Source organism: Gopherus evgoodei, chromosome 3 (assembly GCF_007399415.2).
Source record: "Gopherus evgoodei ecotype Sinaloan lineage chromosome 3, rGopEvg1_v1.p, whole genome shotgun sequence".
NCBI lineage: Eukaryota > Metazoa > Chordata > Testudines > Testudinidae > Gopherus > Gopherus evgoodei.
This window is the reverse complement of record NC_044324.1, coordinates 459,570-520,517: the sequence shown is the minus strand read 5'-3', so window position 1 is coordinate 520,517 and position 60,948 is coordinate 459,570. Positions and strand designations below refer to the sequence as shown.

The 60,948-nt window shown below is 61.1% G+C and overlaps 2 protein-coding genes across 5 annotated transcripts; one reads left to right on the top strand and one right to left on the bottom strand.

Moving 5' to 3' along the window:
- Positions 1-232: 232 nt before the first annotated feature.
- LOC115647696 (protein mono-ADP-ribosyltransferase TIPARP-like) lies at positions 233-7,219 on the bottom strand. Of its 4 annotated transcripts, XM_030554394.1 has the most exons (7): positions 7,044-7,219; positions 5,895-6,250; positions 5,476-5,647; positions 3,718-3,905; positions 3,367-3,627; positions 2,533-2,997; positions 771-804 (listed from the first exon to the last, which is right to left on the bottom strand). In XM_030554394.1, the coding sequence occupies exons 2-6, from the start codon at positions 6,236-6,238 to the stop codon at positions 2,556-2,558; spliced, it is 1,407 nt and encodes a 468-aa protein (XP_030410254.1). In that variant the 5' UTR covers positions 6,239-6,250; positions 7,044-7,219; the 3' UTR covers positions 771-804; positions 2,533-2,555. The 4 variants fall into 4 exon arrangements, with proteins under 4 accessions (XP_030410252.1, XP_030410255.1, XP_030410253.1 ...); XM_030554392.1 differs by having other exon boundaries at positions 233-2,997; XM_030554395.1 differs by having other exon boundaries at positions 233-2,997; positions 5,895-6,004.
- Positions 7,220-10,764: 3,545 nt separating this feature from the next.
- Positions 10,765-28,015, top strand: COPZ1 (coatomer protein complex subunit zeta 1). Its single transcript, XM_030554391.1, has 9 exons — positions 10,765-10,869; positions 20,815-20,883; positions 21,594-21,675; positions 22,954-23,045; positions 23,766-23,821; positions 24,986-25,063; positions 25,919-25,970; positions 26,555-26,593; positions 27,867-28,015. The coding sequence occupies exons 1-9, from the start codon at positions 10,852-10,854 to the stop codon at positions 27,912-27,914; spliced, it is 534 nt and encodes a 177-aa protein (XP_030410251.1). The 5' UTR covers positions 10,765-10,851; the 3' UTR covers positions 27,915-28,015.
- The last annotated feature ends 32,933 nt before the right edge of the window (positions 28,016-60,948 follow it).

Sequence of the window (60,948 nt, the reverse complement as noted above, 5' to 3'; positions counted from 1 at the left end):
CTGTCAGTGAAAATGAGGTAGGATCGGTCTCTATGTTAGACGTCCAATCGCCACCAACCTTCTTGGTGAAAATCGAAAAAAAGAAGCACCTCTGCCATTTCCACATTTTCTGTTATTGTCTTTCCCCTCTCATTGAGTGATGGACCTCCTCTGTCCTCGGTCTTCCTCTTGCTTCTAATGTATTTGTAGAATGTTTTCTTGTTTCCCTTTATGTCTCTAGCTAGTTTGATCTCATTCTGTGCCTTGGCTTTTCTAATTTTGTCCCTACATACTTGTGATATTTGTTTATATTCATCCTTTGTAATTTGACGGAGTTTCCACTTTTTTGAGTTTGAGATCATTGAAGATCTCTTGGTTACTCCAGGGTGGTCTCTTGCCAGACTTCCTATCTTTCCTACGCAGTGGGATAGTTTGCTCTTGTGCCCTTAATAATGTCTCTGAAAAACTGCCAAAAAAACTGCCATATGAGGGGTGCAGATTGAATGTGCTGCTCGACCTAGCCTGCTCAGTCGTACTCTATTCCGATGCAATGCCCATGGCATATGAGGGTGACAGCTTGGAGGTGCTGTTTGACCCAACCTGTTGAGTCCAAGGGCGTATGAGGGTGCCAGCTTGGGAGTACTGCTCGAGCCAGCCTACTGAGTCCAGGGACATACAAGGAGTCAGCCTGGGCGTGCTGACTGACCCAGTCCTCTCAGATGTTCTCTGTTAATGTGTGTGTGTGTTCATCTGATTCTGGGGCTGGAAGAACCTAGGTCCTGCAGAATAGGTCCATTGGGAGGGAACTTGCAGCACGGAGAAGTTCTGTATGAGAACACAAGTGACACAAGCAGGACATTGACAGAAGTACAGTACCCCACCCCCAGAAGAGTAAGCCTAATAAATGAGCCTACCCTAAAGCTGGTAACAGGGTGGCAGAGCTGCCACTTGAGGGGCCCTCCCACCCCGCAAGACTCAGTCTCTGGGGCTGTTCACACTCCCCACCCCCCAAGGCTGCCAGCTTTGGGTGGGGGCCTGGTTAGCGCTGATTGCAAGATTTGGGGGCTGTGGGCAGTCTCTCTGTGGGTGAGCCAGGCTTCAGACCCTGGCAGCTCCAGTCACCCAACCTGGGGCAGTTGCTGTCAAACCTCCAGCTCTCCACTTCCTCTTCTGGGCCCATCGCCCTCACCCAGGACCCCCTGTGCCCCTCTGGCAACCCCCCTGACTGATGCTCAGGAGATGGAGGAGGGGCTGGGAAACGGGCTCCCCCCAGCCATGCTGTTCCTCCTGCCTCCAGTGATGCAGCCCTGAACCCTCCCCTCCAATCGACACACCAGGACCAGGGGGGCCAGCACCTGTTGCTCGGCGGGGGTGGCGGGGGGATGATCTGGACCGTGGGGATGGGGGCAGGCTTTGCTGCAGGGCTTAGGCAGGAAGCAGCAACATCCCAAGCTGCCTGCGCCTGGGGGTAGGGGGACAACTTGGCTCTGGGCCCATCCCCCTGATAGCAGAGGACCCCAGAGATGTGCCCGGAAGCGGTGCTTACTTCCCCCCAGGAATCTAGCAGAGGCATGGCTGCTGCCCCAGCTTGTAGGGGGAGCTAGCTGGGAGGATGGGGGCTGGGCCAGCTTCACAGGAGGTACCAGACTGACACCAGCCCATGGATTGGACCTCCTCAGCCCAGCAGTGACAGGGGGCAGTGGGCGCCTGGAGTCTGTGACAGATCCCCCACATCATCACACAACCCCTCTGTTCCAGACTGAGGGTAGTGCAGTGCCAGGAGCCCCATGCTGGCCTCCCGGTAAATCCCCCGTTTCTCTGGAGCTGGCAAGAAAGGAGCTGGCTGGCAAGGACCCCAGTGGCCATGGGGCACAGGGATTTGGGGAGTTGGCAGGGCCTGGGGAGGGGTGCGTAGGACTGGAGTGACCCTAGATGATGGCTCCTCAGCAACCTTCACCCCCTCTCTGGCGTGGGGGGCGCAGGCCGAGCCTTTCTGGGCAGCAGGATCTGATGGCAGGTCTGTATCAGGCCCCTGGAGCCAATCGCCAGCTGAGAAAGGGAGGACAGTGCAGCTGACCCTGCATGGCCCTGACTCCTCCCTGCAACCTGGGGCGCCGGGGCCAAACGCCAAGCTCTGTTGCAGTCTGTGCCAGGGGCGGAGGGGGCGTAGTATTCAGGCTCTTCTACACACTCCCACCCCCGGGAGCAAGCTGCCCTCTTCACCTGTGACTAGGATTGCCAGCAGTCCCTTACTAAATGATTCAGCTGAGGTTAGTCTGCTTTGAGCAGGGAGTTGGACTAGATACCTCCTGAGGTCTCTTCCAACCCTGATAGTCTGTGATTCTATGATACAAGGGACATCCCTTCCTTTGTTCCATCTCTGTACAGCAAGACTGGGAGTTGCCGATTGCTGCTAAAAGCAGCCAAGAAATCCCCCTGGCGAGTGTAGGTGAGTCATTCTTAGCATGAATAATAATAATAATGATCTCCAGAGGAGGGGTGGGGCTAAGAAATCGGTGCCTTATTTTTGAAATACAAGGTTGGCAGGCTGACCTCTGACCCCCAGCGCTCCTCCGTCACGAGTCCACGGCCACGGGCTCGGACAGCAGCTTGTAGCGGATCAGGAAGTAGGGGTAGCACTGGCAGCTGTCAAAGATGACGAAGATCTGCGGCTTCTTAGCATAGTCCGTGCAGGAGTCGTAGAGGCGGCCGTCGTGTGCCAGTGGGGGGCGCCGGAACACGGGATTGCCCCGCACCGAACGCCCCACCAGCACCTTGGCCAGGAACATGTGGCACAGGCTGGCCTCGTCCACCTTGGCGTAAGTGTGGGAATAGGAGGCGTCGACCGCGAAGTAGCTGCCCTGCCCGTAAGCCTCGCCGTTCTCCCCCGACACCCGGGGGTCAAAGTTTATCTCGCAGATGGGCTGCACTTTGCTGGCCGTGGTGCCGTGGAAGAGGTGTCTTTCCAGGCAGCACCGCACTGCACGGGGACGGCTGTGGGCCATGAACTTTTTCTGCCTGGAGGGGGGACAGATGGGGGGTGTCACCGACAAGTTGGAGCCCCACCCACCCGCTTCCTTGGTGCATTGTCTCAGGCTTGGGTATGATGGGTCAGGCACCAAGCTGGGATCGCCAGCTGGCTAGGGACAGGCAGGATGCCCTGGGTGGGTCCAGCATGGCCCAGAGCATGGGCACCAACACCACAAAACACCAGCCTCTGGGCGATCCCCATTCCCGGCCCAGGGAGAACCGCGCCCCAGAATCTGTGCACCGGAGTTACAATTCCAGCTGCCAGCCCAGCCCTGTGGCAGCAGCCAGATGCAAGGACACCGAGAGAAAGCCCAGAACCCACTAGCAGCCCCCCATGCCCAGCCCTGCTCTCCTTACCCACAGTATTTCTGCCACAGGTAGTCATTCCGGACCCGGTAGATGGCCAGCACCAGCACCTTGTCCTCTGCCAGGGTTTTGTGGAATAGCGTGCATGTGGTCTTATAGGCCCGCTCTGCTGGCGCCACTTCTGCCAGCGTGTACGTGGTGCCCACTGGGGCCTTGGGGACCCAGGACGCAGGGTATGGGCCCCAGTAGATGTCCTGGCGGTCCTCCCCAGGGACGGTGCTGGGGGAAGAGAGGGTGGCGCCCGGTCCTGTCCTGCCAAGAGAAGAGAAACAAGGGCATGGCTAGCGGCGAGTGCCTCTTGGGTGACCAGGAAAAGGGATGGCACCTGGCCACGGCACTCACCGCAGGCGGGGCGCCAGGCGCCAGGGTGGGCGGAAGACTGGGCAGTGCAGAATGCGCCGGGTGAAGCCCGTACGCACATTGCGCTGGGTCAGTGTTTTCAGGTCCACGTTGTACAGTTGGCCACGCAGCTTGAAGGCGTGGTTCCACATGCCCTTCTCAAAGGCCGCCAGCAGCTCCCACCGCACCGGCTGGGCACAGAGAGATGACGTAACAGGGCACCACTCAGCCACGTTCCTCCTAGCCATGCACCCGCTCCCCTGCGATGCTCCTTCAGCCATGCAGCACCACCACCTTCCTCAGCTACACCATTCCTCCAGCCACCCAGCCAGGCCACTCCTCCGGCCACACAGCCCCACCCAGCCAGGCCACTCCTCCAGCCACGCAGCCCCTCTGCCAACCACACCACTCCCCCAGCCACCCAGCCCCACCCAGCCAGGCCACTCCCCCAGCCACCCAGCCCCACCCAGCCAGGCCACTCCCCCAGCCACCCAGCCCCACCCAGCCAGGCCACTCCTCCAGCCACCCAGCCCCTCTGCCAACCACACCACTCCTCCAGCCACACAGCCAGGCCACTCCTCCGGCCACACAGCCCCACCCAGCCAGGCCACTCCTCCGGCCACACAGCCCCTCTGCCAACCATGCCACTCCCCCAGCCACGCAGCCCCACCCAGCCAGGCCACTCCTCCGGCCACACAGCCCCACCCAGCCAGGCCACTCCTCCGGCCACACAGCCCCTCTGCCAACCATGCCACTCCCCCAGCCACGCAGCCCCACCCAGCCAGGCCACTCCTCCGGCCACGCAGCCCCTCTGCCAACCATGCCACTCCCCCAGCCACGCAGCCCCACCCAGCCAGGCCACACTCCCAGCCACTCCTCTAGCCATATAGCGCCAGCACCTTCCTCAGCTATGCCGCTCCCCTAGCCACACAGCCAGGCCCCCCTTCCCAGCCATGCAGCCCCCCAGCCACACACAGCCCCTCCCCACTTCCCAGCCAGGCTGCACCCTAGCCACACAGTCCCTCCCCCAACCATACCACTCCTCCAGCCAGGCACCTCCTCCCAGCCATGCAGCACCACAACCCTTCGCAGACACCCCATCCACACAGCCCCTGCCCCTCCCCCTTCCCAGCCACGCTGCTCCCCAGCCACACAGCCCCTCCCCGCTCCCAGTCACGCTACTCCCCAGCCACACAGCCCCTCCCCGCCATGCTGCTCCCCAGTCCAGGGCTGCCCAGAGGGAAGGGCAAGTAGGGCAATTTGCTCTGGGCCTCGCAGGGGCCCCCACGAGAGTTTTTCGGGGCCCCTGGAGTGGGGTCTTTCACTCACTCCAGTGGCCCCGGAAAACTCTCGCATGGCCCGGGCACCTGGAGCTTCTTCCACTCTGGGTCATCGGGGGCAATTCGGTGGCGGGGAGTCCTTCCGCTCTGGGACCTGCCGCCGAAGACTCCAGGCCCCCTGAATCCTCTGAGTGGCCCTGTCCCAGTCACCCCCCCCCTCAGCTACCCCACCTCCTGCATGCAGCCCCTCCCCAAGCCCGGCACCCCCTTGCATCCATGCAGTGCCACAATCCTCCTCAGCTACCCCAGCCACACAGTCCCTCCCCCAGCAACCCCTGCCCCTCCCCAGCTATGCCACCCCTCCTGCCCCACACCACGTCCCCCTAGTCACACTGCTCCTCACCCCAGGCCTGGCCTTCCATTTCTCTCGCCCTGCTGCCCGTGCATCGCCAACACCTGCTCCTCTCCCGGGATCACTCACCTCCTCGTACACGAGCCACTCCCCGCACTCCTCCCAGTACACCTGCCACTCCATGGGGAAATAGGGGTTGCGGCTGGGGTCACTGCTGTTGGAGAGGCGCCGGACGCAGTCATAGAGCTGGCTGGGCTTCAGGTCCACGGAGTTCAGGTTGAGGGTCCAGGATGAGCCGGCCCTGGAAGGGGGGGCAGCAGAGACGTCACCAAGGGGCAGGAGCCACAGGCAATGCCTCCCCCCCGGCAATGAGCAGCTGTGCGATGCACCTGGGAGCAGGTTTGCCTCCATCTCTCCCTCCATCCTCAGCCAATGCTCTCCTGGTGGGAGGGGCTGGGACTGGAGCCGCCGGGAGCTCCCCCCAGAGCCAGCGCTCCCGCCCCACCCCCCTAGCACCCCCTGCTAGGCCGTCTCCAATCAGCCATTACTTGTCGATGAGCTGCACGTCGTGGTGGCTGGTGCTGCAGTAGAGGTTCTCCAGGTGCTGTTGGGCCAACGTGCCAATGCTCAGCCACACCCCGTCTGCCTTGCGCCGCATCTGCCAGTGGAAGGGGTTGGGGGTGTGGTGGTGCGGGCAGCGCTTCCCCTCCAGACACTGTCCCAGCAGGAAGTCGTCGCAGATCAGGATGCCGTCTTTCTGGTGGACATGGACCTCCTCTGGGCCAGCCAACTCCAGGACCTGTCTGCCCAGGCCATGCCCCTCAGGCTCCAGCGTGAGCAGCAGGGGGTACTGGGCCAATCCTAGATGTGGACGCTTGGGCTTTTCTGCCATCTTGATCAGGCCCTAAGGGGGTGGGGTGGGGGGGAAGTCAGGGCAGAGATGAGACCTGATGGGAAGCCAGGCCAGGGCTGGGGGCAGACTGGGCCTGGGATTCGGGATATTGGGGGCCTCTGGGTACCATTGGCTGGAGGGGCACTAGTGCTGGAAGGAAGAGCAAGGATCTTGAAAGGGATGCTGCCCCCGGGGTCAGGGAATCACCTTGGGGGGGGGGTCAGTGTTGACAACAGCCGGCCCCGCTCTAGAGCAGCCCAAGGCTGATCATGGGAGGTCTCTCATAGGACCCCAGCATCGGGGTGGGGGGGTAGGGATGTCATTCCCAGTCTACAGATGGGAAACTGAGGCCAATGCAGGGACTTGCCCAGCAGGTCAGTGCAAAGCTGAGTGAGGAACCCAGGTGTCCTGAGTGCCAGCTCACTGGACTGGCCTCAATACCTTGGCCTGCTGCAGTCCCACCAGTTTGCAATGGGAGCTGCTGCACCTCCCACTGCTCCCCTTATTATATTGGAGAACTACGCCAAGTCTCCAATCAGCAGCCCCTCACCCCCAAGCCGAGTCCCCCAGAGACCTAGGGAGCCCCTGCAGATCCCAACTGGGCCCACAGCGGGGAGGCCAGGGGGTACATAGCCACAGAGGCAGCACTGCCCAGATGTCAGGCTCCTAAGGGAGACAGAGCACCCCATCCCTCCCAGCAGCCTCATAGCATTGACCCTGGGGCGGGCGGCTGGGTCCACGAGGCAGCTAGAACATCTCCTCCTCCCCCCTCGGGGTGCACCGATCCCCCAGCCCCACCTCTCACCTCCTCTGCTTGAGTGTGTGGTTGCAGACTTGCTTTTGCTTTTGCTTTTGCTTTGCTGGCCCTGCTAAGTCACAGGGCTCTCTCCCATCATGCCACCTGCATGCCCAGAAAGGAGGGAGCTGGGGTTTCCCCTGCCTCCTACACTGGCTCCTGTGCTAAGGCTCTCCCTGCCTCTGGAGTTCAGTGAGAGAAGGGCCTGACCCAAAGCCCCACCACTAGGGTTGCCAACTTTCTAATCGCACAAAACCGAACACCCCGCCTGTCCTGCCCCGCCCCTTCTCTGAGGCCCCCCCCAAGTGCTCCATCTCCCCCTCCCTCCATCACTCACTTTTATCAGGCTGGGGCAGGTGATTGGGGTGCGGGAGAGGGGTGAGGGCTTCAGCTGGGGGGGCAGGCTCTGGGGTTAGGCTGGGAATGAGGGGTTTGGGGTGCATGAGAGGGCTCCGGGCTGGGGCAGTGGCAGGACCGGCGCTAGGGGTTTGAGCGCCCTAGGCGGACGGCAATTTCGCCGCCTTGTGCGCTGGTCCCGCAGCTCCAGTGGAGCTGCCACAGTGATGCCTGCAGGAGGTCGACCGGAGCCGCGCGAGGAGCCGACCATCCGCAGGCACGACTGCGGCAGCTCCACCGGACCTGCGGACCAGCGGACCCTCCGCAGGCACCACTGCAGCAGCTCCACCGGAGCCGCCTGCCGCCCCCTCCGGCAAAACGGCGCCCACCAATTATTCTGGCGCCCTAGGCGATTGCCTAGGCTGCCTAATGGTAGCGCCAGCCCTGGGCAGTGGGTTGGGGGGGTATGGACTCTGGGCTGGGGTGTGGGCTGCAGGTGGGGCTAGAAATGAGGGGTTCAGGATGCAGGAGAGGGCTCCAGGATGGGGAAGGGGGACAGGGGGGTTGAAGGCTTCAGCTGGGGGTATGGGCTCTGGGGTGGGGCCAGGGATGAGGGGTTTGGGGTGCAGGAGGGAGCTCTGGGCTGGGGCTGAGGGGTTTGGAGTGTGTGTGGGGAGGTGGGCTCCAGCTAGGAGTGAGGGCTCTGGGCTGGGGCTGTGGATGAGGGATTTGGAGTGCAGGAGGGAGCTCTGGGCTGGGGCTCAGAGATTCTGAGTGTGTAGGGGAGTGCAGGCTCTGGCTACGCCACTGACTGGACTTTTACGTCCCAGGCGGCAGTGCCGACAAGAGCCACCAGCGTCTCTTTTCACCTGGGTGTTCCGGTCAAAAACTGGATGCCTGGCAACCCTACCCACAGCAGGTCAAGGGGCAGCACTGGGAGTAGAACCCTTGCTGCATATGAACTGATGAACACCTAGTGAGTCAGTGGTAAAGTAGGTAAATGAACCCAAGAATCCTGATTCCCACCCCCCCTGCCCCACTCTAACCCACTAGACCCCACACCCTACCCAGAGCCATCGATAGAACCCAGGAGTCTTGCCTCCCCCTTCCCCACTCTCAGCACTCCCTGTTTATAATGCATTTGTGTGTATTAGATGCTTTACTATGAAATTATCTAAGACTCTCTCTTTGAACAGCTGCATTTGGAGTGACCAGGCCTACTGTGAGGACAGGCAGAGGCAAACCAACACAAGGGAGATAGCCTTCATTTTTTAAACTTTAAGAAGGAAAACCCCCAAATTTGGCAAGAACGTAAATAACATGAAGCAACGTCAAATAGTTGCTTGGGGGAAAAAACCCTGTAAATGACCATAACCACACTAAAAGGAATTTCTCCAGAACACAGTGTGGCCCCGAGAAGCTCCTCCTCCCTTGGCTGCAAAATGTAGTTTCCCCCTCTCTCTGCCTTGCGATGCTCCTTCTATTCAACACTGCAGTGCCCGCACCTCTTTCAAACAGGTTCACCCGTGATAATGATCAACATCTCTTGAGCCAGAGAGACTGAGCCACCCTTGTTGACCCAGGCATCCAAATCATATTCCCTCTCTCAGTGTCCCAAGGGCCAGCTTCACCCGTCATACGCTCTTTGCCCTTTGCATGGCCCTTTGAAATCCAGCTTCCTCTAGCACAGCTCTTTTTACCCCGGGCCATGTATTTTTACCTCCTTTTCTAACCACCTTCCAACTGCCTCCTCCCTGGCAGAGGCTGAGCTCCTCAACCTTGGAGCTGCCTCTCATTGGGTGTCTCTCTCCCCGGGCAGGATTTGATGCTGCTGCATCACAGCTGCAGGCCCTAACACTCTCCCTCTTGGGCCAAACTGCAGGAGGTCCTAGGGCTGGGGTTAGCACATAGTCAGGGTTTTACACACACACTTGCCATCAGATTTAAGTTGCTCATACATCCCGTTTTGGCCGGGACAGTCTGTTTTTCAAGCCCTGTCCCGGCCATCCCAACTATTTTGGCAAAAGTGGGCATTTGTCCCATTTTCTCTTGGCGACTTGATGAGTTGGCAGGAGCAAATGGGATAAAGACCTTTTGTCAAAAAAAGGGGGGCTCGGCATAGAGGAACATGCGGAGTGGGAGAGGCAGGGCTTGAGTGAGCGGGGACGCCAGGCTCAGGTAAGCTTTGACCCCAGCCTCATGCAGGGGGCAGTCAGGGGGGCTTGGGCCAGTCCTGCACTGTGTCCCATTTTCCCTTTGGGAAATATGGTCACCTTAGCTCAGGGTAGGCAACCTATGGCACACGTGCCAAAGGCGGCATGCGAGCTGATTTTCAGTGGCACTCACACTGCCCAGGTCCTGGCCACCGGTCCGGGGAGATCTACATTTTAATTTAATTTTAAATGAAACTTCTTAAACCTTATTTACTTTATATACAACAATAGTTTAGTTATATATTAAGGACTTATAGAAAGAGACCTTCTAAAAACGTTAAAATGTATGACTGGCACAGGAAACCTTAAATTAGAGTGAATAAATGGAGACTCGGCACAGCACTTCTGAAAGCTTGCCAACCCCTGCCCTAGATTTAAGGCTGTGTAAGGGAGTGAAGCGAGGGTGTGGGAGGAAGTGGCGTTACTCAGCTCCCCTCTTGTTCTTCCACTGCCCTGCTCATCAGATCACAATACGTCTTACCAGGGTCAGGCCCATCACCCCATTGGGCAAATGGGGAAACTGAGGCACGGGGCGGGGACATGAGGAGTGGAGGTTGCAGCAGGGGGCGGACTGAAGGCATGTCCCATCCAGGTAGGGTGACCAGACAGGCAGTGTGAAAAATGGGGCCGGGGGCGGGGTAATAGGCGCCTCTATAAGAAAAAGACCCAAAAATCGGGACATCTGGTCACCCCCCACCCAGGAGCTGTTAGGCTACGTGGCTGGAGGGGTGGGGTTTGCAGGCCCCGCCCACCAAGGAAGCCTCGTGGGAGCCAGCATGGCCCCGCCCCCTGCCCTCAAGGTCATGACCCCAGAGAGGTCAGAGTGCCCAGGTTCGGGTCATGACCCCACGGCGGCGGGGCCCACACACAGCTGATAACGACTCCTTCCGGTCATGTGACATGTGATCCTGCCAACCACCGCACAGGGCTGGTGAGATGCATTACGTCACCGCTTCCCTGGTCGTCATGGGAACTATCCCGCCCTCCCATGCTGACCGCCGCCGGGAGGCGGGGCCTCAGCGAGTGACCGAGAAGGGCGCCTTCGAATCACCGACCACTAACTACGACGGCTGAGGGGCGGGGCTCTCCTGGACACGCCCAGTTATTGGAATGAATTTCTGGTTGGCTGGATGTGACAGAGGGGTTGGCCAATGAACGGTCAGAATGGGGAGGGGGCGTGGCCTGGAGCTGCGATTGGCAGGCGACCAACCAATGGCGCGCGGCCTCTGCCGCTCTTGCTCCACGTCGGCAGCATCGTTGAGGGCAAGATGGAGGCGCTGATCCTGGTAGGAGCGGGCTCCGGGCGGGGGGGCCGGGGGATCCGTGGGGGAGAGACTGAACCCTGCGGGGGAGAAGGGGGGTGGGCACTGCCGGTGGGGGGGCGGGCTCTGCCAGTGAGTGGGGGATGGGCACTGCCGGTGGGGGGGGATGGGCTCTGCCAGTGAGTGGGGGATGGGAGAATGGGCACTGCCGGTGAGTGGGGGATGAACTGTACTGTGGGGGGATGGGGGTTGGATGTTACTGTTGGGGAGAATGGGGGATTGGGCACTGCCAGTGAGGGGATGGGAAATGGGCACTGCCAGTGAGTGGGAGATGGGCACTGCCAGTGAGTGGGGGATGGGAAATGGGCACTGCCAGTGAATGGGGGATGGGCACTGCCAGTGAGTGGGGGATGGGAGAATGGGCACTGCCGGTGAGTGGGGGATGAACTGTACTGTTGGGGGTTGGGTGCTGCTTTTGGGGAGGATGGGGGATTGGGCACTGCCATTGGGGAGGATGGGCTCCATGGTTGGGGGAGAGATGAGTGTTGAGTACTGCCAGGGAGGAGCGTGGGCACCACCAGTGGGTTGGATGGGGGTTGGGCGCTGCAGTTTGGGAGGGGAGGAATAGGCTCTGCCATTGGGAGAAGCAGGGGAGGATGGGCCCCACCATGGGAAGGGATGGAGGAGAAAGGTAATAGTGGCGGTGTAATGTATTTAGACTTGTGTAAGACATATGACTTGGTACCGCATGACATTTTGATTAAAAAAACTAGAATGATATAAAATCAACATGGCAGACGCCAAATGGATTAAAAACTGGTCGCAAAGTGTAACAGTAAATGAGGAATTGTCATCGAGTGGGTGTGTTTCCAGTGGGGGTCGTCCTGTGTTGGTTCTTGGCCCTGTGCTATTTAACATCTTTATCAGTATCCTGAAAGAAAACATAAAATCATCCCTTATGAAGTTTGCAGGTGATGCAAAGACTGGGGAAGTGGTAAATAATGCAGAGGACAGGTCATTAATACGAAGTGATCTGGATGACTTGGTAAACTGAGTGCATACAAACAATATGCATTGTAGTACCGCTAACTGTAAAGGTATACACTTGGGAATAAAAACCATCAGCCCTACTTACGGGATGGGGGACTTTCCTGGGAAGCAGTGACTGAAAAAGATTTGAGGGTGATGGTGAATAGTTACCTAATGTGAACTCACAGTGCAATGCTGTGGCCCCAGTGGCTAATGCAACCCTGGGATACATAAACAGGGGAATCTTGAGTCGGGGCAGAGAGGTTATTTTACCTCTGTCTTTGGCTGTGGTGTGGCCACTGCTGGAATCCTGTGTCCAGTTCTGTGCCCGCTGATCAAGAAGGATAAATTGACAGAGAGCTCAGAGAAGGGTTATGAGAATGGTTAAAGGATTAGAAAACCTGCCTTGTAGAGGTAGTCTCAAGGAGCTCAATCTGTTTAGCTTAAGAAAGAGAAGGTTACGTGCTGAGTTGATTGTAGTCTATAAATATCTACATAGGGACCAAATAATTGATAATGGGGTCTTCAGCCTAGCAGGGAAGAGTAGAACATCCAGTGGCTGGAAGTTGAAGCTAGACAAATTCAGACTGGAAATCGGACATAAATATTTACCAGTGTGGGTAATTAAGCATTGGCAAAACTTGCCAAGGGTCACGGTGGATTCTTCATCACTGATCATTTTAAAGTCAAGATTGGATGTTTTTCTAGGAGACCTACTCTAGGAGTTATTTGAGGAAGTTCTATGGCCTGTGTTGTACAGGAGGTCAGATGAGATGGTCACAGTGGTCCTTTCTGGGCTTGGAATCTAGGAGTGGGCACTGCTATTTGGGAGAGGGGAGGAATGAGCACCGCCATTGGGGATGGTAGCTTTTGTGGGGGAGGGTCTGTATGATCCGGAAAGGCCATTAACCCTGGGGGCTGGGTCCTGAGAGAGCAGCTGTGACTGTCATGTGGGGCACAGGGTGCTACTCTGTAACACCGAACAGCTGGGAGCGGGGAGAGTCTCTCAAAAACCAGCTGCACCATCGCAGCTTGCTCTGAGACAAGTATCTCAAAACCTTGCATTTAGGGGAGATCGTGGAAAAACTGAATAACTTAGGCCTGAGTCTGCCAAGGCCCTGGGATGCTAGCTCAGACAGGGGCAAACCAGCTCCTGTTTGGTGCACCATGTTAATTCTGAAACCTAACAACGACAGTTTAAATGGTGGAAAATTCGGAGGCAAAATTCCTTCCTCTCCCGTCCAAACTTCTGGCACTGATGACTTCTGTGTCATTCTTCTGTGTGGTTGGAGCAAAACCCCACAGCGTCCTGAAAATGCAGTAGTGTGGGGCTGTGTGAAAAGATCCCAGTGTCATAAATAAACCAGGGGTCGCTGTGCTTAATGGGGTGGTCGGCTTCATTTCTGATTTAATAAACTCCCCCCTCCCCCACTCCCCTTCCTGAAAGCCCCTGGAGCTGCAGTGTCATGTCCCCTTTGCCTCCTCAGAAATCTGGACTCTTTGCTACAGGCCCTAGGCCCAGCTTAGCCCCCATGACTCAGGGTTTTGACTGCAGGGAATGTTCCTGCATTGGCCCCGGGAGACGTGGGGTGTTGGAGGGAGGCGTCAGAGCAAAGCGCTTTGCAGTCTTTGGCGGAGGGGGCTCCCTTGCACCCAGAAGCTCCTTTGACTCTGTACAGGCCAGGGGGCTGCCCACCTGGCTCCGGTTTCAGGCATAGGGCTGGAGGTTGTGATCAGGAAGGTGTGATTTCGGTGTCTGTCCTGGAGAGCAGGGGCAGGGGCAGGAGCAGCCCTTGTCCTGGGGGTTCCCAGCGTGAGTGTAGCCCTGTCTGAGGGCGAATGGGACTGATCAGTTCTGACTGTGTGAATGAGCTGGGAGGGAGTCGGGCACGGCCAGTGGGGCACAGAGAGCAGAGGGCCCCTTGAGCCAGTGGCCTGCCCCCAATGTTCTCTCCAAGCCTTGGCTGGGGCGTTGGCTCCTTGGCCCCCTGATTTCCCTGGTGCCTGTGCGGTGGTGCTAGCGGAGTTAGCCTCCCTGGCTGTCCTGGACAACAGAAGTGGGTTAAACCCAGGCTGCCTGGCTCTGAGACCAGGAATGGGCTTGCACCCGGCATGCTAGGGCTCGTATGGCTGCGGTGCACTCTGGCACCCTGGATTCTCAGAGGTTTCAGAAGGGAGAAAGTTGGTTGAACTGGTGGCACCCAACTGGTTTGGACTGGGCTGGTTCCTGTCCCTCTGAGAGTCTGGTCAGCTCCAGCTAGTTCTCGTGGCACTCGCCAACCAGCCAAGGCACTTCTGTGTGTGGCCCCCAGGCCGGAGTCTCTGCTGCATGTTTCCGGAGTCGGAACCCAGGATGAGGAGGGGAACGGCAGCCTGAAGTCACCATTGTGTCTCCCTCATCCTGGTCGGCTCCCACATCGTCCCCAGCACAAAGGAGAGCAGCCCATGGGCTGTTCTAGCTCACCCGGGCCTGGCAGGGAAGCCCAGGACAGCCCGTGCACTCACTGCTCTAGTCACCCCCCCCCCAGTCCCTAAAGCTGGGTGGTGGGGTTACCCTTCTGCCCCCCCTTTATGCTGCGCCCCACCATTCCAAAGCATTGTCCTCCCTCCGTCCTGGGGGATTGGCTCTAGAGGAGGCCAGGTCGATGTTACAGCTGGCTCTGAAGCGCACTAAGGGCAGGCTAGGGGTCTGGACTTGGACTCCGGAGACCAATCACTTATTCTGCCCCCACCTTAGGTTCCCATGTGTGCAATGGAGATACCCCTTCCCAGCCTCCCTAGGGAGGAGCCGGAGCCAGAGCGCTCCGATCGTGCGGTGCTAGGACCAGAGGAATCCTGATCTGGGTCAGAGCCTGTTCAGATGGCACTAGGTCCTTCGAGGCAGCTCTGGCCTTGGGGTGACAGGCCTGGACTCTCTCATTTGCCCTGTGCTGGGAATGATGGCCCAGGGGGAAATGAATCTAGGGGAGTAAAAACCTCTGGTGGCTTTGTCTGTCATGGCCAGCAGCTGTTCTGACAGCCAGGGATGTGCACCTGTCTTATCTTGGTGCAGGAAAATCCTGGGCATTAGGCTTTTAATATATTGTGCACCAGAGCCCAGCCATCCGGAAGGAATTGTTTCTGAAAGGGTGAAGTCGTTTTGTGTGAACGGTTTCTTCCAAGCTGAGTAGCCAGCTGGGTGACCCGTAAAGCCTGGCTGCTTGCGGCATGCTTCCCTCATTCCCCGTGGGTCGATAGAGCACTGATCTGAGTGCCAGGACTCCTGGTTTCAATTCACAGCTCTGCCACTGGCCTGATGCTGGGTTACCTTGGGCAAGTGACTTCCCTGCCCTGTGCCTCAGTTTCTCCATCTGTAAAATAATAACGATGCTAATCTCCTTTGTAAAGGGCTTGGAGAGCCACTGATCCCTGACAATACCTGGTCTAAAATGCCCTTCTGTATTGCTGTCAGCAGCTCCCTGCCCCTCTTCTTTGTCTGCATACAGGTTTGCCAATCGCAATAATAAAGCCCCACCTGTATTTCTTGGCTTCTGGCATCTCTTTTCCGGCGCTATCCCCTAGTTAGGGTCCTGGCAGCCATAAAAGGTTTATGGGGCGGCTGCCGATGCCGCGCTGACCATCTGGGCTGTTGAGCACCTATTTGAATTGATCGAAGTCTAATTTATTGAAACTTCTGAATCAATTGATCAGAATAAACTGTGCCGTAACTCTTACCGGCTCGTTTGAATGGTTGATTGCTTGAGGCTCAAACGAAAAACCTCCAGAGAGAAATTGAGGCAGCTTCTCGGGCTCCAGGCCCTCTGCCCATTCGTTATAGATTTAAAATGTGTATTTATTTGCTTTGCTCTGCGGTGCAGCATGGCTCTAGAGAAGTGTAAATCCTCCAGGGCGCCACTTGCATTCTCTTTGCCAAGGGGCGATGGATGGAGCAGGGGCTGGGATGGGAGGATGCAGCTCTAGGCTGCTGGTTCTAATCCAGCACAGGGCAGCAGCTACTATAAATTACCAGCTGGATGCAAAAGAGGTTTGTGGTTTTTCAAGCTGGTTCCTTTGGCTCACGTGCACCTGCCCTCTCAGTTGGTCAGGGAGGCTGGGCTCCTTTGGCATCTCCAGAGAGGGTCGGTCCTGGTCAGGGTGCTGTGTATGTGGGGGTAGTGCATTGAGGGGAATGTAGCTCTCCAGGGCTCTCCATCCATCTGAGAAGAACACAGCTAAGCCCCCACATTGGAGGGGAGTCTCGGGACAGTCGCACCAGCGTGGGATGCAGTTAAGAGCTGGGGTTTGCTGGAGAGTTAATCCAGAATAAAGTGGGTGTGAATGTAAATCTGATGATCTATTCCAGATTAACTCTGTGTGTCAGTTAGTAGGCTAATATTAGTTTAACCCTTAATCCACTTTGGAAGTGGATTAAGCTAATTCAGAATAAGACACTCTTATACTGGAGTAAGTGTGTCCACACATGGAATTAATCTAAATTAACTCCCCATGTTGACAAGCCCTAAAGAGTTTTTGGCCTGATTCTCAGACCCACTGGCCGCTTGCAGTGACGTCCGTGGGGGCAGCAGGTGCTTGGCACCTCTGACAGTCAGGCCCTTAGGTTGTGCACCCACCAATCAGACCCCTTAGGGTGTCCAACAAGTGGAGATGCTCCCGAATGGCCTGGTTGCTCCTGGCAGGTTCACCCCCGTGTCTTGGTCTCCTGTGCTGGGGGTGAGGATCAGCCTAGCTTTCTGACAGGCCCTTCTGGAGTCCAAGGGCTGCAGGATCAGGTCCATTCCCCGCAGGCTAGGCCATGCTTGGCTTCTGGGGAAGTCATGTCCTGTGAAGCCAGGCTCCCTAGGGCTGTGGAGTCAGCGGGGGAACTTGGCCACCTGGCAGTTCCTGTTCTCTCCCCCTCTCCCCAAGGATGAGCAGCTATGGGTAGGGGTCCCTCGGGCTGGTGCCAGGCAGCCAGCGGGGCCCTGGGGTCTCAGAAGTGGGGCAGTCCCATGCTGTGCCCAGTGGAAGCCAGTCCATGCATCAAAACTGTCAAGGGCCCAATCCTGGAATGTGCGGGGCAGAGGGCGTCGTTGGCAATGGGCACCGCACGGGCTCCAGGGTGGGGTTGGTTCTGGCAGCCTCCCCCCAGGCTAGTTCTCCTTGGCAGGGTCTCAACTGCAGGAGAGGCAACCGGGCCTGTCTGGGAACTGCCCTGCATTCCCCAGATCTGCAGGCGGGTGGATTTCTGCTCCACTGCCAGGCCCCAGGCAGTAACGGGGGGGCTGTTCCCGGGGCAGGGTGGGGGTGCCGGATGCAGAGCCCGCAGCGTTTGAGGTGAAGTTCTGTTATACACTCCGACTGTGGCTACGTGGAGGTCAGTGCATCACAGAACTTTGTCTCGAGAGCTTTTTAGCGTCTGTCTCCCTTGGGGTCCCCCAGGTCTCTGCTGCGCCACCCAAGGGCTCCCACCCCTTTTATGTGCTCTGCAGCCCTGAGCTGTGGGTCTTGGCCTGCGTGGGACTCTGCCGCAGGCTAAGCAGACTGCTTAGACCACCTGATACGTCAACAGCAGGCTCCCCCGGCTCCCAGCCCCTTCACCGCCGTCAACTCAGGAGCCTCTCAGGGGGCCCGGCGGTGCCCTCATGCCTGGCGGTGGGGTGCAGGGAGCGATCTGCCTTGATCTGGGCAACCCCTCTTTCTTTCACTCCAGTAAAAGGGCTGAAGGTCGCCCGAGCCACGGGGCGCTGCTGGGCCCCTGATGGGCTGAAGTCCTTAGATTGGGATGGCGAACCTGGGGCTCCTTGTATAGGCGCCGACTCGGGGGCTGGAGCTACAGGCACCAACTTTCCAATGTGCTGGGGGGGCTCACTTCTTAACTCCTGGCTCTGCCCCCACTCCACCCCTTCCACCCTGAGCCTGCCATGCCCTCGCTCCTCCCCCACCCCTAACCTCCTGCACGCTACGAAACAGCTGATCGGGCGGGAGGTGGGGGATGCTGATCACCGTGGGTTGGAGGTGCTAGGAGCAGGGGTGGGGGACTGATCAGGGGCTCCTGACGTGTTACTGTGGTTCTTTGGCAATGTACGTTGGTAAATTGTGGGTCCTTCTCAGGCTCAGGTTGGCCACCCTGGGTTAGAACCTGCCCCAGGGCGCTGGGAGACTTCAGAATCCCAACCCACCCACCCGTTAGTGCCTCATGACCCCTTGGGAACGTGGCCCCTGATCCTTCCCACAGCCCTGCCAACCCGAGCCCCTAACAGCCCTGCTATTGCTACTCCCCTTCCTGAGCCTCTGCAGACAAACAAGCCCCATTCCAGGAGCTAAACTGCCCCATCTCGCTCCCCCCGCAGGGGGAGCCAGTCCCTCCCCCCCTCGCACAGTGGTGCACCAGTGTAAATCCAGGTGGGAATCCAGCTGTGCATGTGCCCAGCGCTGAGCGGGGCCCAGAGACCAGGGGCGACAATGCTTGGCGTGTTCCTCCTCCCACATGTGTCTGTGGGTGTCTGAGTGAATGATCCCCCCGCTCTGCTGGGTGCCAGGGCTGCCGTGCTGCATGGGCAGGATCCCGTCAGCATTCAGGGCTGCGCAGGCCGGATGCCACGGTGATGGCGCCAGCCTGGGTGGATGGAGACTTGCCGTGAGCCGGGTCTGTCCTGGGCAAAGAGAGGAGCCGCTGTGGGTCACCAGCGCAGGGCCGTGCCTCACTAGGGTAGATGGGAGCCGTAACAAGGGGCGTGATGGCTGGGGGCCCTGGCACAGATTGGACTGTGGGCCGGTGACCTGCGGGCTGGGAGGAGCCAAGGGGCAGGGCTGTGCCACCTCCATGGGCAGGGGTGGGCACCAGTCGCCCCCTCCTGGTAGCCGCATGGGGAGTCAGCTGGGGCTGGGCCGAGTGTCGGCAGAGAGCCCATGAAGGGCCGAGCGCCCGGGGTGGTGCTGGCTGGGCAGAGGGGCTGGGGATTGGCACACTCTGCCCTCTTAGTCAGAGGGGCAGCTCCCCCATGGGGGGCCCTATGGGGATGGGCCTAGGTCGCACCTATCAGTCCTTAGAGCCTGGGGCTGAGGGACCTGAGCAGGGGGAGTCCCTGAGGGGGTCACAATGAGCCCTGCTGGGGGCGCTGGGGCTGGGGGCGCTGCTGCTCGGCCAGTGGCTGGGAGCAGGGTGGATCCTGGTGGCGACGAGGGGCTCTTGTCAGTCTGGGTGACTGGCAGCGGCCCGCAAGCCCCCATTGCCCCAGCCCCACACTGCCAGCTGGCCCGCGAGAAGCCCAGAGCCCCCATTGCCCCCCTCAGCCCTGTGCTGGCAGCTGCTGCCTCCCTTGTGCCTTCTGCATTCATGGCCTCTTAGTTCTGGGGACCCTCGTCTGTCCCCCTTCCTTGCGCAGGGGGGATACCGGCCCCCCACTTACCGTGTTCCCAGTGCAAACAACACCTGCAATCTGCAGCGTCTGACACTGAGCAGCAAAGCAGGGGCAAGCTGGGAATAGAACCCAGGAGTCCTGACCCCCAATCCCTTGCTCTAACCCCTAGACACCACTCCTCCTGGAGCTAGGGGATACAACTCAGGAGACCTGGCTCCCAGCCCACCTCCGCTCTAACCACTAGCCCCTACTCCTTTCCTTGTCTTTGGAGCTGTCAGAGCTGCCATTGCCTCTGCTCCGTGCTGCGGGGCCCAGGGGAAGCGGCTGGCCGGGGTGAGGAGTGATAAACGCGGTTGCTAGAGCTGCCCCGTGCAGAGTGCGGGGGGCGGGGGGGGCAGGAAGCCGGCTCGCCCGATAGCAGCCGGTTATTTATACCCCCACCAAAGGGCAGCTGGGCCTCCTTGGCGCCCGTGGCTGCTGCAGGCATGGAGCTCCCCCTGCTGGCCGAGGGCAAGGAGAGCACAGGGCTGGGGTGGCTGCGGTGAGGTGGGGCAGAGAGCTGGCTGAGGGGTGCTCGGCCCTGCAGGCCTGTGTGTTACCAGGCATGGGGCATTGGGCCTGTCTGCAGCCCTGGCTGGGCCCTGGGGAGGCCTCGCTGGCACCTGGAGCAATGGGGTGCTGCACCAGCACTTGAAGGGATCATGCCCTGGCGGATCGGGGGGAGGGGGGGGCGCCAGCACTCCAGGGCAGGGGCAGCCAAGAGGGGTCAGGCCCAGGATGGGGATGGATGGACACTGGAATTCACTCCAGAATGTCCCCTTCTCCCGTCCTCTCCCGCTCTGGAGACAGCCTGCCACTAGCCGAGGTCATGCCGTGTGTTCTGTGGGGTGGGGGCCAGGCCCCCCCCCCCCGATCCCATACTCACTCTGATGCCTCTCAGCGGGGCCCTTTGGTGCCCTGTCCGTGCCCGCCATGGGGCGAGCGGGCGCATGTGCTGGGTGCAGAGAGGGTGTGGGAGGCAGGGGTGGCTGGGCCCGGAGCGACAGTGAGAGAGCTGAACAGGTTACAGAGCACCCCCGATGCCAGCTGGGGTTGACCCTCTGGTCTGCAACCCCCTGGGTAGGGGTGAGAGGTGCCCAGTGGGGGCGTCCTCCCCCCAGCAGGGCCCTCAGCCAGCGCCGGCGGGGGGAGGTAAGTCCAGCCCTCTGTTGAGACCCCTGCCGGGGGTGATGCACACCTCTGCTGGGCACTAGCTTGAGAACAGCCATTGCGGTGGGGCTGATTTTCCAGCCCTGGTGACCTGGGGTGGGATTGGAGCTGGCCCCACGAGCTGTGCCGAGATCCATGCCCCACGGTGGTCCCTCGAGTCGGCTCCCCCACCCCAGCCCACACAGGGAGCAGGTGTGGGCCTAATCCTGGTGCCACGGCACATACACACACACCCCTGTGCCCTCTGGGCTCCCAGCGCAGACGGTTCTGGGCCGTGGCTGCCCCACGTGCTGCCCCGGCTGGCTGAGCTCCCTGCGGGTGGGGAGGGTGGGCTGGAGCGGCTCGGGGCTGTGGTAGGCTCTGGGCAGTGACTGGGCCTGTGTGTCTGCAGGAGCCGTCCCTGTACACGGTGAAAGCCGTCCTCATCCTGGATAATGATGGCGACCGCCTCTTTGCCAAGGTGAGTGCCCGCAGGCGGCGTGGGGGGCGCCCCGGGTCCCACTGTGGAATAGGCAGGGATGGCGCCTTGTTTGTGAGTGAACTCCAGGATTGGGAACGTAGGGATCGAGGGGAGCAACTCTGGAACCAGACACAGGGCAAAGCTAACTCCTCCCACACCCCAGTGCCCTTCAGTCCCGACCTGCAGCCCCTTTATCCCAGCTCTGGGCACCCACTCCCATCCTGGCAGTGCCCCTCAGTCCCGACCTGCAGTCCCTGCTATCCCAGCTCTGGGCACTCACCCCCCACCCTGGCAGTGCCCCTCAGTCCCGACCTGCAGTCCCTGCTGTCCCAGCTCTGGGCACCCCCCAGTTCTGCCAGTGCCCCTCAATCCCAACCCGCAGCCCCTGCTACCCCAGCCCTGGGCTCCCCCTCAGCTCTTCCAATGCCCCTCAATCCTGACCTGTACCCACCCCTGGTCCTACAGTTTCAAGGACGTGTGCGTGAAAACAAGCCCTGCTTCTCCCCCTCCGGGTCCTGCGCTTGCCCGGTGCTCTCTGGCTGCGGTGGGTGTCATGGGTGCCCAGGATCCAGCCCCGAGGTGTGGTGGGAGGGCTTGGTGGCTCCTTCCCGGTGCCTGGCTGCAGGCTGTGCCCATCTGGACTGAGCTGGTCTCCGGGCCCGGCTGGCATTGCACAGGGCCAGGAGTAATGCCCATGGCTCTCCCCGCAGTACTATGATGACACGTACCCCACCGTCAAGGAGCAGAAAGCCTTTGAGAAGAACATCTTCAACAAGACCCACCGGACGGACAGTACGTGCCCTGGCCTGGGGGTGGGGGGGGAAGGGATGCTGCCCACCTGGGACTCTGTGCACCAACACTGTCTGTGATCTCCCTGCCTGCCCAGTTCTTGGGCCCTGCAGCTCCACTCACTGCAGTAGGGTGGGCGGGGGCTCGGGGTCCCAGGGGCATCATGGGGGTGGGTCAGACGCCGCGCTCTGGGCCCCAGGGGTGCCATGGGGAGGGAGGGGCAGACGCCACGCTCTAGGCCCCAGGGACGCCACGGGGGGGAGGGGCAGACGCCGCGCTCTGGGCCCCAGGGGCGCCACGGGAGGGAGGGGCAGACACCGCGCTCTGGGCCCCAGGGGTGCCACGGGAGGGAGGGTCAGACACCGCGCTCTGGGCCCCAGGGACGCCATGCGGGGGAGGGTCAGACACCACGCTCTGGGCCCCAGGGACGCCATGGGGGGGAGGGTCAGACACCACGCTCTGGGCCCCAGGGGCGCCACAGGGGGGACGGGCAGACGCCGCGCTCTGGGCCCCAGGGATGCCACGGGGGGAAGGGTCAGACGTGGCGCTCTGGGCCCCAGGGACGCCACGGGGGGAGGGTCAGACACCACGGTCTGGGCCCCAGGAATGCCACGGGGGGGAGGGTCAGACACCACGCTCTGGGCCCCAGGGACGCCATGGGGGGAGGGTCAGACACCACGCTCTGGGCCCCAGGGACGCCACAGGGGGGACGGGCAGACGCCGCGCTCTGGGCCCCAGGGACGCCATGGGGAGGAGGGTCAGACACCACGCTCTGGGCCCCAGGGACGCCATGGGGGGGTGGGTCAGACGCCGCGCTCGGGGCCCCAGGGGCGCCATGGGGGGGTGGGTCAGACGCCGCGCTCTGGGCCCCAGGGACGCCATGGGGGGGGTGGGTCAGACGCCGCGCTCTGGGCCCCAGGGGCGCCATGGGGGGGTGGGTCAGACGCCGCGCTCTGGGCCCCAGGGACGCCATGGGGGGGAGGGTCCGACGCCGCGCTCTGGGCCCCAGGGGCGCCATGGGGGGGTGGGTCCGACGCCGCGCTCTGGGCCCCAGGGACGCCATGGGGGGGAGGGTCAGACACCGCGCTCTGGGCCCCAGGGGCGCCATGGGGGGGTGGGTCAGACGCCGCGCTCTGGGCCCCAGGGGCGCCACGGTGGGGAGGGGCCGTCCCATGAACGCTGGCTGTCCCTTCCTGCCTCCCTAGCAGGGGGCACTGGTGAGCCCACCCTAGCAAAGCCCCCCTTCCCACAAGCCAGCCTATCCCTCCTCCCCCGCCCCAGGTGAGATCGCCCTCCTGGAGGGGCTGACCGTGGTCTACAAGAGCAGCATCGACCTGTACTTCTACGTCATCGGCAGCTCGTACGAGAACGAGGTTCGTTCCTGCCAGGGGACCCGGGGAGGAGTTAGAGCCTCGTGTCGGGGCACCCAGCCGGCGCGGGGGCTGGGGGACAGGATGCTCTGTGCCCGCAGGGGACTGTGGGTACAGAACTGGAGGTGGACGCTCGCCTAGAGAAACCTGGCCCTTGCTGCTGGGTGGGGCATTGCCCACACCCCCCATTGCTTTCCCAGCTGGTGCACGGCTGCCTGCCCCATGCCCTCGGGTGTGGGGATCTGGCTGTGCCAGAGCGTTCTTGTCCGGTCCCCACAAGGGAGCTGACTCTGGGCACGCTGTGGGGGAATGGGGCAGGGCAGCGTGCCCTGGAGTCAGAGCCCCACTGAGCACCAGATGTGCCCAGCAGCTCCATGGAGAGTGATGGTGACACCCCCATTGGCAGCCGTGGGGAATCCCCCACCATCCTCCACCCCCTGTTGTTCCTAGTGGGGGCTGTGGGCACTGGGCCCCTTTGCAAATCAGGCCCTAAAGGCTGCCCCTGCCCCACATCAGAGCAGTGATGATGCTCTGCCCCCTCGCCTGCCCATCTCTCCCACCAGGGGCAGCTCCAGCAAGCAGATGGCCCCTCCCCAGTGCCCTATGCCCGGGAACCTGCTTGGCTGTCAGCAGTGGGCTTGACCCACAGGGTGCCGCGTTGTGCCAGCTGGGGGCACTTGGGGCAGGGCCTGGTCTCCTGACCTGTGTCGTCTCCTCTTCCAGCTGATGCTCATGGCCGTGCTGAACTGCCTCTTCGACTCGCTCAGCCAGATGCTGAGGTAAGGCCCGTGGGGGGTGGTGAGGTGGGCCGGGGTGTGGGGAGGCCTCTCCCTCTGCTCGAGTTCTCCCAGCAGTGGGGGACCGGGGGGGGAAGGGTCAATCTGGGCAGTCTAGGACCGTCTGAGGCTCTGGCCCGGGAAGCCAGGGGCTCAGCATGCTGCTGGGAGCCATCCCCAGAGCTCAGGGGAGCGGGGCACTGGCATCGGGGCCACCCCTGCTCAAACGAGACCACTAGGGGCCTCCTTCTGCTGATGATTTGACATGGCTGGCGCCCAGATGCCCTGGTGATGGGCTGCAGGGTAAGACCTGAGCCAGGATGAGGTGACCCAGAAAGGCCTGGAGTAGGGGTCAGCTTGGAGTCCCCAGTCCCCTCGGGCCAGGTGTGAATCAGTGAGGGGCTCCGATTTGTACCAACTGACCGTTCCTGACTAACGGGCTATGGGCAATGTCTCCTGTTGGGCTCGGGAGAGAGGGCCCCTTTCATCAGACCAGCTGCAGGCACCCGGCAGGGCGCGATCCTGCTGATGGCTGCTCAGCACCCCAGGATCGAGGCCCACTCCCCACTGTGCCCCTCTGAGCCAGCACAGCCCTGTGTCCTGCCCAGGCAGCCCCGTGTGTTTGCTCCGTGAGGGGGATCTTTCCGGGGCAGTGGAGCCGTGCAGGGTCGGGTGAGCTGGTGGCCAAGGGAGCCTAGTTGACCTAGCAGGGGGATGAACCAGCAGGGCCCCAGCTCCACCCCTCGGTGCCTCAGTCCCTGGCTCTGCCCTTCGGTGCCCCGATCCCTGGGGGGATCGTCGGCCGCACCAAGAATGGGACGGATAAGATCAGGATTCCCGTCGCCCAAGCCTGGAGATGGGGGGCAGGTGCAGTCACCAGGCTGCAAGGGGGTTGGCTGATCTAGGGCAGAACCCAGAGCACTAGGCATTGTTGGCCAAACACTGCCCTCCCAGCTGGGTCAGCGCTTCACGTCGGGTCTCGCTCCGGGCGTGTGAATTCGACTGTGTCTGCCCCTCACCCCCTGCCAAGCGGGGGGCCTGGCTCCCTGCCAATGGCAGCCTGAGCTGCCCTGTGGCATGGCGTGTGGGCTGCAGCTGGTGCCCAGGGCCTGGGGGGTCTGGTGCCAAGGCCCCAGGCTCCCTCTGACTGCGCGGGTCTCTCGGCAGGAAGAACGTGGAGAAACGCGCCCTGCTGGAGAACATGGAGGGGCTCTTCCTGGCAGTGGATGAGATCGTGGACGGAGGGTGAGCACCGGCACCCCCTCCTGATCCCCCCAGGAAATTAGGCTCCCGCTCCCCCCATGGGCCCCAGGGCTGCAATTTCCTCCCTCCATCCAGCCTGTCTTGGGCCCATTTTACCAGGCTCTTGTGTCCAGGGCCTGATGCTGGGGCATCCTGCCCAGCTTGGGGCTGGCAGTGGGCGGACATCAGCACTGGCAGCTGGGGGGTGCTCCCTGGGGAGAGCTGGAACACCCTGTTTGCCAGCCCCCCCTCCACCCCCCGCCGTGCCTGTGAGGGTGGGTGTGCTGGGGGGATTCCAGCTGGCTGTTGTCACATGTGTCCAGCTGGTTGGTGTGTGTGTGTCTGCGTGGGAGAGTGTGTGTGGGTGGGGGTGTGTATACATGTACACACTAGTTGTAGCGTGTTCCCAGTGAGGTGCCTGCTTTAAATGCCCAGCCCAGGAAGGTGACATTTCTCTGTGAATTGAGGGAGGTTTAAATTCTTCCAAAGGGCCTGGCTGCCCAGCTACCCCCTCCCCTGCTGGCCACCCTGACCCTCTGCATGTCTCCCCCTCCTCCCCCCCCTAGCTTGGTTCCCCCCATCCCTCCTCTGGCCAGCCAGCTCCCTGGGCAGCCCCTGCTTTGTTCCAGGCTGGTCAGAGTCGCCCAGATTCTCACATCTGGCTTTTGGGGATGGGGGGTTTGTCACAAGCCCTAGGGGCTGCTCCGAATTGCATAGGAGCCCAGGTGGCTAGAAGCCCCCCCGCCTCCCCTGGGCTGGGCCATCGGTGCAGCACAGGGCGGCAGCCTGGGCACGGGGGGACCCCCGAGCAGGGGCTTCTCTCGGCACAGGGTTAACGGGCGTGTGCTCCCCCCTCAGCGTGATCCTGGAGAGCGACCCCCAGCAGGTGGTGCATCGGGTGGCCGTGCGGGTAAGTGAGCGTCACCCCCTCTGCCCGTTCTGAGAGCCCCTAGATCCCTGCTCCCTGTCCCAGTAGGCTCCTCCTCCTCCTTGACTTGCCTGTCACCATCCCAACTGCCCCTTCTGCCCCCTGCTGGGCACCCAGAGGAGCGCTAGGGCAAGAGCCTGCCCCCCCCCACCGGACGGCTTTGCCCTACGGGTGGGGAAGGGCCGCACAAACCCTCAGGGCACAATCTACCCCCTGCTGCACCCCTGCCCTTCCCCTGGGCAGCCCCCCCAGGGCCAGCTCCTGCTTTCCAGCCCCTGGGGGCCGGGGTGGCTGCTCACTAGGCAGGGGCTGAGCTGGGGCCTGACTCCCTGAAGGGCCCAGCACCCAGCAGCTGCCACTGAGAGCAGTGGGGAAGGGCCTGGCTGCCTTACCCAGCCCCCTGCATTGGGAGGAAGGGGGGAACCGTGCCCCTTACAGTGCTGGGGTGGGGGGTGAGGCGGGGGAAAGCCAAGCCCTCTGCAGCATTGGGGGGTGGGGTTCAGGGTGGCACCTCCTATGGTACTGGGGGGCTAGAGGTGCTGCTCCATGACATGTGTCTGTTGCAGGGCGAAGATGTCCCCCTGACAGAGCAGACAGTTTCTCAGGTACGTCCCTGTCCCCACCCATCGCTCCCCCAGCTCAGGCAGGCCTGTCAGCCAGTTGGCTCCAGGGCTCCGCAACTTCCTACCCCATCCCCAGATCTCGCCTTCTCCCGCCCCAGTCCCCACCCTCCCCCAGTCAGGCCCAGCCCAAGCTGTGCATGGGATCCACCAGGGCCGACCAGCTGGGATCCTCCCCTCAGGAGCCTGGCTGTAATTTCCCTGCAGACTCCAGTGCCCCCTAGTGGCAATGCGGTCCACAGGGGGGTGCCCTCCTGACCACTTCCCAGCTAATGCCCTGAAGTATGGGGTTGGATTGCAACATGCAGCAATTGTTACCCACCCCCAGCGTGCTCCGTGCTGCACGAGACCCAGCGGCGGCCACAGCCTCTGCCCTGGGGAGCCCACCGCCAGTGGGGCACTAACTTAGAGTAAGGGCCTAAGAAATTTTGTGGGCCCCACAGTAACCCAGCTCCTGCTGGGCTGGGTGCTCTGAGCCAGGCCCTTAGATACTGTGCCATGCAGCCTGCTGGTGGGGGCTTCCCCGGGGCTCTGCTGTCCGGACGGGCCAGCTGCTCATTGGCCAAAGCCCTAGACAGCAGCCTGCCTGGCTGGACAGAGTGCCCGGCCTCTGCCCTGTCCCAAAAAGCTGAGCCACGAGACAGATCTTAACCCTGGAGCCAGTTCCCTGCACCTCATTGTGAGGCAGGGCCTGGCCCAGCCATGGGGAACGGCCCGTAACCGAAACTCACGGAGTTCCCGCTCCCCCACGGGATGGCAGGGGCAGATTCTGCTCACCTGATGCCAGCTGGTGCCTGCGACTGCAGGCCGGGTTGGCAGTAGAGGGCATCCTCTGACCCAGCTGTTCTCCGGCCGGTCTCTCCTGCTGGATCCAGGCTGGCAAACCTTTGTCCTGCCGGCCCACGGACCCTTCCCCCCCAGCCACACCTCCCCCTGCGGAGCGGCATCCAGACAAGGCCCCTGTAGCCATAGGGATCCTGAATGAGCCTGACCTGCAGACAGCACTTGCCCCACACGCAGCTCCTCTGGGGGTGAGGGGGACAGCAGCCAAGTGGGGCCCTGGATCTTGGCATCAGCCCCTGCACTTATCCAGAGAGCTGTGCGGTTTCTCATGCCCCCTTCAGGGCTGTTGAGGCCTGTGGTCACCATGGCGAAGGGGGTTGGCTCTGGCAGTGGGGCTGGCAGGTCACTGGAGGGGAGGGAAGATGATCTGCCACCCAGCCCCTCCAGCTGAGCCACCCCCCGTCTGGCTTTCCAGGTGCTGCAGTCGGCCAAAGAACAGATCAAGTGGTCTCTGCTGCGATAGGGCTCGGATCCCACTGCTGCCCCCATCTCTACTGTGTCCCACCCCCCTGTCCTGTATGACGCACTGCCTGGCGCCCTAACACGCTGGAGGATTTTGCTGGATCTGGTGTCTGGCTCTTTTCTGACCCTCCGGGCGGCTGCTGCTGCTTCCCCAGCCCTGGAACAATGGGGAGCCCTGCCTGAGGGTCAGCGGAGGTGGCTGCTGCCCAGCCCAGCCATGTGTCTGTCCTTGGACTCGCAGGGGGTCCCCCAGACTCATTGCTGCTGAAACCAAGCCCAGGATGGGATGAGGTGGCACCCTGGACCCTGCCTCACTGCTGCCCCCTGTGGCGGCTGTGTGTCCTGGCCTAGCGCCCTCTTTGGGGTGTGGTGAGGGGCGGGGCTTCCCCACATCACCCTGCTTCCTCTGTCTCCATTGGCTGTTCCCTCCAGGGGGTGGGACCCTGTGCACTCCCTGCCATCGCAGTAGCCAGTTACCATCCAGCCACTGAGGCCCTTCCTGGGGCAGGTGCTGCTGATGGCGGGTCGCCTGGGCTCGTGTCCTCCCAGGGGTTCCACTTGGGTGCAGCCAGCGTGGGGTGGGCTCTGGAGCCCAGCAGCTTCCCAGGCCAGGCCAGAGTCGGGGATCCAGCACAGGGGCGTCTCCTCCACACGCTGCCCAGGTGCCTTTGCTGTTAGCTGCGTTTCCCGGGGACCCAGCTTGGCAGCACCACGGCTCTGGAGTCTCCCTGCCCTGCAATGAGGGGCCAGCGTCACTGGTGCTCCTGGCCCAGCTCTGCCATGGAGCCAGTGCGCTGCCATGGGCAAAGCCACTTCCAGCCAGCCTCCGGAGTGCTCCTGGGGCTTGGGGGGCCAGCGTTCCCCTCACATGCTGGGAGGCTGGGTTCCCCCTTGTGCTCAGTGAGGGGGGCAGAGGGGCCCCTCCTTGCACCCAATGGGAGCTGCAGGCTGCTGAGCCTCTCCTGCTGGGTGCCCTTCGCTCTCTGGGTGCCATGGGCCTGGATCGTGGTGGGGGTGCGGGGCAGCTCTCCACTTTTCAATTGGAACCAGAGGCTCTCTCCCCACTAGAGATGGGTCATGCCTGGCCCCAGAGGAGAGGATGCTTCAGAGGTTCTGTGTCGCCCTGGGGTGGGGAGGGGGTAGCCCAAGCCGGGCCCAGAGGAGCTGTGCGGCTGGACAGAGTTGACTGCGCTAATCCTGACCCCTGCCAACAGCTGGAGCCCTGCAGGGCCAGGTCACAGCTCCAGAGAGGCTGGAAATTGGGGTGCAGCCGCACTCCCTGGCTAGAAGTGGTTTCCATCATATGCAGGGTTTACAGTTGGGGTCAATGGCTGGCAGCCCCCCCTGCAGCACTCCCCTGCCCTGCCCCTACTGGCCTTGCTGCTCCCTGCTGGGCTGGGCCCTTCCAGCTCTGTGGCACGCGACCACTCCCCCCATCTTTGGGGAGAGGCCCCATGGGTAATCCCTGCCCCCAAACCGGCTTGGAGGAGAGGCTCCCAGAGTCGGGGGGCCGGTGGGTGCAGACCCTGATGTGACCCCCTAGGGTCCTGCGGCGGGCAGGCCTGAAGCATCCCTCTGCTGCCCCGGATCCCCTTCCCTCCTAGGAGTGAGATCAGTGGGGTGCTTGGTGCTGCTCCCCAGCTGTGGGTAGAGGCCTGAGGCCCCTCTGTGCTGGTCCGATCGCAGCTGGCGACTCCTGCTGGGTCCTTCCTGCACTGCGCCTTGCCGCCCCGGGCTGCGTCACTGACCTCCCTGGCTCTGGCTCTGGCTCCAGCTCCAGGCTGGTCGGTGCTTGTGCCGGTTTTCCCAAGCTGGCCGCTACGTTGCTGTAGCTGCCCCAGGGCAGTGCCCAGGGCTCAGGATCATCCCAGTTGTCCTGGGGGTTTGTACCCAGAGGCAGACGCCCTCCTCTCCGGCCGCCCCCTGGATCTGCGCCTGCAGCATCTTGTGCAGGAGCCCAGGAGTCTCGGCCTCCAGCTGCGGCTGATTTACGGCGGGGAGCTGCACACGGTCTGAGCGCTGCACCCCTTCAGCTGCTCATAAATCTCCCCTGCTGAGCTCTTGTGCGCCCAGCTTTCTGGGCCTAGCACGGCCCGGGCAGGGTGGCAGGCACTGGGCAGGGCCATGGGCAGTCCTGGCCTCTAGCTCAGGGCTCTGGGATGGTCACAGGGCAAGGATTTGGGGCTCAGTTGGGGTTCAGCTCCTGCTTCTTGAAGGGAATGCTGCTCTGTGTGTGGGGAGGGGCGAATGAGGGAGATGCCCCACCCCAGCTGTGGGAGGGACCCTGCTCCGGGAGGGACCCTGGTCCCTGGATCTCAGCGTGGCTGCTGGGCGGGAGGGAGAGGCTGGCCCCAGGGGTGCCTCCCACAGGTGCATCCTGTTGGGGCCCCTGGAGCGTTTCTTCCCCAGGGAAGGTCTGGCCAGCGGCTCACTCCAAGGCAGCTGGGCCAGAGCCCCCACCACCTGCCTCCCAAAGCCCTCATCTCTGCACCAAAATGCTCCCCCCAGGGTCTCCTCTGTCTTCCCCAGGCATCGGCTGTAGGGGTGAAAATGCTCCCCCCATAAAGCTCCCCTCCCCAGGTGGGTCTCTGCCGCTGTGTGTGCCAGGGGAGGGCTGGTGTCTTTGCAAGTTGGCAGCCGTGTGACCCTGCTCCCTCGCCGGGGCAGGGGCTGAGATGGCTTGTACTGCCTCGGGGGGTCACCTCCTCTTGCCTTTGTGTCCCCACGACGTGAGTTCCCCTTTCCTTGCCTTTACCATCCCCAGGAGCAGGGGGTGTGTTAGCCCCGGCGCTCACCTTCCCCACCCCACCCCCCGGTATCCTGTCTCCTGATGGGGGCCAGTGCCAGGTGCTGCAAAGGGATTGAATGGTACAGGGAGTCATCAGGGGGCCTTCGCTCAGGCTGGTTGGTGAATGACGCTGCCCTGCCAGTGCCAGCTCCCGCTGGAGCCAGTGTCCCCTGGATTTCACTGGACGTCTCCGCTCCCAGCCACTCCAATCCCTCACCCCAGCTCAGGGCATGCGTCCCTTGGCTCAGGTTTGCCCCGACCCCCATCCCCATAGTGCAGTCCTGGTCCCTGGGTCTCCACGGCGCTGGAAGGCACCTGATGCCAGCTCTGAGCAGCGAGGGGGCCCTATAGACTGCTGGGGGCAGAGGGGTGAGGGGGCTCTGGGGAGCTCAGGAACTGTCCTGTAGGGCTCTTTGGGTTGCTCTGTCAGTGGGGGGGCTGGTTTGGGGCACTACCTTGGTACTGGGGCAGGGACAGGCTCTGTGGCTGAGCCCCCCATTCCCCCTCATGGGTTGGGGGAGGAATTCCGGCCCCCTGCTCTGGGCTGTGGCTGACTATCGCCCTTGGGAATTGAGCAATATCCCCCCCCACACACACACACTGCATTGCCCATGGGCTGCGAGCAGCCATGGCATAGGGCCTTCAGGGCTTGCTCCCACCCCCCTGGCCCTGCCCCTTCTGGACAAAGGCTGGTGCCCATGGGGGGAGGAGGGGAGTGTGAAATGCGAGGGTCTCTCCTGCCCATGTGGGGAGAGGCAGTGGGGCAGGAGATGCCCTGGCACGGTGTGGCACAGTGGCTTTGACCTGTGCCCAGAGCTGCCCGCGTGTGATAGCCGTGCTCACAAGGATGGGAGGGGAGGCAAGGGGGTTCCTGAGCCCCATGGAGGGTCTGCCACGTCCCCAGGGCGTATCTTGGGCTATGGGGACGATGTTGCCATGTGTTGGCCAACAGCGCCACCTGGGCCCCGGCCGCTGCCACTGCAGGCCTGGCTCGAGCAGTGGGGAAGGCGGACCCGGCTCCCCTTTGCCAGGGACCCTTGTGGTCACCCAGTGTGCTGCCCCCCACTCCAGTGCGCAGCCCTGCCCGTGGGATCAGCGGCCTAGGGAGCTCAGGAGCCGGGGGGAGGGGCTCTAGGTCAAGGAGACGCCATTGCAGACAGCACCCTTGGCCCGGCTTAGCCAAGTGGGGCAGGCGGTGCCAGGGCTGGGCTGGTGCCACCAGCCTGGGGGATGGGGTGAGCTGCTGCCCAATGCAGGGCGCTGGGTGCCAGCCTGGAGGGTCCAAAGGGCTCGGCAGCTCAGTGGAGGCTGTGCCAGTGCCTGGGTGAGCATGCCAAGGAGAACTGAGTGGGCGGCAGGGAGAGAGGGGGCTCAGCAGGGGGCGCTCTCCCCTCGCAGTCAGGGCTGACCCCAATGTCCCAGGATGGCACTAAGGGGCACTGCTTCAGGGCGCAGGGTAGGGACTCAGCAGGGGGCGCTCTCCCCTGGCAGTCAGGGCTGGCCCCAATGCCCCAGGGTAGAACTAGGGGGCGCTATGCTTCAGGGAGCAGAGTAGGGACTCAGCAGGGGGCGCTCTCCCTTGGCAGTCAGGGCTGACCCCAATGCCCCAGGGTGGCACTAGGGGGCGCTATGCTGCAGGGAGCAAGGTGGGGGCTCAGCAGGGGGCAGTCTCCCCTGGCAGTCAGGGCTGACCCCAGTGCCCCAGGGTGGCACTAGGGGGCGCTGTGCTTCAGGGCGTAGGGTAGGGACTCAGCAGGGGGCGCTCTCCCCTGGCAGTCAGGGCTGACCCCAGTGCCCCAGGGTGGCACTAGGAGGCGCTGTGCTTCAGCGCACAGGGTAGGGACTCAGCAGGGGGCGCTCTCAGTTAGGGCTAGTCACAGTGCAGTACTGAGGGTCTGGGTTGCAGGGAGGGGCTGTTTTTTGGGTGAGATTTACCACCGAGAGCCTGTCCTGACAGTGATTAAAGGCCGTGGGGTGTATGGTGGGGGGAGCCCAGGCACCTGGTACTATCCCAGCAGTGTGACCTGCAGGCTGCCTCCCCCCTGCTTCCCCCAGCTGGGTCTCACACTGCTCCACGGGCCCTGGGTCTTCCCCTGCACTCGGACTGAGGCGGGCGGGACCCCCAGCACAGCCTGCCCACCCCTCATCCATGGCAGCAGTCCAGCCTGGCATTGGCATCAGACTCCTCAAAGTGGCATATAGGTCTGCGTGGGACACCCAGATCCAGCTGGTCCTCCCCCCCCCCCCCCAAACACCTTATTGCCCTTGGAGGAGGTGGGGGGATGGGGGAGCAGGGAGGGAGAAAGGGGACATCCCCCCATCACTTCAGCCCCCGCCCCCCCGGCGCATGTCCCATGGCAGCACCAGAGGCACCGAGCCGGGCTGGGGTGGGGCATGATGGCTGTTTACACAGGGGCCCTCGCCCTTGGTGCTGAGCTGTGGCTGACTCTGGGGTGGTGCAGGGGAATCTGCTTCCCGTGGCCCCAGAGCAGCAGAGGAACCAGTCGTCCCCTGGGTGGGGCAATGGCTGTGGTGCGATGACACAGGCTGGGGGCACTGGCTGGAGGCAGGAGCTCCTGAAAAAAACAGATTCTGGCTGTCTCCTCACCCCATGGAGTGAGGGCTGTCCCCTGGGAACGGCCTCATGGCCCTCAGCAGCAGCTGGCTGGGGTGGATGGCAGGGCAGCTTCATGGCTCAACCCCAACCCCATCCCCCCCCATGATGCCCTGGCTGTTGAGGGGGATGAGGGGCAGGTAGGGTGACCAGACAGAAAGTGTGAAAAATTGGAGCGGGGCTGGTGGTGGTAATAGACGCTTATATAAAAGAAAGACCCAAAAATTGGGACTGTCCCTATACAATCGGGACATCTGGTCACCCTAGGGGCAGCTTTCCTGCCTGGGGCAGGGGCTGAGTCCAGATCTTAAAGTGGGGGCATTCTTCCATTGTGCTGGGTGCAGGACCTTGCTGGGGGCCCCAATGCCCCCCCCCGTGCTCCCTTCATGGATCCCCGCAGCCCATGTTACAGAGAGGGGCAGGCTCAGAATGCCTTGGGAGGGCTGAGGAAGGTGGTGGGGTCTCGGGTCAGCCCCCATCTCAGAGCATTAGGGGTTGGGGGTCAGCACAGTCCCCTGCTGGAGCAACGAGGGATTGCGGAGCCCCCATGGGGCCCTCTGGAGACTTGGGGGTGCTGAGCCCCTTGCAGTGGGGCTGACCATGCTGGGCCAGGGGCCCAGATGCCTCCTGCTGCTGGGCTGGGGAGTGTCCCCACCCTCCCTGGGAGACTGGGTCAGGCTGTGGAGCTAGCCTGGTGTGTGGGGGTCCAGGCAGAGCAGGGGCTGGGGTCAAGCTCCTGCAGGGAGCTGCTCTCTGGAGGCTGGAGCCGGTGCAGAGAACTCAGCACGGGATCCCCAGGGGAAAGTGATTAAATACCCTGGTGCAGGGAGCAGGAGGGACTCGCCCATTGCCAGCCAGAGCCAGGGGTAGAACCAGGAGTGTGTGCGTGTGTCGGGGGGGACCGGGCTGGACTGGCCCATGGCTCTGTGTGTGGGCAGGCGGGTACCGGGCTGAAAGCTGCCAACTCTCCTGGTCTGGGCAGGAGTATCTCGGAATCAAGCTCAGTCTCCCAGAGGCCGCACCCCAACCCCCTGTCCCATCCCTGATTCCCCTCCTGCACCCAAGCACCCTCCCAGAGCCCACCCCCCAAACCCCCTCCTTCACCCCAACCCCCTGCCCCAGGTTCAACCCAGAGCCCCCTCCCACACTCCGAACTCCTTGGCCCCACCCCGCAGGCCAGAGCCCACACCCCTTCTCACACCCCAATCCCCTGCCCCAGCCCGGTGAAAGTGAGTGAGGGTGGGGGCGAGCGAGCGACAGAGGGAGGAGGGCTGGAGTGAGTAGGGGGCCAGGGCTCCAGACAAAGGGTGGGGCAGGACAGGGACGTGGCCTTGGGGAAGGGACAGGGCAGGGGTGTTTGGGTTTGTCTCTTAGGCAGTTGGTAACCCTAACCAGCCTGGATGGGCCCCAGCTGTGAGTGTGTGTGGGCAGGGAGGTACCGAACTGGACGGGCCCCGGGCTGTGTGTGTGTGTGGGCAGGGGGGTACCGAGCTGGATGGGCCCCTGGCTCTGTGTGTGTGTGGGCAGGCGGGTACCGAACTGGACGGGCCCCGGGCTGTGAGTGTGTGTGGGCAGGGAGGTACCGAGCTGGATGGGCCCCTGGCTCTGTGTGTGTGTGGGCAGGCGGGTACCGAACTGGACGGGCCCCGGGCTGTGTGTGTGTGTGGGCAGGGGGGTACTGGGCTGGATGGGCCCCTGGCTCTTGTGTGTGGGCAGGGGAGTACTGAGCTGGATGGGCCCCTGGCTCTTGTGTGTGGGCAGGGGGGTACCGGGCTGGAAGGGCCCCTGGCTCTGTGTGTGGGCAGGGGGGTACCAGGCTGGACGGGCCCCTGGCTCTGTGTGTGGGCAGGGGGGTACCGGGCTGGATGGGCCCCTGGCTCTGTGTGGGCAGGGGGGTACCGGGCTGGACAGGCCCATGGCGCTTGTGTGTGGGCAGGGGGGTACTAGGCTGGATGGGCCCCTGGCTCTGTGTGTGTGTGTGTGGGCAGGGGGGTACCGAGCTGGACGGGCCCCTGGCTCTGTGTGTGGGCAGGGGGGTACCGGGCTGGACGGGCCCCTGGCTCTGTGTGTGGGCAGGGGGTACCGGGCTGGACGGGCCCCTGGCTCTCTGTGTGTATGTGGGCACGGGGGTACCAGGCTGGATGGGCCCATGGCTCTGTGTGTGGGCAGGGGGGTACCGAGCTGGACAGGCCCCTGGCTCTGTGTGTGTGTGGGGGCAGGGGTGAACCGGGCTGGATGGGCCCCTGGCTCTGTGTGGGCAGGCGGGTACTGAGCTGGACAGGCCCCTGGCTCTGTGTGTGTGTGTGGGCAGGGGTGTACTGGGCTGAACAGGCCCATGGCTCTTGTGTGTGGGCAGGGGGGTACCAGGCTGGATGGGCCCTTGGCTCTGTGTGTGGGCAGGAGGGTACCGGGCTGGACGGGCCCCTGGCTCTGTGTGTGGGCAGGGGGATATCGGACTGGATGGGCCCCTGGCTCTGTGTGTGGGCAGGGGGGTACCGAGCTGGACAGGCCCCTGGCTCTGTGTGTGGGCAGGGGGGTACCGGGCTGGACGGGCCCCTGGCTCTGTGTGTGGGCAGGGGGATATCGGACTGGATGGGCCCCTGGCTCTGTGTGTGGGCAGGGGGATATCGGACTGGATGGGCCCCTGGCTCTGTGTGTGGGCAGGGGGGTACCGAGCTGGATGGGCCCCTGGCTCTGTGTGTGTGTGTGTGTGGGCAGGGGTGTACCAGGCTGGACGGGCCCCTGGCTCTGTGTGTGTGTGTGTGTGTGTGTGTGTGTGTGTGTGTGTGTGTGTGTGGGCAGGTGGGTACCGGGCTGGACGGGCCCCTGGCTCTGTGTGTGAGCAGGGGGGTATCGGACTGGATGGGCCCCTGGCTCTGTGTGTGGGCAGGGGGGTACCGAGCTGGATGGGCCCCTGGCTCTGTGTGTGTGTGTGTGTGGGCAGAGGGGTACCGGGCTGGACGGGCCCCTGGCTCTGTGTGTGAGCAGGGGGGTATCGGACTGGATGGGCCCCTGGCTCTGGGGGACACCTGGGGATACTGGGCTGGATGGGAGACAAGCACAGGGAGGCCCTTTGTAGAGAAGCTCCCCCCACCAGTGACTGAGCCCAGCATGGAGTAGGGCCCTGGGGGTGGGGGGCAAAGGAGAGAGCCTGGAAACCCCCCCCCATTGCCTACAGCAGGGGGCAGTGGTGAGTTCCAGGGAGATCCCAGCTCTCCCCCAGGACAAGACTGGACCCTTCCCTCCCCCAGCCCCTGCTCAGCACCACTGCTGCCTCCACCCCAGCACACTGACCCCACCCCCCGAGTGCTGGCTCCCTAGGTCCCAGCCTGTGCAGGCACATAGCCCCCCTCCCACCAGGGTCTGCCCCAGCTCTGCTGGTGCCCCTCAGTCCTGACCTGCAGCCCCCTGGTATCCCAGCCCTGCGCTAATGCTTCCACCCACAGTACCCCAGAACCCCACCCCTGCTGCACCCCAAATCACCCCCATGTCCTCCCTGCACTGCCCCCAATATGCTACTGGAACAGACCCTGCGACCCACAGCCCCCGGCCATTATGTCCCCATGGGTGGGGTCAGTGAGGGGCAAGCCCAGGTTGGGGCTTAATAGGAGGAATTTTGCGTGGGAGGGGTCTGGTCGTGATGGGTGTCAGCAGCTCCATTAGTGAAGAGGGAGACGCAGCCTCCTAGGGGGTCCCAGGTGTCCCGCCCCACCGGGTTCTGGGGGTGGGGCCTGGCACAGTTTATGGGGCTCCCTCCCCAGGCAGGACCCCAGCCTTGGGCCGCGCGTTGGGGGTCTGCAGCGCCCTTTTTTGCCACCAGGAGGCGCCCGGCGCTGCCTAAAGAAGGGGCTGGGTGAGCTCCCAGACCCAACCTGGCCAAACAGGGAGAGAAGCCATGAAACACAGGAACAAAGTTCAGTTTTGGGGTCCCCCTGCACCTCCCTCCTCGTGCTTCCTTCCACTCTCCAGCCCCACCAGCCCCCCTCTCGCTTACAGCCGCGGGGCATTTGACTGAAAGCTCAGGGGCTGGCCAGGTTGGTTCCAAGCCCCCTGACCCTGGACTGACCCAGTGCTGAGGTGGGGGGTGTCTCTCTCTTAGCAGTGACCTGTGTGACTGCCCCCCACCCCTGGGTACCTCTGTCCTGTCCCCCAGGTCAGCTTCCCTGTAACCAAGCACTCCCTTGCCCTGGGACGAGCCAGAACAGCCTTCCACTCTCCCCATAGGCCCAGGCTCCATGGGGCCACTTGCCCCCTGGCATTGGGGGCGAAGGGGACCTGCTGGGTTGGGCCTCTGCTTTGGGTCCCCAAACTGCCCTCTTCCCCAGCCACCAGGACACACCCCTTCCTGCCACAGAGCCCCTGCTCTCCAGATCTCACACGGCCCAAGAAGCAGGGCTGAGTCTAGCAGCTGCCCCCAACCATGACCCAGAATGACGCTGGGCTCCATGACGGGCAGCCCCCCGACCTCGTCTGCATACTTGGGATTCTCTCTCTGGATCTGCAGCATCCATTGCTTCCCCCTTGAAGCCCCCAATAACTCCCAGGTGCAGTGGTGCCCTGTGGAACTCCCTGCCACAAGAGAGCAGCTGCTGGCATTTGCAGGTGCCAGCCAGCTCCCAGCCCTTCCTGTCTTCCCTGGAATGGGGTGGGGGATAGTTTGGAGCTGAAAGCCAGGCTGAGGAGAAAGCAGGGATTTCTGAAAGGTTTTGCTGAACAATGTTCCTGACTCAGTTTCCCCAGCCCCTTGTATTGCTGCCCATGGGCTGGGTGTCACAAGACCAATCAGTTTCCCTGGCCCCATGGGCTGGGTGTCACAGCGCCAATCACTCCCGAAGGAGTGAGGTGGGGGGTTGGAGAGGTGCCCTGGGGAAACTGAGGCAGCCGAACTGGGGAATGTGGCACCAGCCACAACAGGGCCCAGAGAGAGGAGCCTCAAGTGCCTGTTGACAGGAGCGGCTGGAGACTCGGGTCAGAGTCAGGACCAGCGCTGGGATTACCCCAGGAGACGCCAGGGGGCTAGTGTCTCTGCAGATGCTGCCTTCAGCTTGGCTTTGCAGGGCTGGTCTGCAGCCTCGCCTGTGCTGGGTCCCAGACGGAGCCTTGGTTTGGTTTGAAAAGGTCCTGCCTGTCGCCGTGGGTCCTCGCTGGCCGTGGGTCCTCACTAGCTGCATGTCACTAGAGTCCTCACTGGCTGGCCATGTCACCGCAGGGCCTTGCTGGCCACATGTCACCCGCACAGTGACCCCCCCCATACACAGCCACTCTGCCCAGTGACAACCCCCATACACAGCCACGCCGCACAGTGACACCCCCCATACACAGCCACTCTGCCCAGCGACCCCCCATACACAGCCACTCTGCCCAGTGACACCCCCCATACACAGCAGCTCCGCAGTGACCCCCCCATACACAGCCACTCTGCCCAGTGACAACCCCCATACACAGCCACTCCGCACAGTGACACCCCCCCATACACAGCCACTCTGCCCAGCGACCCCCCCATACACAGCCACTCTGCACAGTGACCCCCCCATACACAGCCACTCTGCCCAGTGACAACCCCCATACACAGCAGCTCCGCACAGTGACACCCCCATACACAGCCACTCTGCACAGTGACATCCCCATACACAGCCACTCTGCACAGTGACATCCCCATACACAGCCACTCTGCCCGGTGACCCTCCCCCCAATACACAGCCACTCCGCACAGTGACACCCCCCATTACACGGCCACTCTGCACAGTGACACCCCCCATACACAGTCGTTCTGCACAGTGACACTCCCCCACTGGCCTCTCTCATACACACCTACAGAGCACACACAGATACCCCTACACACACATGGAGACTCCCCTCACACACACACAGACACCCTCCCATACACATGGACATCTTCCCCACACATGGACACCCTCCCATACGCATAGATCCCCCTCCCAAACACATGAACACCCATCCATACACGTGGACCCACCTCCCCCACCCCACACACACGGACACCCTCACATACACATGGAACCCCCCCAGACATCCTCCCATTTACAAGTATTGAGCACGCGCAGTCCCGCCCATACACCCATTGAGCACACACAGACACCCCCTACACACCCTCACTGAACATGGACCTCCTCATAGACCCCCACTGAGCACACAAAGATACAGCTCTCCTGATAGGGGTGTGGAACAGCTTCCAGGTGAGGAGAGAGTCATAAGACTGGGACTTTTCAGCTTGGAAAAGAGGCGACTAAGGGGGGATATGATCGAGGTCTATAAAATGATGACTGGTGTGGAGATAGTAAATAAGGAAGTGTTATTTACTCCTTCTCATAACACAGGAACTAGGGGTCATCAAATGAAATTACTGGGCAGCAGGTTTAAAACAAACAAAAGGAAGTATTTTTTCACACAATGTGCAGTTAACCTGTGGAACTCCTCGCCAGAGGATGTTGTGATGGCCAACAGGGTTCAAAAAAGAACTAGATAAGTTCATGGAGGACAGATCCATCAATGGGTATTAGCCAGGATGGGCCGGGATGGTGTCCCTAGCCTCTGTTAGCCAGAAGCTGGGAATGGGTGATGGGATGGATCACTTGGTGATTCCCTGTTCCGTTCATTCCCTGGGCACCTGGCACTGGCCACTGTCGGAAGACAGGATACTGGGCTAGATGGACCTTTGGTCTGACCCAGTAGGGCCGTTCTTATGATAGGCGTACACACCACACACCCGCACACCATGCATAAGGGATATACACAACCACAGCCTGGTTATAGACTCTCAGCTCTGCCCCAGAGCTGGCAGAGGCCGTGGGAGGGGGGAGAATGGTCTCTGTCTGCTGCTCCGTCCCTTCACCCTGTGTGAAGCTCTGCCCATCCCTGCAGGGCCAGGGGCACAGTGGCACCACGCCAGGGACTGGTCGGAGCTGAGTGTCCCAGCCCTGCAGCAGGGATGGGCCAGAACTGAACGTCCCAGCCCCGCTCCAGGAACGGGCTGGAGCCGCACGTCCCAGCCCCACACCAGGGACTGGTCAGAGCCGAATGTCCCAGCCCCACACCAGGGACTGGTCGGAGATGCGCATCCCAGCCCCACACCAGGGACTGGTCGGAGCCGACTCTCCCAGCCCCACTCAAGGGACGGGTCAGAGCCGAGCGTCCCAGCTCTGCTCCAGGGATGGGTCGGAGCCGAATGTCCCAGCCCCACACCAGGGACGGGTTGGAGCCGAGCGTCCCAGTCCTGCTCCAGGGATGGGTTGGAGTCAAGTGTCCCAGCCCCACACCAGGGACTGGTTGGAGCTGAGCGTCCCAGCTCTGTTCCGGGGACAGGTTGGAGCTGAATTTCCCAGCCCTGCTCCAGGGACTGGTCAGAGCCCAGTGTCCCAGCCCTGCTCCAGGGATGGGTCGGAGCCCCGTGTCCCAGCCCCACACCAGGGACTGGTTGGAGCTGAGCGTCCCAGCTCTGTTCCGGGGACAGGTTGGAGCTGAATTTCCCAGCCCTGCTCCAGGGACTGGTCAGAGCCCAGTGTCCCAGCCCTGCTCCAGGGATGGGTCGGAGCCCCGTGTCCCAGCCCCACACCAGGGACTGGTTGGAGCTGAGCGTCCCAGCTCTGTTCCGGGGACAGGTTGGAGCTGAATTTCCCAGCCCTGCTCCAGGGACTGGTCAGAGCCCAGTGTCCCAGCCCTGCTCCAGGGATGGGTCGGAGCCCAGTGTCCCAGCCCCACACCAGGGACTGGTTGGAGCTGAGCGTCCCAGCTCTGTTCCAGGGACAGGTTGGAGCCGAATTTCCCAGCCCTGCTCCAGGGACGGGTCGGAGTCGAGTTTCCCAGGCCGGTGCCAGCTGGGCATCCAAAGAACTGGGCCAGGTCATGGCTCTCCCCAGCCCCTGCAGCACCCGCTTCCTGGGGTGGGTGTCACTGGGCCCAGCATCTCCCAGTGGGTACAGCAGCGAGTCCCCTGCACCCCAGGATCCATACAAGTCCCCTACCCCTCTAGGATGGATTGTGAGTTCCCACCCCACCCTCTGGGATCGCTGGTGGGTTCCCATGACGGGGGGCTGAGCGTACCCAGCTGAGAGGCCCCTTTTGCTCAGGTGCTGAGCCCGCCCCTGACCTGGCTGGGGGTGGCTGATGATCCTGCTCCCTGCCCAGGGCCCTGCCCAAGAACCAGGGTGACCCCAGTTGAAGAACAATCCTGGTTCCCTTCTGGGGTCTTCAATCCCAAAGGACTCTCACCCACTGACTCCACCCTAGGGGAAATGGGGCCTGTGCCCAGGTGGAGCCAGCCCCATGGGGGCAGGGGCTTCAGAAGGAATGAACAGAACAGGGCAATTTATCGAGTGATCCATCCCCTGTTGTCCAGTCCCAGCTTGTGGCTATCACAGGTTTAGGGACACCTAGCGCACGGGGTTGCATCCCTGACCATCCCGGCTAATAGCCATTGATGGATCTATCCTCCAGGAACTTATCTAGTTCTTTTTTTGAATCCACTTATACTTTTGGCCTTCACAACATCCCCTGGCAATGAGTTCCACTGGCTGACTGTGTGAAGAAATACTCCTTTTTGTTTGTTTGAAATCTGCTGTCGGTTAATTTCACTGGGTGATCCCTAGGGTACTTGTGTTATGTGAAGGGGTAAATAATACTTCCTTATTCACTTTCTCCTCACCAGTCATGATTTTATAGACCTCGATCATACCCTCCTTAGTCGCCTCTTTTCTAAGCTGAGCAGTCCCAGTGTTTTTAATTTCTCCTCACATAGAATCTGTTCCGTACCCCTAATCATTTTTGTACCTTTCGCAGTTCTAATATAGCTTTTTTGAGATGGGGCGACCAGAACTGCACGCAGTGTTCAACGTGTGGGCGTACCATGGATTTATATAGAGGCATTATGATATTTACTGGCTTATCTGTCCCTCTCCTAATGATTCCCAACATTCTGTTTGCTTTTTTGGCTGCCGCTGCGGCATTGGGTGGATGTTTTCAGAGAACTATCCACAATGACGTCAAGATCTTCCTTGAGTGGTAACAGCTAAGATAGACCCCATCATTTTAGATGTATCATTGGGATGATGTTTTCCAATGTGCATCACTTTGCATTTATCAACATTGAATTTCATTTGCTATTTTGTTGCCCAGTCACCCAGTTTTGTCGGGTCCCTTTGTAGCTCTTCACGTTCTGCTTTGGACTTAACTCTTTTGAGTGATTTTGTATCATCTGCAAACTTTACCACCTCACTTAGTTTCCTATCTTTTTACCGATCCATGAGAGGACCTTCCCTCTTATCCCATGACTCCTTACTTTGCTTACAAGCCTTTGGTAAAGGACCTTGTCAAAGGCTTTCTGAAAATCTAAGTACACTATGTCCACTGGATCACCCTCGTCCATGTGCTTGTTGATCCTTTTCATAGAATTCTAATAGATTGGTGAGGTATGATTTCCCTTTACAAAAGCCACATTGACTCTTCCCCAACAAATCAAGTTCATCTATGTGCCTGATAAATCTGTTCTTAACTATAGTTTCAACCAACGTGTCTGATACTGACGTTAGGCTTACTGGCCTATAATTGCCAGAATTGTCTCTGGAGCCCTTTTTAAAAATTGGCATTACATTAGCTATCCTCCAGTCAGCTGGTACAGAGGGTTATCTCAGCAAGAGGTTATACCGTACAGCTGGCAGTTCTGCAATGCCATGCATCAGTTCTGGGGTGACTTCCAGCTGGTCCTGGTGACTTATTACTGCTTCATTTATGTTTGTTCCAAAATCGCCTCTACTGATACCTTAATCTGGGACTGTTCCTCAGATCTGCCACTTCAAAAGAGTGGGAATCAGATGTGGGACTCTTCCTCACATCCTCCGCATTTAGCTTTTCTGCAATGGCCTTATCTCCCTTTAGGGCTCCTTTAGCATCTCTATCCTGCAGGGGCCCAACTGATTGCTTGGCAGTCTTCCTGCTTCTGATGTACTTAAAAAAATTGCTGTTAGTTCTTGTCTTTTGCTAAAAATTCTTTTTTTGGCCTCACTAATTATACTTTTTACACTTGGCTTGCCACAGTTTATGCTCCTTTCTATTGCCCTCCATAAGCTCTGCCTCCCAGTTTTTAAAGGATGCCTTTTTGCCTTTAACCACTTCTTTTACTCTGCTGTTCAGCCACAGTGACATTTTTTTGGTCCTCTTACTGGTTTTTAATTTGAAGGTTTCCATGCAGCTTGCAGGCATTTCACTTTTGTAACGGTAGCTTTTGATTTCCATTTAACTAGCCTCCTCCTTTATGAGTAGTTCCTCTTTCTGAAGTTAAAACGCTTCCGTGGTGTTCTTTAGTATTCCACCCTCCCCCACCCCCAGATGTTAAATTTCATTATTTTATGACCGCTGTTACCGAGTGGTTCAGGCATATTCACCTCTTGGACCAGATCCTGTGCTCCACTTAGGATTAAATCAAGAATTGCCTTCCCCTTGTGGGTTCCAGGACTAGCTGCTCTAAGAAGCTGTCACTAATGTGTCCAGAAATTTTCTCTTTGCATCCTGTCCTGAAGTGACCTGTACCCAGTCGGGATGGGAATAGTTGAAATCCCCCATTATTATTGAGCTTTCAATTTTTATAGCCTCTCTAATCTCCTGGCACATTTCAGAATCACGATGATCATCCTGTCAGGTGGTCTGCAGTATATCCCCACTGCTGTACTCTTACTATTCAGGTCTGGAATTTCTCTCCATAGAGAATCTATGGTATAGTTTGATTCTTTTAAGATTTTTCCTCTATTTCACTCTACGCTTTCTTACACATATGGTGCCACTCCCCCACCAGCATGACCTACTCCGTCATGCCTACGTATTTTCTACCCTGGTATTACTGTGTCCCATTGATTATCATCCTGTGATGTTTGTTATACCATTATCCTCATTTAATACCAGGCACTGAAGTTCATCCATTTTAGTATTCAGGCTTCTAGCATTTGTATACAAGCACTTACAAAACGTGTCGCTATTTAGCTGTCTGCCATTAAGTGGTGTCACTGAATGGGACTCTTTTTCATTTCACTCTTTCTCTTCAGCTCCAACCTGTACTTTACCAAAATCTCTCCTCTCCTCTTTACTCGGATCTAGAGAAGCCCTGTTAATAAGTCCTCCCCTGAGGGCTGTCTCTGTCCGAATGGCTGCTCCTCCACACCTATCAGCATTCCCTCAGCCCTTTGTTCAAAAACTCCTCTACGACCTTTTTAATTTTCCATGCCAGCATCTGGTTCTGCTTTGATTTAGGTGGAGCCCATCCTCCCTGTACAGGCTCCTCCTTTCCCAAGAGGTTCCCCAGTTCCTAATAAACCTAAATCCCTCCTCTGAACGCCATCTCTCATCCCTGCGTTGAGACCCTGCAGTTCTGCCTGTCTTCCTGGCCCAGTGTGTGGAACTGGCAGTCTTTCAGTGCATGCGCCCATGGAGGGACCCTGAGCAGTCTGATGCCTGCTGACCCTTGGACTCCTGGAGGGGGACTCAGAGCAGGGGAGGGGGCGTCTCAGCACTCGTGCAGGTTGCACAGATCAGTAACTCCGAGTAAAGTGGCTGTGGTTAGAAATCCCCCGGCTGAACCTGTTCCCGGCTGTGGGGGAGCAGCCCAGGGTGTGCAGCCTGGTGTGACGGGGGGCGCAGCAGTGGGGCTGGGTGAAGGACGGGGTGCAGGTCCCACTTGCAGCCCCAAAGAATCCAGGATGCTTTTTTGTTTCCAGTTGACCCTGAAAAAAAAAAGAGAAAATCTCAGTGAACTGGAACAAATCCCCTTCAGGCCAGACAAGCCCTGGTCTCTTTAGCGCAGAATTATGGCACCCCTGGGCCATGGGAGGGCCAGGTTCGCTTTCCTCCTCCCTCAGCTGAAGGGGGATGTGGGGGGGTTGCTGACGTGTGCCCTAGCACCCTCTAGCAGCCGTGCTGTGGGATAGTCGCTTTCTCCTGATGAGTCATTGGACTAGGGACTGGAGCTTGTCATGAATGGCGCTGGCGAGGCACCGGGCTGGGGGAGGCGAAGGCGAAGGGCTCACCCCCTCGAGCAGGGGGTGGAGGAGGCTGGTTTCGGGGCAGCTCGAGGTGCAGAATCGATGCCGCCTTTTAAAAGGTAATTGAATCTCTAGCCCCGACAGCTGCCCGGGACCTGTCCTGATGGGGCAATGCTGGGGTCCTTACCTGAGTCAGCAGGCAGCCTGAACGGGCAGCGCACAGAGCACAGACTGGTCAGCATGGCTGGCGTTGACTCTGGGGTTTAATGATGACGTGCTGGTTTGGGGGCAGCTCTCCTGCAGCGTCCTGCTGTCCTCCTCTGTGCTGTGCCTTGTCCCCCTCTCCCAGAACTCGCCACGTCTCCGCATGGGTCTCATCTGTCCCCAGCTCAGCTCCCACGAGCCTCCAATTGACGCCATCCCAACTCTGCAGGGTCAGCACAAGCCTTGCCACCTCTGGAGCCGCGAGGGTCCAGGCAGCATTTTATAACCAACCACGGAGCCGCAGCAAAGCTCTGGGCCCCGTCACTGCCCAGACCCAGAGCAAGAGACAGTCTCTGTCCCAAAGTGCTCTTGAATGGACAAAGGGCAGGAGGGGAAACTGAGGCACAGAGCGGGGACAGGATTGGCCCAAGTTACACATCAGGGCAGAGTCAGGAATAGACCCCAGGAGTCTCCGGCCCCAGCCCCCCGCTCCAAACTCAAGAACCCCGTAGCTAGAACTAGAACCAAGAGGTCCTGATTCCTGCGCATGGGGACACGCTGCCAGCCCTGCCCTGGAGGCCCTTCTCTGAGGCTCAGCCAGGTCTGTAGCACGGGGCTGCGACCGTGCTGGGGAAGGGACGTGCAGGGCTCCCGTTGTCTCCTCAGTGCACCTGAGCAGGAGGGAGGGGCCCTAGCTCTGGATTTGCCCAGGAGGTGTTGGCTCCAGGGCTCAGGGCCCAGCTGGGAAGTTCAGAGGTTGAGTCACAGGGACAATCTGTCCCGCCCAAACAGGGCTGAAGGCCGAGCTATGCGCCCCTGGGTGAGCTGGGAGACCCAGCAGCAGGGTTCGAGAGTAGCCTCCATGCCCAGCCAGCACCTTGTTCTGGCCTCACACCTGGGGTCACGGTGGGTTTGGGCAGGATCGCGGCTGCGCAACCAGCCTGGGATTCACCACAACACCTGCAGCACCCCCTACTGGCTGAATCCCGACCCTGCAACTGCTCCCCTGGCACCACCCCTGGCCTGGACACAGCAGGGATGGGATGGGTGCGCATCGTCCTGTGCAGGAACCGTCCCCAGGCCTATCCAGTTCAGAGCTCCGTCCTGTGCGGGGTCCATCCCCAGGCCAACCCGGTTCAGAGCTCTGTCCTGTGCGGGGTCCATCCCCAGGCCTATCCAGTTCAGAGCTCCGTCCTGTGCGGGATCCATCCCCAGGCCGATCCGGTTCAGAGCTCCGTCCTGTGCGGGGTCCGTCCCCAGGCCGATCCGGTTCAGAGCTCCGTCCTGTGCGGGGTCTGTCCCCAGGCCGATCCGGTTCAGAGCTCCATCCTGTGCCAGTCCCTCCCCAGGCCGATCCAGTTCAGAGCTCCATCCTCTGCCGGTCCCTCCCCCGACCGATTCGGTTCAGAGCTCCGTCCTGTGCGGGGTCCGTCCCCAGGCCGATCCGGTTCCGAGCTCCGTCCTGTGCGGGGTCCGTCCCCAGGCCGATCCAGTTCAGAGCTCCGCCCTGTGCCAGTCCCTTCCCAGGCCGATCCGGTTCAGAGCTCCGTCCTGTGCCAGTCCCTCCCCAGGCCAATCCGGTTCAGAGCTCCATCCTGTGCGGGGTCCGTCCCCAGGCCAATCCGGTTCAGAGCTCCGTCTTGTGCGGGTTCCCTCCCCAGGCCGATCCGGTTCAGAGCTCCATCCTCTGCGGTCCCTCCCTAGGCTGATCCAGTTCCAAGCTCCATCCTGTGCCATTCCCTCCCCAGGCCGATCCGGTTCCGAGCTCTGTCCTGCGCCAGTCCATCCCCAGGCCGACCCGGTTCAGAGTTCCGTCCTGCACCAGTCCATCCCCAGGCCAATCCGGTTCAGAGCTCCGTCCTGTGTCAGTCCCATCTTCCCCCATTCACATCCCCAGCCCCTTCTGTGCCCCCCATCTCCCCTCATTCCCATCTCCCCCAGCCCCTTCTTTGCCCCCATCTCCTCTCATTCCCAACCCCCATCCCCTTCTCTGCCCTCCATCTCCCCTGTTCCCATCCCCCAGCCCCTTCTCTGCATTCCATCTCCCTCGTTCACATTCCCCAGCCCCTTCTCTGCCCCCCCATCTCCCCCCTTTCACATCCCCCAGCACCTTCTCTGTCCCCATCTCTCCCCATTCCCATCCCCCAGCCCCATCTCATCCCGTTCCTATCCCCCAGCCCCTTGTCTGCCTCCCATCCCCCCTGTTCCCATTCCCCCAGCCCCTTCTCTGCCCCATCACCCGCAGTTCACATCTCCCAGCCCCTTCTCTGCCCCCCATCTCCCCCCGTTCACAACCCCCACCCCTTCTCTGCCCCCATCTCCCCCATTTCCCTTCCCCCAGCCCCTTCTCTGCCCCCATCTCCCCCCGTTCACATCCCCCAGCCCCTTAGCTCCCCCCCATCTCCCGCGTTCACATCCCCCAGCCCCTTCTCTGCCCCCCATCTCCCGCTTTCACATTCCCCAGCCCCTTCTCTGCCCTCCAGCTCCTCCCCAGTCCTGTTCCCCCCTAGCCCTTTGTCTGCCGTACAGCCTCATCTTCCCCTGTTTCGGGGGACTGGCCTGGGGAGATTGGAGTTGGGAGGAGATGAAAGCAAAGAAAGGGCAGGGAAGGGGCTGAGGGCAGATAGGGGCAGGGAAGGGGCTGTGTGGAGATGGGGGCAGGGAAGAGGTTGGGGGAGAAATGGGGGCAGGGAAGGGGCTGGGGGAGAAATGGGGGGCAGGGAAGGGGCTATGGGGAGATGGGGCAGGGAAGGGGCTGGGGGAGAAGTAGAGGACAGGGAAGGGGCTGGGGGTAGATGAGGGCAGGGAAGGGGCTGAGGAGAAATGGGGGCACGGAAGGGGCTGTGGGTGAAATGGGGGACAGGGAAGGGGCTATGGGGAGATGGGGGCACGGAAGGGGCTGAGGGCAGATGGGGGCAGGGAAGGGGCTGGGGAGAGATAGGGGCAGGGAAGGGTCTGGGGGAGAAGTAGAGGACAGGGAAGGGGCTGTGGGGAGATGGGGGCAGGGAAGGGGCTGAGGGGAGATGGGGGCAGGGAAGGGGCTGGGGAGAGATAGGGGCAGGGAAGGGTCTGGGGGAGAAGTAGAGGACAGGGAAGGGGCTGTGGGGAGATGGGGGCAGGCAAGGGTCTAGGGGAGAAATGGGAGATAGGGAAGGGGCTGTGGGGAGATGGGAGACAGGGAAGGGGCTAGGGGAGAAATGGGAGACAGGGAAGGGGCTGAGGAGAGATGGGGGCAGGGAAGGGGCTGTGGGGAGATGGGGGCAGGGAAGGGACTATGGGGAGATGGGGGCATGGAAGGGGCTGAGGACAGATGGGAGCAGGGAAGGGGCTGTGGGAGAAATGGGGGACAGGGAAGGGGCTGTAGGGAGATGGGGGCAGGGAAGGGGCTGTGGGAGAAATGGGGGATAGGGAAGGGACTGTGGGGAGATGGGGGCAGGGAATGGGCTGAGGGGAGATGGGGGCAGGGAAGGGGCTGTGGGGAGATGGGGGACTGGGAAGGGGCTGAGGGAAGATGGGGGGCAGGGAAGGGGCTGTGGGGAGATGGGGGACAGGGAAGGGGCTGGGGGCAGTCTCCTGCCTCAGCATCTCCGCATCCTGGCAGCTCCCTCAGTGTGTGTGTGCGGGGGGGGGGGGGGATATGTTACCAACCCCCCTTTCCCCTTGTCCTCCCTTCCCCTTGCCGCCAGCCCCCCTTTGATCTCCCCCTCCCCCAGCCCCCCCTTTCCAGGCTGCATCAGCTCCTGCACTGGGGGCCTCAGCACAAATCGATTCCCCCCACAGATTTACAGCCGCCCGCTCGCCATTGGCTAGCAGGGCCGTCAGCGCTGATTTAGGGGAGCGCCCCATTGGCTGGGCCCCGACAGGGTGATTTATGGGCACCCCACCATTGGCCGGGCGGCACGGCTGGGGGTAATTTACGACCCTGCTCCTGATAGGCCGCAGCCAGGGTGTCAGGCCACAGCTGGAATTTCTCCCTGGAGTCCCAAGGCTGCCCCCGCCCCCCAGCCTCCCCCCTCCACGTTTTCCCTCCCGCCCGGTGCCGGACGTGACTCTGGTACCAATCGCCCCGTTCTCCCCCTCGAAGGCACGACACCCCCCCAGCTGTGCCACAAGATCCCCCCATGCCCCCCTCACCCCATGGCAGCGAGGCCCGAATCCAGCCCCCATGCCGAGCAACACTAAGGTGCCCAAGGCCTGTCAGGAAAACCCTCATCGGGGCAGAGAGCTGCCCCCTGCAGGCGCATTAGAGCTGGGGGGCAGGGCCCCCCCACCCCAACTGTAGCAATGTGGTCTGGGGGTGGGACCAGCCCTGCCACCCCAGCATCAGATGCCGCAGGGGCTTATCTCCCACCAGGTGAGGTCATCACCCTGAGTGTGTCGTCATCACTGTCTCCACAGCAACCCGCTGTGATGTCACAGACAGGGGAGGCGTGGCCGGGGGTCAGAAATTCTGGCAGAACCAGGTGTGGGTCCACTAAGTCCCAACTCCCCTGCTCGAGACTCTCCCGAAATCCAGCAGGGGCGAGGCAGGCCCCCCTCCCTGATCACCGAGTGGGTTGGACTGTTGCTAAGTGTCTCCAAGGGAGACGCGTTCTCCTGAGCTAGACCCTTCCCTCCCCTGTGGCATCTATGGTTCTGCGCTGGGCTCCTCACCCCAGTATCTGGGCATGAGCAACCCTAGCCCCCCCTCTGCCTTGTCCACCCAGGCTTTTACAGTGGGGCACCTGGGGCACAGCAACTCCTACAAGGTCTCCTGGCCAGTTACGAACCCAGGAGTCCTGGCTCCCAGTCACCCTACCCCTGAATTTAAACCACTGACTGACCCCTACTTCCCTCCCAAAGTGGGGGATAGAACCCAGGAGTCCTGGCTCCCAGTCACTCTCCCCCTCCCGCCGCTCAAACCACTGACTGGCCGCTACTTCCCTCCCAAAGTCAGGGATAGAACCCAGGAGTCCTGGCTCCCAGCTGCCCCGCTCTAACTGCTAGGCCACACCAGGTCCTGAAAGACAGCCTATTTCACAGGAACAGACAAAGCCAGCGAAGACCCTGCCCAGTGTCCCAACCTGCTGTTGGAGTCCCCAGCCTGGCCTCTGATGAGCCGGCTCCCCTTAGACCTGAGACCACAGATCCAGCCCCATGGCTGTTCAGTGGGGCTGAGCCCCAGCAAGTGCTCGGCGTAGGGTGACCCATGGCTCCGTAGCCCCCAGGTCCCAGCTGCTGGAATGAAAGCCGAGAAGCAAAGTGGGTGCAGAGCCGCCCAGGAGAAGGGTGGAGAGCTCGTCTGTCCCCCCATGCCAGGGCTGGCTCCTTCCAGCCCAGGGAGATGGATTTAGCAGGTTAGAACGAATGGAAACAGATTGCGCCAGGCTGCAAACAAAGGGGAAGATTTATGGCGATCCCTGGGTGCCGGTGCAAGTGGAAAAGCAGCTCCGCTCCCACCATGTGGCTCCAGCGACTGCGCGGAGCCGGGCGGGGGGGTCGCTCTGCCAGGAATGTACTTTGTGCTGCTAATTTATGGGTGGGAGCTGGGTTGTGGGAGTGGGGGAGAGTGAGTGGGTGTGAAAGGGAGTCGGTTCCACCCCACTACTTGGGGCTCCATAGGGTTTGGGGCTCTAGGGTCACTTCCCCAGAGGGGGAAGGGGTCAGCCTGGGTTTCTATTTGCCAGTGGGTTTTGATCTGGTGTTTATGGGTGTAAAGTGGCATTTATACACCTGCTGGGACCCAGTGGCATCCCAGTGCCTGGCAATCGGGGTGATCCTGCGTCCCATTATTGGGGGAAGGGGAATGTGTTTGTGATGTCACTATGACGAGGAGGTTCCCAAAAATTACCAATAATTCCCTCCCCCTCGGCCCCTGGGAACTCTTCTTCCGAATGCAGATAAGAGACACAATGCGTTCTTTACCTGGCACACACACTGGCTTGTTATTATAGGGTCTCTCCTTACGGCTGGGGTGTTTTTGTAGGGTCTCTCGACAGTGTATCATTGCAGGGTCTGTGGTTAGGAGCAGTGTGGTATTGCAGGGTAATTCATTGGTGTGTTATGGTAGGGTTTATCGTTAGTGCTCGGGCGTTATTATAGGGTCTCTTGTTAGCGCTTGTGTATTACAGTAGGGTCTCTCGTTAGCCCTGGTGCGTTACTGTAGGGTCTCTTGTTAGCGCTGGGATGTTACAGTAAGGTCTCTCATTGGCCCTGGTGTGTTATTGTAGGGTTTCCCATTAGCCCTGGGGTGTTAGTGTAGGGTCTCTCATTAGCGCTAAACCAGTGTATTATTGTAGGTCTCGTTAGCACTGATGTGTTATTGTAGGGTCTCTAGTTAGTGCTCATGGTTACAGTAGGGTCGCTCATTAGCACTGGTGTTTTACTGTAGGGTCTTTTGTTAGCACTGGTTTGTTATTGTAGGGTCTCTCGTTAGCATTGGTGTGTTACTGTAGGGCCTTTCGGATCTCTTGTTAGCAATGGTGTGTTACTGTAGGGTCTCTCGTTAGCCCCGGTGTGTTACTGTTGGGTCTCCCATTAGCCCTGGGGTGTTAGTGTAGGGTCTCTCATTAACTCTGGTGGGTTACTGTAGAGTCTCTCATTAGCGTTGGTGTGTTACAGTAGCCCTGGTGTGTTACTGTAGGGTCTCTCGTTAGCGCTAGTGTATTATTGTAGGTCTCGTGAGCACTGGTGTGTTATTGTAGGTTCTCTCATTAGCGCTGATACGTAATCACAAGGCCTCTCGTTAGCGCTGGTGTTTTATTGTAGGGTCTCTCGTTAGCGCTAGTGTATTATTGTAGGTCTCGTGAGCACTGGTGTGTTATTGTATGTTCTCTCGTTAGCGCTGATACGTAATCACAAGGCCTCTCGTTAGCGCTGGTGTGTTATTGTAGGGTCTCTCGTTAGCGCTAGTGTATTATTGTAGGTCTCGTGAGCACTGGTGTGTTATTGTAGGTTCTCTCGTTAGCTCTGATACGTAATCACAAGGCCTCTCGTTAGCGCTGGTGTGTTATTGTAGGGTCTCTCGTTAGCGCTAGTGTATTATTGTACGGTCTCTGTTTAGCACTGGAGTGTTAGCGTAGGGTCTCTCTTTAGTGCTAGTGTATTATTGTAGGTCTCGTTAGCGCTGATGTGTTACTGTAGGGCCTCTCGTTAGCCCTGGTGTTACTGTGGGCCGGGGGGCTAGTGCCGGGCGCTGTCGCTGCTGCTGAGGAAATTGACTCTGCAAGGAGCCGAGGATGGGACGTCGCTTCCCCCTCGTGTCCGCGCCCGTGCTGGGTGGCGCTGTGAGGGTGGAACCGCCAGCGCTCGGGTCATGGGCCTTGCTGTGCCCACCACGCACCCAGCTGCCCACCCGCGCCCATGGAGTGGGCACACGAGTGCACACGAGTGCACACGCACCCCCCCGCACACGCTCTAACAAGCGCCCGTCATCCCTCCACACCCGCCATCGTCACCCAGGATCTTCAGGGGCCAGGATTTCGCTCCCCACCTGTCCCCCAATCAACCATGGATGGGGTGGGGCTGTTCCCCCGCATTCGTGATGAAGATTGGAAGCTGCTGATTGGCTTGGTGCTGTGATATCATTGGTGGAGGCAGGATGACCTCGCAAGGGCAGACACCCACCCTTCCTCCATTTTGCAGGGCTTCCCTCCCCGGCCTCTGCTCTGGGTCAGACTCATGGCGTGAGGGGCGGGGGACACTTTCCGTGGGGTCTGCGGGGCCCTCCCAGCACATGGGGCTCTCAGCCCTTGAATCCCCCCGAGCAGCAGACTGGTGCCAGGAGCCCAAGCAGGTGCATCTCTGCTCTAGTAGCTGGTCCACACACAGGATAACAACCTACTGCTGCTGGCTAGCAGAGTCACTCAACAGAGCCCCTCCTGGCGGACTGGCTGAGAGTAGCCTCAGAGTGCACCTGGGGGGGGTTACTTTTCATCCCAGCTGCGCTGCACTGCACTGCACACCCAGCTGGAGACCCCCCAGGTAGCTGGGCCAGCAGCTTCCCAGCCAGGAAGAACTGCAAAGAGAACCCAGGAGTCCTGGCTCCCAATCTCCTGAGCCTGTCGTTAGAGCCCACTCCCTTCTCACATGTGGGAAGAGTACGCAGCCATCGGTATCCCCCATGCTCCTGCTCTAAACACTAGACCCCCTCCTTCCCCAGACTTGGGGATTGAACCCAGGAATCCTGGCTCCCTCGCTCTAACCACCGGCCCCCACTCCCTGAACACATTGACGTTTGCCCTCCCCCACCTCTGCTCTAACCCAGGTCCCTAGTTTTGTCCAAGCAGGCCAGACCCACTGCAGCTGCTGAAAACAAACCGACAGAAAGAACGAAAGAACCTGAACCAGCCGCCCTAACAAATCTACAACGGCCCAGAAAGTCCAATCAATTTTGCTGGAGTAAATTGACCCCCTAGGAGAAGGCGCGAAGTGGCCTGTATATTTCGTTAGTGTTTCGCTCCCAGATGAATAGCAACTGCTCTGTAAGAGCCCCTCCTAAAAGCTGGATTACTGGGATGGGGTATTGATTTTTCCTCCGCTCATCCATAAAATTGCAGCCCATTGTGGGTCGCTGAGAAGGAGAAATGGCTGCAGCTCAGACTCATGCTAGCAGGGAACGCACAGGCCAGGCCGGCACTGTGTACGGGGAGGGGGCCTCGGGTTGGGTTCGACTGAGGGATTCTAATGGCCGGGCCAGGAGGGTGGGGGGTGGGGATCACGGTGCCGGTGTAAATCTGGAGTCACTCCAGATTCACCCACTGGCCGGGCTCTCTGAATCAGGTCCAAAGGGAATGGGCCCTTTATACCTGCAGCCACTCTGGCCCTGTGGTGCCCAAAGAGCCTGATCCTGGACTCCCAATGGAAGAAATCTGGGTACAATGACTCCGGATGGACCCTGGGGTGTAAGGCCCAGACCCACCTCTGTGGATGAGATTCCCACTGATTTCACAGGGCTTTTGACCAGGCTCTGACTGCACTCGGTGGAGCCATTCTGGGGTTCCATGGCTGTCCTGGGATCTATGGGCCAGGTGAGGGATTGAGGGCGGAGTTTAAAGACACGGCTCTGCCCAGATCCCACCTGTGCCCCACCCACTCCTGGAAGAAGGCGTCAGGGATGGCGTGTGTGTCCCAGCGCCTTCCCCTGCCCAGAGCCTATCTTTCAGTCCTGTCGCTTGGAATTAAGATGATCAGACAGCAAGTGTAAAAAATCAGGATAGGGAAGGGGGGGGTAATAGGATCCTATATAAGAAAAAGCCCCCAAAATCGGGACTGTCCCTATAAAATTGGGACATCTGGTCGCCCTACTTGGAATCCAGAGTCACTCCAGATTTACAGGCACCCCAGCTGCATCTCTGGGGGCATGTCCTAGTCTGGGTGTGGATCCGTGCATGGGGCTCTATCTCCCTCTAGTGGTGGCCCCAGCAAGACAAAGAGCTGGTCACGTCCTGGCTCAGCACTGCCCCAGCGTCCAAGTGCTGGGCCGGGGGGCTCCGGGCCCACCCTGCTGGGATGCTGATGTCTGTGTTTGGTCTGTACTGGGGCCGTCAGGTGTGATGTCAAAAAGCTGAGCATCCGGCTGGCCTGGGGGCGGGAGGGAGGAACTGCCTACAGAGAATTTGTGTGCAACAGGGCAGCACGGCCCAGTGGGGAGGGCACTGGTTGGCAGTTAGGACTCCTGGGTTCCATTCTCAGCTTTGCCAGTGGTGCAACGTTAGGTAAGTCCTGTTCCCTCTCAGTGCCTCAGTTTCCCCTCCCATCCTGCATCTGCTCAGACTGTGAGCTCTGTGTCCATGCAGTGCCCGGCCCGAAAGGGTCCCCTTGGTGCTCCCTAATAAATGTTCCTAATAAAGCACATCTTCATGGGAGAAGGAAGTGCCACATTGGTGAATATGTCTCGTGGAGACTGGTTCTGTGGGAGCAGCCGGCTGGGCAGAGCGCCGGCACTGGGGGGAGTGGGAACCGAGGTGCGATGCCCACCCACCTGCCAAGCGCTGGCCTGCCGCCTCCACGTGGTGGAGAGACGAACCCTGCCTGCAGCTCCAAGGCAGCGCTGCCCCCCCCTCCCCACGGCGCTGCTCCTTGGGGCCAGGATCTGCCCTAGGGCCCAACAGCCACCTGGTGCCAGGACTCTGACCCAGGATCAAGCTAGTGAGGGGAGGGGGCGTGTTGGGTCTGGGGCAGCCCAGTGGGTCTGTTCTGAGCCCCCTGCCCCATTACTTCCAGCCACCCACTCCCAGCAGCTGTGATGAATCCTCCTGCCCCAGTCAGCTGCCAAGAATGACACTGAGGGGGCACACTGGCCAGAGCCCCACAGGCTCAGCAGGCCAGAGAATCAGGGGTGGGGGGGTGTTGGGGTCACATCTCTCTGCAAGATGAGGGAGGGAGTGCCCAGAGCGAGGGGTGGGGAGAAGAGAAGAGAGCCCGGTGCAGGGGAGGGAGGTACTGGTGCCCCCATCTGGGCCCCGTTCATCCTCGGCCCAGCATCTATCAGCCCTGCTCTGCCAGGGGTCAATCCCACACCTAGGCAGGGGGTGGGGAATCAGGCCCCATGAGCTGGTTTCCAGGACCCCGGCCTGAGGGGCAGAGTTAAACTCCAACCTCCCCACTTGATCCCCGGCCAGAGCATCTCCTCAGCGGCATTGTGCCCTGGGGCGTGAGATCAGGGCGGGGACCAGGAGAGTGTTCTGGGGGCAGGGAGAGCCCCCATCAGCCCTAGCATGGTGCCAGCTGCTTTGCTGTCTCTTGCAGCCTCATCTGTATGTCCCTCCTCCCCTCTCCCGACACCTGCATTTGGGGATTCTCCATTGGAAAGTGGGGTCACCTGAAGTAGGGCCCCCACCCTCCGCTTCCCCCCAGGCTAAAAATCCCAAACAAATACAGGGCTCTGGAAATTTCAAAGGTGGCAAATTAACTCTGCCAGTGCCCCTCAATCCCGACCCGCAGCCCTCTGCTATCCCAGTCCTGGGCTCCCCCCAGCTCTGCTGGTGCCCCTCAATCTGACCCATAGCTCCCTGCTATCCCAGTCCTGGGCTCCCCCCAGCTCTGCCGGTGCCCCTCAATCTGACCCACAGCTCCCTGCTATCCCAGTCCTGGGCTCCCCCAGCTCTGCAGGTGCCCCTCAATCCCAACCTGCAGGTCCCTGCTACCCCAGTCCTGGGCTCCCCCCAGCTCTGCCGGTGCCCCTCAATCTGACCCACAGCTCCCTGCTATCCCAGTCCTGGGCTCCCCCAGCTCTGCGGGTGCCCCTCAATCCCAGCCTGCAGCCCCCTGCTACCCCAATCCTTTCATCTTTTAACTGGTTTGTTTGTGTATTGAGAAATATTTCCCTCCCTTTGTCTGGGGAGGGGGAGTCACTAGGGAGCGAAGGGAATCGCTGTGGGTCAGGGGAGCAGATCCACCCCCTGAGGGTAGGGGAGCGGCTCTAGGGTTCCCTCCTCCTGTCCCCCCTTCCCCTGTGCACTGCCCCTCACTCCTGCTCATAGCCCCCTGACAGGGCTCACCTCCAGCTGCCCTCCCCATGCCCACCAGAGCCGCCTTCCCCTCTGCCACACCAGTTCCCTCGTGCAGGGGGCACATCTCCCTGATAGCCGCCCATGCTCTCCCGCAGCGCCTCCGGGGGTTAGATCTAGGGCTGGGAGCGGCGGCAAAGAGACACAGATGGTGAGGACAGGAGTGGGAATTATCCAGATGAATTCACCTCCCTCCCCGGAGCCGGTTCTGGATTCATTGGCTCCATGGGGGGAAGCGTCTCCCATGCCTGGCCCTCATATCCCCCTGGCCACTGTCTTCCCCCCACCCCCGCTGCACTCCTCCTTCCCTGCAGGCCCTCCTCAGACCCCCCCCCCCCCCAGGCATCCCCCAAGGTTAATGTTTTCATAAACTCTCCTCTGGCCCGGTAAGTTTCACTCCCTTGTAAGCCCTGAGTGAAATTTACGAGCCGTCCCTGCCATCATTAACGCGCCATCAGGCGGCGCCAGCAACACCAGTTCCCAATCTGTAATAAGGGACATAAATAAAAGGGTCCTGACACCCTCCCCCCAGCAGAGCCCCCCCGGCCCCTCCCCATGTGCATACTTCTGCGGGCAACTCGTTTCCCCCAAACATGGCTGGTTCCCAGGCCAGGACCCCTCAGTGCTCCCCTCCCCCTTAGCTGGGCCGGGATCGGACCTGCGCTCTGCAGCAGGGAACAGGCTGGAGTGTGTGTGTGTGGGGGGGGAATTCGTGTGGCTGGCAAAGCCCTGTGATGGGCTCACAGCCTGGAAGGCAGGTACCTCCTACCTCCCCCACACCTCCCTCCTGTTGCCTTCCCCGGGAGCCCACCCACCCCATCCAGGTCCTGATATCAGCCAGTGCTGGGGACACGTGGGCATGCGCCACTAACCCCCCCCCCACTCCTTGGCTCCCCTGGAGATGTGAGGGGAGCCTCGGGCTGGATGTGCAGAGACATAGATGTGTGGGCCCCACGTGGCAGCACCTTGGGGGAGAACAGCCCCCCCGGCATCTCTCTCACACACACAACTGCACACCCACATGTGTAACCATACGCACACACACACCCCGCTCCCCTGCAGCTCTGGGCTCTGTGACCTACCTGGCAGGGCTGGATTTCTCTCCATGCTGCCAGAGACCCTCTCCCCCCCGGACTCTCCCAGCTGGCACTGCCCCTGCCCAGCTCTCCCCTAGGGCCAGCCACACCCCTGAGATCAGGGGAGGGGAGACAGCTGAACCCAGCCAGCTCCCTAGAGGGGAGAGAGCAGAGGAAATGGGGGAATGTCCAGGGACACCCCCCACCCCTAGGGAGCGTCCCCTCTGGGTGAGAGCAACTCAGATCAACAGTTTGCTCCTTGCGGGGGGGGGGGGGGTCCATCAGAGAGGGAAAATGAGGAAATGAGTTCACAGAGCTGGCAGGGAGCCCAGGGCTGGGGTAGCAGGGGCCTGCGGGTCGGGATTAAGGGGCACTGGCAGACCTTGGGGGCGGAGGGGAGCACGGGGGAAGAGCTTGGGAGTGGGGGCAGCAAACACAGCTGGGGAGTAGCTGGGGCGTGGAGGGGGCAGCAGATATAGCCAGGGAGAACTGGGGGATAGAGGGGGGGGAGCAAACAGAGCCAGAGGGAAGCTGGGGGTGGAGGGGGAGAGAAAGTGGGGGAGACCTAGGGGGTGAAGAGGGGAGCAGCTGCAGCTGTGGGAAAGCTGGGGGCAGAGTGGGCAGCAGATAGGGCAGAGGAGGGACTGGGGGATGTAGAGATCAGAGGACGGGCAGAGGGGGCAGCAGACAAGCAGGGGAGCTGGGGATTGGAGGGGGCAGAGGATGGGTGTACAGGACTTGGGAGGTGGAGGGTAGCAAACAGAGCCAGAGGGGGCTGGGAAGTGGAGGGGGAGACAAAGCTGGGGGAGACCTAGGGGGTGAAGAGGGGAGCAGACACAGCTGGGAGGGGCTGTGGGGCAGAGGGGGCAGCAGATGGGTAGAGGAGGTAGCTGGGGGCAAAGAGGACAGCAGACAGGTGGAGCTGGGGGGCAGAGGGGGCTGCATACGTGTAGAGGAGGGAACTGGGGGGCAGAGGGGGAGGCGGACAGGTGGAGGAGATAGCTGGGCAGCAGAGGATGTGGCAGACGGGTAGAGGAAGGAGCTGGGGGGCAAAGGGAACAGCAGATGGGTGGAGCTGGGGTGCAGAGGGGGCCGCAGATGGGTGGAGGAGGGAGCTGGGGGGCAGAGGGGATGGCAGATGGGTGGAGGAGGGAGCTGGGGGGCAAAGGGGGCAGCAGATGGGTGGAGGAGGGAGCTGGGGGGCAGAGGGGGTGGCAGATGGGTGGAGGAGGGAGCTGGGGGGCAGAGGGGGTGGCAGATGGGTGGAGGCGGGAGCTGGCGGGCAGAGGGGGTGGCAGACGGGTGGAGCTGGGGGGCAGAGGAGGTGGCTGATGGGTAGAGGAGGGAGCTGGGGGGCAGATGGGGCGGCAGATGGATGGAGGAGGGAGCTGGGGAGCAAAGGGGGTGGCAGACGGGTGGAGCTGGGGGGCAGAGGGGGTGGCAGACGGGTAGAGGAGGGAGCAGCCTTGGGTGCGTGGCCGCAGGAGAGAAGAGAGCCAGGGGTGACCCCAGGGATCGGGGAGGTCCCAGCCCTCGGGCAGAGCAGCCGACATACAGCCTAGAGCTGAGTGCGGCTTGGAGCCAGCAGCAGTGAAGGCCGGGCGGTGGGGGGCGGGGGGCAGGCTCCCTGCTTCCCAGCCTGATCCTGTGTCATCTCCAGGCCTGAATCCAGCACCGGGGGGTGGGGGGAAGGGAGGCCCTGTTAATCTGGCGGCGACTGGGGGGGGGGTGTTGCAGAGTGCTGGGCATGGCACGGCGGAGGGGGCGGTCACTTTAAGAGCAGCTCGGGGTGGCCCCCCCGCCCCCCTAGGAAGGTGATGTAAGAAGATTAACGAGCTGCCCTGATGGGGAGTGATGCTAATGGGGCAGTGCGGCTAAGTGCCTATCTTGGGGAGTGGGAGCCGGGTCGGCTCAGAGGGCAGAGCCGCAGGGAATCCGTCATTGTTACGGCCCTGCCAGCTCCCGCCTGGCGATCCGCCCCCCCCAACGGCCCCACCTGCCCCCCAACGGCCAGGGGTGCTGCCTGTGCCGGGGACCAGCAGGAGCCCTCACCCGGATCGGGGCCTCCGGCACCATGTCCCCCTGTCGCTGCCCCAGCCCCTGCGCAGAGCAGGAGTGAAATGGGCCCTGAGGCTGGAGGGGAGTCGGGTGCAGGCCCCCCGTGGGGGAGACTCGATCCGAGCAGTCAGCGGGTCAGAGCCAGGTAGATTCCAAGAGTCTGACTCCCAGTCCCCCTCCGCTGTTCTCACCACTAGCTCCCACTCTCCTCCCAGAGCAAGGATAGGACCCAGGAGTCCTGACTCCTAGTCCCTTTCCCCTGCTCTCACCATTAACCCCCACTCCCCTCCCAAAGCAAGGATAGAATCAGCCCCTCCCCCATAACAGAACCTAGGAGTCCAGACTCCCAGCCCCTCCCCCACAATAGAACCCAGGAGTCTGGAGTCAGACCCCCCACACACACACGCTCACCACTAGCCCCCACTCCCTTCCCAGAGCCAGGATAAGACCCAGGAATCCTGACTCCCAGCTCCCCACAACCCCACTCTCACCACTGGCCCCCAGATGCGCAGCCCATTCATGATGCTCAGACCTTGCAATGAAGGTGGACAGGAGTTGAAGGTCCTGCCCTGAGTGTGACCCCCCCCCCCCAAGCTGTGGGGGGAGAGATTGGATCTGGGGTGCTGGTTTCCCCATGGGGCTGGAGCTGGGAGCAAGTTCCATTACCCAAACTGCTCAGGGCAGGGGGAAGGAAGTGTCTCCCCCAGCATGGGACACTCCTGTTAGCCCCCCCCCACACACACCTTTCCAGGGGCTCCTGCCTCTTTTCAGCCAGGTCCAGAGACTCCAAGGCCAGAAGGATCCTTCAGGCCAACCTGCTTG

Excerpts from the sequence above, each read along its gene's own strand:
- LOC115647696 (XM_030554392.1), bottom strand. The coding sequence starts at position 6,238 with ATGGCAGAAAAGCCCAAGCGTCCACATCTAGGATTGGCCCAGTACCCC. Across the intron at positions 5,648-5,894 it reads GACGTGCAGCTCATCGACAA|GGCCGGCTCATCCTGGACCC; the intron begins GTAATGGCTGAT and ends CCCCCCTTCCAG. Across the intron at positions 2,998-3,366 it reads CTGTGGCAGAAATACTGTGG|GCAGAAAAAGTTCATGGCCC; the intron begins GTAAGGAGAGCA and ends TCCCCCCTCCAG.
- COPZ1 (XM_030554391.1), top strand. Across the intron at positions 20,884-21,593 it reads GCGACCGCCTCTTTGCCAAG|TACTATGATGACACGTACCC; the intron begins GTGAGTGCCCGC and ends CTCTCCCCGCAG. Across the intron at positions 23,046-23,765 it reads GCAGCTCGTACGAGAACGAG|CTGATGCTCATGGCCGTGCT; the intron begins GTTCGTTCCTGC and ends CTCCTCTTCCAG.